General features: G+C 40.6%; 1 protein-coding gene and 1 non-coding gene across 2 annotated transcripts; both read left to right on the top strand.

The window, feature by feature from the left end:
• The first annotated feature begins 22,919 nt into the window (after nt 1-22,919).
• On the top strand, nt 22,920-23,001 carry TRNAS-GCU (transfer RNA serine (anticodon GCU)). The gene has a single exon. It is a non-coding gene; the product is annotated as a tRNA-Ser (tRNA).
• A 990-nt stretch (nt 23,002-23,991) lies between these two features.
• Nucleotides 23,992-57,846, top strand: LOC135612595 (uncharacterized). The gene is made up of 8 exons (XM_065109062.1): nt 23,992-24,434; nt 24,992-25,333; nt 25,669-25,934; nt 52,389-52,530; nt 52,917-53,288; nt 53,426-53,557; nt 55,005-55,133; nt 55,269-57,846. Exons 1-8 carry the CDS (start codon nt 24,312-24,314, stop codon nt 57,615-57,617), a joined length of 3,855 nt encoding a protein of 1,284 aa, XP_064965134.1. The 5' UTR covers nt 23,992-24,311; the 3' UTR covers nt 57,618-57,846.
• Nucleotides 57,847-72,089: the final 14,243 nt, after the last annotated feature.

The raw sequence follows: 72,089 nt of genomic DNA on the forward strand, positions 1-72,089 counted from the left end.
GTTTAGTTTCATTTTTTATTGGCAAGTATTATAAAGACGAAGTATGGTGTGATATTGCTCCTATGGATGCTTATCATTTACTATTAGGAAGACCTTAGCATTATAATAGAAGAGTGTTTTATGACGGCTACAAACATACTTATTCTTTTAAGGTGAATGAAAAGAAGATTATCTTAGCTCCATTACAACCTTCCGAAATTAGTGCACCAAAGAAGGAAGTTAGCACTTTTATGTCTTATGGTGAATACAAAGGTGAATTAGATAAAGGTGGTTATGTTATGGCTCTAGTAGTGGTAGAGGAGAATGAACAATACAAGGAGACACCAGTAATCATGAAACAAATCTTGGAGGAGTTTAAAGATGTTATATCGGAAGAAATTCCACATAGCCTTCCATCTTTGAGAGATATTCAATATCGTATTGATATCATTTCGGGGGCTATTCTACCTAACAATGCAGCCTACAGAATGAGTCCCAAGGAGCATAGAGAACTTCAAAGACAAGTGGACGAGTTGATGGAAAAAAGATTGATTTGGGATAGTATAAGTTTTTATACAATTCCAGTCTTGTTGGTGCCTAAGAATGATGGTTCTTAGAGAATGTGTGTGGACAATCGCACCATCAACAAAATCACAATGTACTATCGTTTTTCTATTCCAAGGTTAGATGATTTACTTGATCAATTATGTGGTGCTTATATTTTCTCTAAAATTGATTTGAGGAATAGCTATCACCAAATAAGAATGAGGCCCGGAGATGAATGAAAAATAATATTTAAAACTAGAGAAGGCTTATATGAATGATTGGTTATGTCATTTGGGCTATCTAATGCTCCTAGCACTTTCATAAGATTTATGAATCACATACTTAAGCCATGTATTTAAATATTTATTGTAGTTTACTTTAACGATATATTGGTATACAACAAAAGCGAATAGGAGCATATGAATCATCTGAAAGAGATCTTTCTTATTTTGAGGCAGCAAAAGCTTTATGCTAATTAAAAAAAGTATGATTTATTTACTTATAGTGTTGTATTTTTGGAGTATGTTGTTTCAAAAGATGGAATCATGATGGATAAGTAAGATAGAAGCTATTCTCAATTGGCCAACACTTGCTTCATTACATGATGTGAGGAGTTTCCATGGCTTAACTTCCTTTTTATAGAATATTCATCAAGGGTTTCAGCTCTATTATCGCTCCACTCACCAAATGTCTGAAATGTAATAGATTTAAATGGACTAGTGAGGCTAATGATGTTTTTGAGCTTTTAAAAAGAAAGGTGACCAAAGCTCCTATCTTAGTTCTACCAAATTTTGATAATGTGTTTGAGGTTGAATGTGATGCATCTAATGTGAGAATTGATGTTGTTTTGAGTCAAGACGGAAAGCTCATTACATTTTTTAAGTGAAAAGCTAAATGATACGAGAAAGAAATATTCTACCTATGACAAGGAGTTTTATGCCATTTATCAAGCTTTATCTCATTGGAGTTAATATCTTCTTGATAAGCCATTTGTCTTATATTCTGATCATGAGACATTAATTAATCACTAGCACAAGCTAAACAAGAGGCATGCAGCTTGGGTGGAGTTTTTACAATCTTATAACTTTACAATCAAGTACAAATCAGGTGTTCAAAATATAGTTGCTGACGCATTAAGCAGAAAATATTCTTTATTATCAATAATGAAAGTCAAAGTAGTTGGATTTGAAACATTCAAAGATCTCTATAAGTATGATGTGGATTTCGGCTCAATATGATAGAATTACAAATTAGGTTCCTTTCAACAATTTTTTATCTTTAATGGTTTTCTTTTTCTAGCTAATACTTTATATGTTCCATCTTGTTCTTTGAGATAAGTAATTATAGTTAAAGCTTACGGTAATGTTTTGGGTGGACATTTAAGTAAAGACAAGACTTTAGCACTTGTTCAATCAAACTTCTATTGGCCTAAGATGTTTAGAGATGTAGATGTTAGGATCGGAGCAGCACTAAGAGGGGGGGGGGGGGGGGGTGAATTAGTGCAGTAGATTAAAACTTATAAGTTCGAAAATGATTTCATAAAATGCAAGGAGATTTCGCTTTGATTATAACTTGAGTAAAGTAAGAAACCGGAAACGATTGCAGAAAGGTAAGTACTCACAGATTTAATGAACACACCAATTTAAAGTGGTTCAGTCAAATGACCTACATCCACTTGCGAAGCCTTCTTCAATAAGGCTTTCAACTTCCACTAGCAAATCACTTGAAGGGGAAGGACTAATACCCCTCTTACAACCTTTACAAGTGGTTCACACTCTTACAATTTTTCAACAAGAAGAAAGGAGGTGAACACTCAAGCAATTTGAAAACAAGACTTGCTAAGACTTTGCTAAGGCTCTTATCTCAAACTAATGCTTTGCAAAAGTTGTATTCTCTGCTGAGAATTGAGGGGTATTTATAGGCCCCAAGAGGATTCAAATTTGAGCTCTAAACTTTGAATTATCTTGGGTTTCCAAGACTGGCGGTGCCACCGCTTGTCAATGTTTGTCAGACGGTATACTGGCAGTACCACCGCCTACCGGTGGTTGTGCCACCGCCTGATCTCAGGTGCTGGGCGGTGCCACCGCCTGACACTTCGGGCTCTAGGCGGTGCCACCGCCCAGTCCGCCGGTTCCATCGCCCGTCCCTACAGATCTCTGGTTGGACTTTAATTTCGTCCCAAACCAGGTCACTTTTGGGCCCAATTGGCCCCTAACCAAGATATAGGATCGTCCCTTAATCTTAACCCTAATTACATGTGAACTACATACTCAAAAATATAATCCTAAGCAAGTTTTCATCCGGCAAATGTCGAGTTTTGTTTCGGCGAGCTTTCCTGCGATCTTCCGGCGGACTTCTGATACGCCCTCGGGTTTCTTCCGGCGGACTCCCAGTAGGCTCCCGATCTTGTGACGAATTCAATGAGTAGCCGAGCCTTCTCGGTGATCTCTGTGAACCTCTGACGATCTCTTCGGTAGACTTCTGAAAGTTCCGATACATCTTCGATCTTTCTTGGTTGGTTCCGACAGCATCACCGACGAATCTTCGGACTCTCAATCGTCTATCGAACTTGACTCTAGTATCCTTGCTTTATATTTTTAGACTATCGTAGTTAATCCTACACACTTAACTTCAATAATATGGATTAGATCAATTAACCCATCAATTGATTTCATCATCAAAATCCGAGATTTCAACAATCACCCCCTTTTTTATGATGACAGTCAATTGATGACGGAGTTAAACATAACTCCCCCTATCTATATGCCATATTGTGAGAAGATAAAATCACTTGAATTCCATCCCTTTAAATTCAAGTATAAATCGATAAATTCTAACGTTGAATTTATCATTGTCTTATTAAGCATGAGCAAATACAAAACTTCATATTTCTCATAATTTTCAGCTATTGAAAATCATTTTCAAGTCAAATGATGAGAGACAATTTTTATTACTAAAATGTTTCAAAATGATAAAGATTGTCAACATGAATTTCATGACATAAATATGAGGAATAATTTCATATGATCAACCAATCTTGCGATATACTCAAAGATTAAGATCAAAGATTTTGCAAGGCATATAAGATAAGCTTTTGCAATTCATATAAGTCATGCTATCGATACGCATAATTAATTTTTATTTATGATACGTACAATTCATCACTTCTCCCCCTTTGTCATCAACAAAAAATAATTAGATGAGACTTGAAACACATAGTTTGTGATCATATCATACAAAATTTGAATTCATCATACAAAGTTAATTTCGCAAGAAATATTTATCCAGATTCCAAAACAAATCAGCAATTATCCAGAATTTAACAATACATCTCAACAAAGGTTCAGTTTTTTTTCAAAAGAAGATGACAAACTTCTAACTCGACATTAAGAGTAATCAGAACAGAATAAGAAACTACATCTATTAATCCTTAGGAGGTAATCCACGGTGCTGATATATGACATCTATTTTTTGATTCATTTGTCGTAGTTCCTTCAAAATTTTAATTTGCTGGATGTGAATTGTTCTTGCTACGATTTGATCTGAGACAATTCTGCCATAATGAGTTCTTCGGAGGATGAAACAAGAGCCGAAGGTGCTGCGCCAAAAGGACTAGGAGGAGGAGATTCATTTCCCCTAAGAATTGGTGTTTCAGGGTGTTCTATTGTTGGGGGAATTGGATCAGTCCTTCTAGGTTGCCTAACCCATATACCGTTGCTAAATGTGCACCAATGTCTTTTTAGCAGATTTCTATTGATGATGTTATACCGATCATTTTGAATTGTTTCTTCATCGGGTGGGATACAAATGTCATTGGCAAGTAGGAATCGAGTGATTAACCCTCCATATGGCAACATAGTGTCTTTAGCTATATATCCTTCATGTGTTGTCGTATAGAGTATCCAAAACAGTTATGTTGACCGGTCATAATCCAATACATTATGCTTATTTCTACTAGACTCATTTCATCAAGATGAAATTGCTTAGGGAATAGTATGCTTGTTATGATATGATGAAGGATTTTAGAGTTAAAGGGCAGTAAATGCTCGTAACTCTTGGGTATTATGCCGAGGTCCGGATTTGCAAAAATAGTTTCGACGGCTTCGGAGTAAGTTGCTCCGATTATTTTGACATCCCATTTACCTCTAAAATAGCATGCACTATCTTTTTTGGTGATTCCAATTAGTTCACAAATAGTACTATCAAAAAATTCTAATTTGTGTTCCTAGTAGGTAAGTACTTAGGCTATCATTATCCACATATAAGTTTGCATAAAATAGCCTAACTAACCTAGGATAAATTGATTCATTTATTTGTAGCAGAGGTAGGGCATCTAGATGTGCAAACCACCTAATGGGTTCTAGGTTTCCTAGTTCATTGAGATCAACGTGTTTACCCTTATAGATACATCTTGTTTCGAAGTTTGGAAACCTAAGAGCTACTTCTTTGGATCTAAAAAGATCTTGGTCATATGAATCTTCTTCAACCATTTTCCCTTTTGATCTCTTAGGAGCCATTATCTAGACAAGATGATAGATGAAACTATAAGGAATAGGTAAAACAATGAGAAGAGAGGAAGGATTTTAGATTTTACCTTAGTGAGGATTTCTTGGAAGATGGAGAGCTTGGACCAACAAGAATCCTTCTCTAAGGCTTCTAAATGTTGGAATGAAGGTTTAGAGAGATTGTGGGAGAGTTTGAAGCAGGTTCTCATGGGTTGGGGGCGGTGTCACCGCCAGCCCTAACCCCTCGGCTTATAAAGGGGCTCTCGGGCGGTGCCACCGCCAAAGCGAGCGGTGCCACCGCCTGGCGCCCGAGCGCTCAGGCGGTGCTACCACCGATTCTGGCGGTGCCACTACTGGCTTGCCGCAGAAGAGAAGAAAAAAATTTCTTTCTTCCCCCCCCCTTTTGTTTTTCAGAGGTGTTTGACTCAAGATATGTTGAGATATTGGGTTGTACTTTAATGTATCATTTGGAATCGAAAGAGAAGGATAAAATCAACTCCATAAAAGAATGGAACAAGGATGATATATTTTTCAAAAAATACATTCAAACAAGCTTATTTTTAGGGATAATTTAACATGCCTAGTTCCCTTCTAATGAATTCAAATTGGTCTTCATTTAAGGCTTTCATGAAAATGTCGGCTAATTGATGCTTTGTGTCAATAAATTCTAGAACGACATTATTGTTAAGGACATGATCGCGTATGAAATGATGCCTAATATCGATATGCTTAGTTCTAGAGTGCTGAATTGGATTTTTGGTAAGACATATGACACTTGTATTATCACATTTTATAGGAATGTTTTTTAAGTGAATTCCATAGTCTTCTAATGTATTTTTCATCCAAACAACTTAAGCACAGCATACACTTGCAGCAATGTATTCGGCTTCCGCCGTAGATAGTGTAACTGAATTTTGTTTCTTGGAAGTCCAAGAAACAAGTGCATGTCCCAAAAATTGGCATGTTTTGGATGTACTTTTTCTATCTATCCTGCATCCGCCAAAATTGGCATCTGCATATGCTATTAAATCGAATTTATCAGATTTTGGATACCACAATCCTAAATTTGGAGTTCCTTTAAGATATCTAAATATTCTTTTAACACTCTTAAGATGAGATAATTTAGGATTGGATTAAAATCTAGTGCAAAGTCCTACACTAAACATGATATCCGGTCTAGTCGCGGTGAGGTAGAGTAGACTACCTATCATTCCCCTATATGCTTTTTGATCGAAATTTTCACTATTTTCATCCATATCTAACTTAGTCGAAGTACTTATAGGGGTGTTTATCGCTTTTGAATTATTCATGTTAAATCGTTTTAACAATTCTAATGTATATTTAGATTGGTTAAGAAATATACCATCACTAAGTTGTTTGATTTGTAATCCTAAAAAGAAGGTTAATTCATCCATTAAACACATTTCAAATTCTTGACTCATACATTTGGCAAATGATTCACATAGTGATTCATCCGAAGAACCAAAAATAATATCGTCAACATAAATTTGCACAATAAGAAAATTATTTTTAAAATATTTGATAAACAATGTAGTATCAACCTTGTCTTTGGTAAAATTATTTAAAATAAGAAAGGAACTAAGCCTTTCGTACCAAGCTCTAGGAGCTTGTTTCAAACCATAGAGAGCCTTAGTCAATTTGAATATATGATTAGGAAGAAGAGAGTTTTCAAATCTAGGAGGTTGTTCGACATATACTTCTTCGGAAATAAAGCCATTCAAGAAGGCACTTTTGACATCCATTTGAAATAGTTTAAAATTATTACTACTAGCATAGGCAAGGAGCATCCTTATGGCTTCTAATCTTGCCACAGGAGCGAAGGTTTCTTAGTAGTCGATACATTCTTCTTGGTTGAAACCTTTGGCCACTAATCTAGCCTTGTTTCTAACCACGATACCACATTCTTCTTGCTTGTTTCTAAAGACCCATTTAGTACCAATGACTAAATTGTCACTAGGTCTAGGAACAAGCTTCCATGTCTCATTCCTCTCAAATTGGTTCAATTCCTCTTGCATTGCAATAACTCAAAAATCATCTTTTAAGGCATCGTCAATCCATTTAGGTTCGATTTGAGAAAGGAAGGCGGCGTTAGCACAAAAATTCTTGAAAGAAGAACGAGTTTGAACCCCTTTTGATATATCTCCTATAATTAGCTCCTTTGGATGAGCATCTATATACTTCCATTCCTTGGGTAAGGAAATTTCGGAAGAAGATGCCTCCAAGTTGCCATTTTTAGGAGGAGGTTCATTTAAATTCAAATTATCAAAACCAAAATCATCATCAAAATTATTTTTCTTTAAATCAAAATTTTCATTAAAAATTACATGAATAGACTCTTCTATAACTAAGGTTCTCTTGTTGAAAACACGAAAAGCCTTAGAAACGGAAGAATAACCAAGAAAGATGCCTTCATCGGATTTAGCATCAAATTTTCCTAAGGCATCCTTTTCATTCAAAATAAAGCATTTGCAACTAAAAACTTTAAAATAAGAAACATTTGGTTTTTTATTATTCCATAATTCATAGGGAGTTTTTGATAGAGATGGTCTTATTAGAACCATATTCATTACATAGCAAGTCGTATTAATGGCTTCGTCCCAAAAATACATAGGTAGACTGTGTTCATTTAACATGTTTCTTGCCATTTCTTGTAAATTTATATTTTTTCTTTCAAATATCTCATTTTGTTGAGGATTTCTCAAAGTGGAGAAGTTACGATTGTATCCATTAACTTCACAAAGATTTTGAAAATCATGGTTTTGAAATTCGCCACCGTGATCACTCCGAATTGATGAAATCATAAAGCCTTTTTCGTTTTGAGTGAGTTTACAAAATTTGGAGAAACACTTGAAACAATCACTTTTGTGAACTAAGAAATAGGTCCAAGTATACCTATTATAGTCATCCACAATTACAAAAGTATATTTGCTTCCTCCTAGACTTGTCGTGTCAATTGGTCCAAATAAGTCCAAATGGATCAATTGTAATGGTCTAGTGATACTAATTTGATTTTTTAGTTTGAAACTAGTTTTTATTTGTTTACCTAGTTGACATGCATTGCATACTTTGTCCTTATTAAACTTCATATATGGAATCCCTCGTACTAATTCTCTAGATGAGATCTTAGATATCGGTTTCATGCTTGCATGGCCTAATCTCCTATGCCAAAGCCAAGCATCATCATTTAGAGCAGAGAAGCATATCTCATTACTTAGTTCATCAAGGTTGATGATGTAGACATTATTTTGTTTTAATGCAATCATAGTCATGTTATTGTTTGGTTTTTCAATAATACACATATTTGATTCGAATCTAATGATATAGCCTTTATCGTATAATTGACTAATACTCGAGAGATTATGTTTCAATCCATCAACTAGTAAAACATCATCAATAGAAAAACTTAATTTGTTACCTATAGTTCCCTTGCCAATGATTTTGCCTTTGTTGTTGTCTCCGAAGGTGAGGTACCCTTCTTCTTTGCTAGTGAGCATAGAGAAATGAGATGGATCTCCAGTCATATGTCTTGAGCATCCACTATCGAGATACCATCTCTTGCTCCTAGCTTGTGGGTCTGTCAGGAGGTAGCACCGCCAAAGCTCTAGTTTCGAGCTCTACCAGGCGGTGCAACCTCTCCAATCAGGCGGTGCAACCGCCTGAGCTCGGTCTTCGAGCTCTGGCAGAGAGGTGCAACCGCCCCTGATAGAGGTAGCACCGCCCAGAGGCTCAGTCTTCGAGCTCTACCAGGCGGTGCAACCTCTCCAGTCAGGTGGTGCAACCGCCTAATCCCGGAATTCCGGGATTTGATCGTTTTAAGCTCCAAATTTGAACTGGGTTGGGGCCTATAAATACCCCACCCATTCAGCACTGAAAAGATACAGACCTATACCGAATTCTTGATCTTTTCTGTGATTCTAAGAGCTCAAATTTGTGTAAAGTCCAAAAGTTCTCCTCTTTCTGTTCTTCAAGTCTTGAGTTGTAAAGAGAGGAGAGAAAGGTTCTGTAAGAGTTGTCTCCTGAGCCCGTCAAAACGAGTGAAACTGTAAAAAGGCAGTTGGCCTTCGCCTATTGAAGGAAGGCCTCTAGTTGACGTCGGTGACCTCGTCGGTGGAGGAAGCCAAAAATGGAGTAGGTCAAGACTGACCGAACCACTCTAAATCTCTAGTTTGCTTTCATTTTGAGCACTTTATCATTACTACAAACCTCCTACATAGCTACTGCTCTCTGCGCTTTTACGAACAAGTTTCTAAGTTATGTTCTTTCCGAATCTGCATTCAGACGTAAATCGGTGTTTTCGTACGATCTCTACATTGCGGTTTACACTTACGTTTCGATTCTATTTATAACTGCAAACTGTCTTCTGCGCTTTTACGAATGATTTTCTTTGTAGTTTACGTTTACGTCTTGATTCTGTTTATAACTGCAAACTGATTTCTGCGCTTTTACGAACGAGTTTCTCTACAGTTTACGTTTACATTCCATTTATAACTGCAAACTGACTTCTGCGCTTTTACGAACGAGTGTCTAAGTTCAAATCTTTCCGAATCTACGTTTTGACATAAAACTGTGTTTAGACGCAAACTGCGCTTAGACGCAATCTGCGCTTAAGACGCAAACTACGCTTAAACGCAAACTGCGCTTAGACGCAATCTGAGCTTCGACGTAATCTGCGCTTAGACACAAATTGCGCAAACTGCGCTTAGACGCAATCTGAGCTTAAGACGCAAACTGCACTTAGATGCAAACTGCGCTTAGTCGCAATCTGCATTTAGACACAAACTGCATTTAGACGCAAACTGCGTAAACTACGTTTAGACACAAACTGTGTTTAGATGTAAACTGTACTCAATCATAAGTAATTTTAGAATCGGCTTTTGCATCAAAATAGTTTCTATCAAACAAACGCAGCTTTCGTTTTTAATCGCTGAAAGATTTCCGCTGCACTAATTCACCCCCCCCCCTCTTAGTGCTCTCGATCCTAACAATTGGTATCAGAGTGGGGTATTTCTCATTTCAGATTTACACCCGAGAGAAATGGCTCTTCAAGGCTTTCAAGACGGCTTATCGGTTTTTCGTCCACCGTTCTTTAACGGATTGGACTACACTTATTGGAAAACTCGAATGAGAGTTTTTTTGATTTCTCTAAATCTGGATTTATGGAATATCATTGAAAACGGTTTTCAACTTCCCTCTAAACCGATGAACGAATGGTCGGATTTAGAGAAGAAGTATTTTTCTTTAAACGCAAAGGCTATGAATGCCTTATTTTGCGCTTTGGACAAAAATGAGTTCAATCGGGTTTCTTTGTGCGAAACGGCTTTCGATATTTGGCGCACTCTTGAAATCACGCACGAGGGAACTAGTAGAGTCAAAGACTCGAAAGTTAATATTTTACTGCATGATTTCAAGCTTTTTCATATTAAACCAAGCGAAACCGATGTTGACATGTACACCCGTTTTACGGATGTCGTCAATGGTTTAAAATCACTTGGTAAAAGCTTTTCGGATTTTGAACTCGTTAACAAAGTTTTGCGCTCACTTTCTAAAACTTGGGATTCAAAAGTAACTGCTATTCAAGAATCGAAAAACTTGAACCAATTTCCACTTGAAGAACTAATTGGTTCATTGATCACATATGAAATGACGTGCAATGCACGTGAAGAACTTGAGAACCACCTTCCAAAGAACAGGAAGGATTTGGGACATAGAACATTTGAAGACCACTCGAGCATAAGCTCAAGTGATGGTGAACTTAAACTACAAATGAAACAAAAATTAAAAAGTAAAAAGAATGGAACTACTTGCTTTGAACGCAAGAAGAAGAACAAAAATTGGGATGAATCGAGCTCCTCCGAAGACGAGGAGAAAATCAACAAAGGCGAGGTGGCAAACTACGCCTTTACGCCTTTCGACGCTGAGGTAATCAAAATGCCTTTAATTTACTTTGAAATTACATGATGCTTAAAGCATTTTTCTTTTTTATTTAATTTTCTTGAAAATCACATGTTTAATAATTTTATAATGAAAATACAAACAATTAGGAATCATGCTTATCATTCTAGTAATTTTGAAAATAATCATGAAAATTACATGTTTATGATAAACAAAATGATTGTGATTAAAAATACCTTACGAAATCATGCTATATGTGGTTGAGAAGTAATAATGTGTATCATGTTGATTTCCATTGTTATTTCTCGATTTTGAGTATATGAAATCATGCTTAATTTGAAGTTATGATTAATGAGTATATATTTTTTATGTATGATGATTCTTGATTATTGATTTTCATGATAATAACAGTGGCTTTAAAAAATTGATGCATGTTTTCATAAATGAAAAGACATGCTAACATGAAATCGATCACTTAAAATGAAACACTTAAAAAAGGGATAAAATATATTATCAATGAAATCATGAATCTATTTATGTTATAAATTTTGTGAGCCATAAAAATAATTTTGATGATTTAAATTTGAAATGAGCTTTATCAAAATTATGATCTTGATTTATCAAATTGAATGAATTGAAAATGAATGATGATTTTTCTCTTGAATGATTGTGACTTGTATTCATGATATGATTTTTATGCAATTCTTTGTACTCATGAAATATTTATCTCATCACCCAATTATTTCTTTTTAATATTTCTCAAGTGATGATATGAATGCATGAGATATTCATGAATTTATTTTGATGTATGCAAATGAGAAGTTTCGATCATGCATGGTAGGATGCAACGTGACAAATTAATACCATGATGATTTGAAATATTTATGATTTGGATTGATACATATGCTTTTTATTATGATAATGTATGATGTATCATGAATGCTTAAAAAATATATATATATATTAAATAAATAAATGTTTATATCATGTTAGATGGTTTTACATATTATGCATGATAAGCTATAGTGATGAGTGAAACAATGAAATAATATGAATGATGATTTGGAATCATGCATATAATAATGAGTTTATATGTTTTGAAAATGTGCATGTTTTAATATAATGATGCACAAATGAGATTGATACTAACCTTTGTCATGATTTAAAAATTGATGTAAAGGGTTTTTCCCTTCTTTTTGACAATGACAAAAGGGGAGATAGCTAGCTTGCACAATTCAAGAAGAAAGCAAAAATTGCACTTCTCAAAAAAGAAGAAATTGCTATCTTGAATATCACCAAGAAATGCTATCTTGCAAATCTCAAGACACACAAATGCAATCATGCAAAATTTATAATTTTGCACATCATTAAAATTTATGATGCTTTGGTGATTATGCATGTTCTAAAATGTTATAAAATTTACTAGCTTGCATGATGTAGAACTTAGCTATATTGAACATCACCAAGGAATGCTATCTTGCCTATCTCAAGAAGCAAAAAGTTAACTTGCACATCTAGCAAAACTTATATTTCAATAAGCAAGAGTTGCTTTCTTGAACATCTCAAAATTGCTAGCTTGCGGGCCTTAAAATGTAGAAATTTTTTGCTAGCTTATATATGTAAACTTGCTATCATACTACCATGATGATGAGCATGCCTTATCTTCATGATTATATTTGAAAAACTATGGCAAAAATATGTCCGAATGATTAAACGTGTTAAAATTATTTTTCGGACTTTTTTGATTGAATGATCAAATCACTTGATTGCCATAATGATTTTACACAATTACTTGCCATGATTACATGTTGGAAATTATGTGCTTGAATACAAAAATTTCCATGATAATAAGCATGTTTTACCTTCATGATTGTAATTGAATATCTCTAGTAAAACACTGTCCGAATGTATGAAAGTGTCAAATTTTATTTTCGGATTTTCTTGATCCTAACAGTTGGATTTTCTTGATACATTATCCTCTTCCGAACTTAACAAGCATATGTCATATCTAGTTTAATTCACATCATTGATTTTTGACATATGGAATCATCTAGCAAATGCACTTATCATGTGAAAAATATTTTTCAATAAACATATTTGATGATTCCCTCTTATAAAAGGAAGATATTTTTACATACAAGGATTTGACTCACTTACATATCTTAATCCTTGCAAAAATGAAGTGTGCTTTAATATCTTATCAATTTGAACTTCATATATGGCTTTCCTCTTTCATGTAAAAAGATAACAAATAAAAAGGAAGAAGCAATAAAAGCTATCTCCATGTCATGTTTTCCTCGAGATGTTTGCATAATTGGTATCCTATCACTCACTTTTGGAAAATGACATGAACCAACTTATGGCAACGCACTTATATTTAAAATTTGCTTATATGGTTCTCCTTGTTGTTGATGACAAAGGGGGAGAAATATATAAATTGATACTATGAGTGCCATATTTGAAGAATATGAATAGATGTCATGAATGCCATATTATGATGAGATATCAAAAGCAGCATTCATATGAATAGGTGCTATGAATGTCATATCATGTTAAGATATCAAGAACTTGAATCGTAATTTTACATATTGATATCTTACCATTTGATGATAGCAAACTTGCATGATGGTAACAATAGATATTATGTTTTTCATGCAATGAGTTAAACTTACATCACAAACACTTGATTATGGTACTTCTCCTTTTTGTTGATGACAAAGGGGGAGAAGTATTTGATGACATGACATGCATAAGTTTATGCATAAGTTCATGATAACGTGTTGCAAGTATTCATGATGAATATTGCAATGACTTGAATTCAGTTTGAATTCAAGGTTCTATCAATATGGCATATTGATAGGGGGAGTTTGTTTAAACTCTGGGAGTTAAGGTTAACTCCGTTTATGATGACATGTTGCTTAGATTTTTTAATCTACGAGTTTCTATCAATATGGCATATTGATAGGGGGAGTTTGTTTAAACTTCGGGAGTTAAGGTTAACTCCGTCATCAAGTGGTTGTCATCATCAAAAAGGGGGAGATTGTTGAATCTCGTATTTTGATGATGAAACCACTTGATATATGTTTATGATTTAATCTGCGTTTTGAGTGACACAGGATGCCTCGATCAAGATGAGACAATTAAAGCAGGAAAATCATGTTGTGCCGGAGGAACATGTCAGAAGATTGGATGTCGGGCCGGTGGATCGGTCGACGTATCGACATAAGGCTTCGGGCCATGGACTCGGGCATCGGGCCAAGAAGAGCGGGTATTGTGCCAAGGATATCAGAGTTGCGGAGCCAACTGGCCGATTGGGCAATAGGCCGCAGGAAAGGACGATGCGCCGAAGAATTGGACGAAGCGTCGAGGGACCAATGACATGCCGGACAACTTGGTTAATTGCTTAGGATTAATTGTCTTGATCGAAGTTTTGTTTACATGTGCAGGATTAACTACGATGAAAGTAAGACATGTAGCAGGAGTTGCGCCGGAGTCATGACAATGATCACGTTGGGAGTTTGAGAGCTCGACGGAAGTTCGGACAGTCGTCGGAGGTTCTGCGGGATCAAATCCGAGAAGTCCAGAAGCTTGCCAAAGGAGCTCGTCGGAACTTGCCAAGTGGATCGTCGCAGTCCAGGAGTTTGCCGAAAGTCCGCAGGAGCATCACCGAGGGTTCATCTGATGATCGACGGAAGTTCGCCGGAAACTCGCCGGAAGAAGCGAATGACGCACCGAAGCAAGCTGCAGAATATGTCTTAGGAAATAATCGTAGTTAGCACTTTGATTAAGTTAAGAATGGGAGGTGATCCCATTAGCTTAATCCTGGGGCAATTGGGCCCCTGAAGAACTCAAATTGGGTCGAATGGTTCAACCTATTCGGACCCAGGTTGCTGTGGGAGGTGCAACCGCCCAGGCAGGGAGGTAGCACCGCCCAGGCTATGTCTCCCAGCGAGACTGGGCGGTGCAACCGCCCCAGCCAAGAGATGCAACCGCCCAGGGCTCAGTCTCCGAGCGAGACTAGGCGGTGCAACCTCCTCTGTCAGGAGGTAGCACCGCCAAAGCTCTAGTTTCGAGCTCTACCAGGCGGTGCAACCTCTCCAATCAGGCGGTGCAACCGCCTGAGCTCGGTCTTCGAGCTCTGGCAGAGAGGTGCAACCGCCCCTGATAGAGGTAGCACCGCCCAGAGGCTCAGTCTTCGAGCTCTGCCAGGCGGTGCAACCTCTCCAGTCAGGAGGTGCAACCGCCTGATCCCGGAATTCCGGGATTTGATCGTTTTGAGCTCCAAATTTGAACTGGGTTGGGGCCTATAAATACCCCACCCATTCAGCACTGAAAAGATATAGACCTACACCGAATTCTTGATCTTTTTTGTGATTCTAAGAGCTCAAATTTGTGTAAAGTCCAAAAGTTCTCCTCTTTCTGTTCTTCAAGTCTTGAGTTGTAAAGAGAGGAGAGAAAGGTTCTGTAAGGGTTGTCTCCTGAGCCCGTCAAAAGGAGTGAAACTGTAAAAGGGCAGTTGGCCTTCGCCTATTGAAGGAAGGCCTCTAGTTGACGTCGGTGACCTCGTCGGTGGAGGAAGCCAAAAGTGGAGTAGGTCAAGACTGACCAAACCACTCTAAATCTCTGGTTTGCTTTCATTTTGAGCACTTTATCATTACTGCAAACCTCCTACATAGCTACTACTCTCTGCGCTTTTACGAACAAGTTTCTAAGTTCTGTTCGTTCCGAATCTGCATTTAGACGTAAATCGGTGTTTTCGTACGATCTCTACATTGCGGTTTACACTTACGTTTCGATTCTATTTATAACTGCAAACTGTCTTCTGCAGTTTTACGAACGAGTTTCTTTGTAGTTTACGTTTATGTCTTGATTCTATTTATAACTGCAAACTGATTTCTACACTTTTACGAACGAGTTTCTCTGCAGTTTACGTTTACATTCCATTTAAGATACCTAAATATTCTTTTAACACTCTTAAGATGAGATAATTTAGGATTAGATTGAAACCTAGCACAAAGTCCTACACTAAACATAATATCTGGTCTAGTCGCGGTGAGGTAGAGTAGACTACCTATCATTCCCCTATATGTTTTTTGATCGAAATTTTCACTATTTTCATCCATATCTAACTTAGTCTCAGTACTCATAGGGGTGTTTATTGCTTTTGAATTATCCATGTTAAATCATTTTAATAATTCTAATGTATATTTGGATTGGTTAAGAAATATACCATCACTAAGTTGTTTGATTTGTAATCCTAAAAAGAAAGTTAATTCACCCATTAAACTCATTTCAAATTCATGACTCATACATTTGGCAAATGATTCACATAGTGATTCATCCGAAGAGCCAAAAATAATATCGTCAACATAAATTTACATAATAAGAAAATTATTTTCAAAATATTTAATAAACAATGTAGTATCAACCTTGCCTTTGGTAAAATTATTTAAAATAAGAAAGGAACTAAGCCTTTCATACCAAGCTCTAGGAGCTTATTTCAAGCCATAGAGAGCTTTAGTCAATTTGAATACATGATTAAGAAGAAGAGAATTTTCAAATCCGGGAGGTTGTTCGACATATACTTCTTCGGAAATAAAACCATTCAAGAAAGCACTTTTGACATCCATTTGAAATAGTTTAAAATTATTACTACTAGCATAGGCAAGGAGCATCCTTATGGCTTCTAATCGAGCCACGGGAGCGAAGGTTTCTTTGTAATCGATACCTTCTTCTTGGTTGAAACCTTTGGCCACTAATCTAGCCTTGTTTCTAACCATGATACAATTTTCGTCTTGCTTGTTACTAAAGACCCATTTAGTACCAATGACTAAATGGTCACTAGGTCTAGGAACAAGCTTCCATACCTTATTCCTCTCAAATTGATTCAATTCATCTTGCATTGTAATAACCCAAAAATCATCTTTTATGGCATCGTCAATGTATTTAGGTTCAATTTGAGAAAGGAAGGCGGCATTAGCATAAAAATTCTTGAAAGAGGAACGAGTTTGAACCCCTTTTGATGTATCTCCTATAATTAGCTCCTTTGGATGAGCATCTATATACTTCCATTCCTTGGGTAAGGAAATTTCGGAAGAAGGTGCATCCAAGTTGCTATTTTGAGGAGGAGGTTCATTTAAATTCAAATTATCAAAACCAAGATCATCATCAAAATCATTTTTCTTTAAATTAGAAATTTCATTAAAAACTACATGAATAGACTCTTCTATTACTAACATTCTTTTGTTAAAAACCCGAAAAGCCTTAGAAACGGAAGAGTAACCAAGAAAGATGCCTTCATCGGATTTAGCATCAAATTTTCCTAAGACATCCCTTTCATTCAAAATAAAGCATTTACAATCGAAAACTTTAAAATAGGAAATATTTGGTTTTTTGTTATTCTACAATTCATAGGGAGTTTTTGATAAGGATGGTCTTATTAGAACTCTATTCATGATGTAGCAAGCCGTATTTACGGCTTCAGCCCAAAAATACTTAGGTAAACTATGTTCATTTAACATAGTTCTTGTCATTTCTTGTAGGTTTCTATTTTTTTCTTTCAACTACTCCATTTTGTTGGGGATTCCTCGGAGTGGAGAAGTTGTGATTGTATCCATTAACTTCACAAAAATTTTGAAAGTCACGGTTTTGAAATTCGCCACCGTGATCACTCCGAATTGATGAAATCATGAAACCTTTTTCGTTTTGAGTGAGTTTTCAAAATTTAGAGAAGCACTTGAAGCAATCACTTTTGTAGACTAAGAAATAGGTCCAAGTGTATATAGTATAGTCATCCACAATTACAAACGCATATTTGCTTCCTCCTAGACTTGTTGTGTCAATTGGTCCGAATAAGTCTAAATGGATCAATTGTAGTGGTCTAGTGGTGCTAATTTGATTTTTTGGTTTGAAACTAGTTTTTATTTGTTTATCTAGTTGACATGCATCACATACTTTGTCCTTAGTAAACTTCATATTCGGAATCCCTCGTACTAATTCTCTAGATGAGATCTTAGATATTAGTTTCATGCTTGCATGGCCTAATCTCCTATGCCAAAGCCAAGCATCATCATTTAGAGCGGAGAAGCACATTTCATTACTTAGTTCATCAAGGTTGATGGTGTAGACATTATTTTGTTTTAATGCAATCATAGTCAAGTTATTGTTTGGTTTTTCGATAATACACATATTTGATTCGAATCTAACGATATAACCTTTATCGCATAGTTGACTAATACTCAAGAGATTATGTTTCAATCCATCAACTAGTAAAACATCATCAATGGAAAAACTAAATTTGTTACCAATAGTTCTCTTGCCAATGATTTTACCTTTGTTGTTGTCTCCGAAGGTGACTTACCCTTCTTCTTTGCTAGTGAGCATAGAGAAATGAGATGGATCTCCAGTCATATGTCTTGAGCATCCACTATCGAGATACCATCTCTTGCTCCTAGCTTGTGGGTTTGTCTACAAAAGAGGATGACTTTTAGGTACCCATTTGATTTTGGGTGCCTCAAAAATTGATCCACTAACTTTGTTATTTATTACTGAATCCTTTATAGTTCCTTTAGGAACCCATATTAATTTTTGTGAACTAATTTTTCTAAATGGACATTTGTAGGCAATATGTCCGGATTTGCAACAGAAGTTACATTTCATATAAGATGAAACATGTAATGTAGGTCCTTTTATAAAAGTGGTAGGATTTTGATGTAATCCTTTTACAAATCCAATTCCATTTCTATTTGCGACGTGACCCTTGTGTGCAAGGATCATATCTAATCCTTTGCTACCAACCTTAAACTTGTTTAAGGTTTCTTTAAGAAGCAAATTTTTATTTTTTATTGCTTCTAAATGCTCACACTTAGAGCATGGAGGAGTTTGAAGACTATCAAACTTATCTTGTAGCAAAGCATGCTCTTTCTTTAAGATACTTAACTTCTTGCTAACAGTTCTACATTCATCAAATAATTCATGAAAAGTGATAGAGAGTTCTTCAAAAGATAAATCTTCATGAAATAAATCACATATCTCTTCTCCTAAAGCCATTAGTGCGTAATGAGTAACTTGCTCGGTGTTGGACTCCTCTTCTTCGGATGCGCTTGAATCATCCCACGTTGCCTTGAGCGCCTTCTTCTTTGATGTTCTCTTTTTGGCTTGAGGACAATCGTTCTTGTAGTGTCCTGGTTTTTTGCATTCATAGCAAATCACTTGGTCCTTCTTTTGTTCAAATTTATTTTTGTATTATTTTTAAATTTGTTCTTTCTTAAATATTTTTTAAATTTTTGAGTCAAAAGTGCAATGTCATTGTCACTGTCCTCATCACTTGATGTTCCTTTCAAGTGGTCTTCTTGTGATTTGAGTGCCATATCCTTCCTTGGTTTCATTCGGAAGAGCTTTGAGTCCATTGATGACATCCGTGAAACGGGTGTACATGTCTCCGATGGACTCACTTGGTTTCATTCGGAAGAGTTCATAAGAGTGCACAAGGATGTTGATTTTGGACTCTTTCACTCGGCTAGTGCCTTCATGAGTGACCTCAAGTGTTCTCCAAATATCAAACGCCGAATCACAAATTGAAACACGATTAAACTCATTTTTGTCTAGTGCACAAAACAAGGCATTCATAGCCTTTGCATTTAAAGCAAAAACCTTCTTCTCTGATTCATTCCATTCACTTATCGAAAGAGAAGATTTTTGAAATCCGTTTTCGACAATAGTCCAAAGCTCGAAATCCATGGAAATGAGGAAGATCCTCATATGAGTCTTCCAATACGTGTAATCCGACCCATTAAACATAGGTGGACGTGTGATAGAATGACCCTCATGCATGCCGGAGTAAACCATCTCTCTTGGGTATTAAACCAAATATGAGAGTGAGCCTCGCTCTGATACCAATTGTTAGGATCGGAGCGGCACTAAGAGGGGGGGGGGGGTGAATTAGTACAGCGGATTAAAACTTTTAAGTTCGAAAATGATTTCATAAAATGCAAGGAGATTTCGCTTTGATTATAACTTGAGTAAAGTAAGAAACCGGAAACGATTACAGAAAGGTAAGTACTCATAGATTTAATGAACACGCCAATTTAAAGTGGTTCGATCAAATGACCTACATCTACTTGCGAAGTCTTCTTCAATGAGGCTTCCAACTTCCACTAGCAAATCACTTGAAAGGGAAGGACTAATACCCCTTTTACAACTTTTACAAGTGGTTCACACTCTTACAATTTTTCAACAAGAAGAAAGGAGGTGAACACTCAGGCAATTTAAAAACAAGACTTGCTAAGACTTTGTTAAGGCTCTTATCTCAAACTAATACTTTGTAAAAATTATATTCTCTGCTGAGAATTGAAGGGTATTTATAGGCCCCAAGAGGATTCAAATTTGGGCTCCAAACTTTGAATTCTCTTGGGTTTCCGAGACTGGCGGTGCCACCGCCTGTCGGTGGTGGTGCCACAGCCTGTCAATGTCTGTCAGACGATATACTGGCGGTGCCACCGCCTATCAGTGGCTGTGCCACCGCCTGATCTCGGGTGCTGGGCGATGCCACCGCCTAGTCTAGCGATGCCACCGCTTGCCACTTCGGGCTCTGGGCGGTGCCACCGCCCAGTCCGGCAGTTCCACCGCCCGTCCCTGCAGATCTCTAGTTGGGTTTTAATTCCGTCCCAAACCAGGTCACTTTTGGGCCCTGTTAGCCCCTAACTAAGATATAGGATCGTCCCTTAATCCTAACCCTAATTACATGTGAACTACATACTCAAAAACATAATCTTAAGCAAGTTTTCATCTGGCAAACGTCGAGTTTTGTTTCGGCGAGCTTTCCTGCGATCTTCTGGCGGATTTTCGATACGCCCTCGAGTTTCTTCCGGTGGACTCCTAGTAGGCTCCCGATCTTGTGATGAATTCAATGAGTAGCCGAGCCTTCTCGGTGATCTCTGCGAACCTCTAATGATCTCTTCAGTAGACTTCCGAAAGTTCCGATACGTCTTCGATCTTTCTTGGTTGGTTCCGACAACATCACCGACGAATCTTCGGACTCTCAATCATCCATCGAACTTGACTCCGGTATCCTTGCTTTATGTTTTTAGGCTATCGTAGTTAATCCTGCATACTTAACTTCAATAATATGGATTAGATCAATTAACCCATCAATTGATTTCATCATCAAAATCCGAGATTTCAACAGTAGAGAGACATGTAAAGCAATGCCGAGTGTGTCATTTGGCAAAACCAAGAAGTTAAAATTTTGGATTGTACACTCTATTGCCTATGCCAAATGCTCCATAGGAGGATATGAGTTGATTTCGTTTTGGGACTACCAAGGACTCAAAGGAACAAGGATTCTATCATGGTTATTGTTGATAGATTTTCAAAAATATCTCACTTTGTTCCCTACAATAAATCGAATGATGCATCTTATATTGCTGATTTGTATATTAAGGAGATTGTTAAATTGTATGGTATTCTAAGAACTATGGTATTTGATCGAGATTCAAAATTTCTTAGTTATTTTTGGAGAACTCTTTGGAGGAAGCTTGGTACTTCTTTGAATGTCAACAGCTCACATCATCCATAAACTGATGGGCAAACTGAGGTAACGAACAGAAGCTTAGAAAATTTGCTTAGAAGCTATATTGGCAAGAATATTAAGTAGTGGGATCTCATTCTTCCACAAATTGAGTTTGCATACAATCGTTCTATGTATCATAGCATTGGTAAGAGTACTTTAGAGGTTGTTTATGGTACTAATCCTACTGGTCCTTTAGATTTCGTCCCTCATTCGATAACTAAGCAATTTAATGGAGATACTGATGAGAGAGTAAAGCAGATAAAGAAGCTACATAGGGTGTTAAAGCAAATATAGAAAAGCGAAATGAGAGGTATATGGAAGCTACTAACAAATATAGAAAACATATGAAGTTTAATGTTGGTGATTTAGTCTGGATTCATCTAAGGAAGGAGAGGTTTCTACCAGGTAAATTTAGAAAACCGAAACCAAAGGCTAATAGTCCATTCAAAGTACTTAAGAGAATTGGTAAAAACGCTTATAAGATCGAGCTACCTGAAGATTATGGAGTGTCCCCAACGTTTAATGTTGTTGATTTAAGTCATTTTCACAATTATGTTGATGAAATAAATAAAGACTTAAGGACTAGTCTTTTTCAACCAGGGGAGATTGACACGAGAGTGCTTAATTTGTTACAATATACTCATATGGACCTTGTTGATGATATGATATTTTTTTTAGCCAATAATATTGCCTCATAATCTTTAACTCAGCTCACTAAAAAATGATAGTTCATCAGCATATTCGCTATATAAAGTTAAAGTTGTTTCACGTTAATTTTCTTCATGACTAAGGAATGCATTAAAGGAGTTGGTTAGCATTTGTAAAAGGGGATGTTTCATGTACTAGTATTTATTTTGGTATTTAAGGCTTAAAAATGATTTTAGAAACTGATGATATTTTACAGAAGCTCTTTTGGAGTACTCTCTTAAACTCTATATCTCTTGGATGTATTTTTGAGTAGTGAGTCTTGTTGTTTTTAGTTCTGTATCATCATTTATAATCCTTGGGGTGGTAAACTTTCTATATCCCTTTATGATTTTAACTTGATGGTGAGCTATTTTTTGATCTTATTTAAGTCTTATCGTAAGTTCATGTCTTTTTCATTTCAAACACTCATTCCAGCAAATATAACTGTACTGCGACTTTTTTTCAAGAGTTCGTTTTTTTATCTACTATGATTTTTCTATCCGAAATACTTATTCCAACAAACATAGCTCTATTGTTATTTTTTTTTCTTTCAAAATTTATTTTATATTTTCAATCTAAAAACTATATTATCAATTTTCTTTCAAAATCTATTCTACTTTACTCTATCCATTCTACGTAACCCCGGTACCACTATTGTTTATATTATTTTCTTTTAAAAGATCTTTATTAGTACAAAATAACAAAAAGAAACGCCCTTAGTCGCTTTGGCCGAGTGGTTAAGGCGTGTGCCTGCTAAGTACATGGGGTTTCCCCGCGAGAGTTCGAATCTCTCAGGCGACGAATTTGTTTTTAATTATTTAACTAAACTTTAGTTAAAATCATTAATCTGCGCTTTGTCTATTTCAACTCGTGAGACATCACATGATCATGGGTGCTTTGATTGATGATATTCGTAGATTTTTGTTTTTTTGCAAATTTTAAAAAGAAAATAAATCTTGAAAATAACCCCTCTATTTTGCTTTTGGGATCGGGTAGGATGACGAAATGATATCCTCAAATTAACGCGATTTCTCCTTTTTCCTTTAATTTTTCTTGTTTTAAATGGCCACACTATTACTTATGATAGCGTCATCGCCCCTATTCGACTTGTAAGTGCAATTCTTCTCTCTGGGCCCATCTTAGTTTGTAGACCTTACAGTCGGAGGACACGTTGGGCAAACGGACCATTATTCTTGAGCGGACGCCGGGTAGATTCGAGCGCTGTGGGTAAAGCTTATTAAAAATAGGTTGACATTCAATTATTTCTGCGTAACATTCCTGAAAGGCTACGTTAAAATGGCCAAATCACTCTCGTCAAATGGAAAATATGGAGGACAAAATAGTCATTTTAATATTGGCAAGCGGCTAGTGGGGATTGAATCTTGAGGAGGGATCTGCAATAACCCATTCCTTAAGGATCTTAATCGCATCCTCCAGAGAATGGTGGCCCTGTTCTCAAAGATGATCGAAACCATCTATTCTCTGTTCTGTCAAACTCGATGGTCAGGATCATCCTGGGGCATCGCTCCAGCTCGAGCACCGGCTAACGGAGGCCGCTCAGTCCCCGTTGATCCCGCACGTGGAAATCATGCCATCGCGCATCACAGGACCGTACGCATCAATGTTCGTGCATTCACGACCGTGGCAGAGTAGCGGCTAACGCACGCCGCTCTCGAGGTCCTCTTTTGCTGCAACGCCCCCGTGAATCGATGAAATCCGAGAGACTGAGTAGAATGATATAACATTGGTCGGTTACGAGGACTTGTAATTATCATTTTTCTCCCAGGGATTAATGAGACGAGATCAAGTCTCGCCAACAAACACCTCCCCCACACCGTCCATCTCGCCCTCGTAACCCCGCCTCTCCGATTCCGATCGCCTCCGCCGGCCACAAGGATTCAATCCGATCCCTTCGATTCCTATCTGAAGGCCCTCCGATCGCCGTCCGGATCCCTGCTCCCTCGCTGCCGCCTTCGCCACCGCCACCGCCATCGCCCACGGTCCCTTCGCCTCCTGTCCGCCTCGGATCCCTCGGCCGCCGTGGATGGAGAGATCGAGGAGAGTCGGATCCGCGAGGCTTTGCTGCTGAGGAGAGGGGTTGAGAGGAGAAGATGCCCGGCCTCTCGACGAGGAGTGCTCAATTCGGCAGTGCCCCGCCGCCCGTCCGATCCGCCTCCCCCGACGGCATCTGGTCCAAGCACCTTGATAGCATCACCTTCGATCAGCTGCACAAGGTAATCCGTCGGATCGACGGTTTTGGTGTTGCTTTGGGTTGTTGTCGGTTGTGCCTAGTCCTTGATCCGGTTTTGGTCTGGATCATTTTGTTCTTCTTTTTTTTCTGTGAGGTGTGCATTGATTGTTTGAGTTCTTCATGCGAATCGATCTAGTTTTGTTTCAAGCTTGTTTTGATTGGATTGGATTAGGAATTCAATTTTGCATCATATAATGCGCTTCCTTTATGAAAAATGGCCCAAGACCTAGGGCCGAAGCAAGAAATTATTAGCATATCCGAATGTGTTCACTGTATGCTTAGTACAAATTCGGAACCAACAGTCTGTTTTGCTTGTGGTTGATAAATATTAATTGCTGAATAGACTGGCATGCATCTTTTAACATTCAGTGAACGATGAACAGAGAAAATAAAAGATGTCTAATTTGCAACTCCTATGTTATTGATAGAGAAATTCACCAACTGAGAAAATTTTGTTTTCTGTTTGTTCTTGGTTAATGAATTTATTATTTTATTCTTATATTCTAAGCATTAATATTTTCATCAATGCAATTGAATTAGTTTTGGAGTGAGCTACCACTTCGTGCACGAAAGGAGCTGCTGAGGCTAGATAAACAGACCCTATTTGAACAAGCTAGGAGGAACCTCTACTGTTCAAGGTGTAATGGGTTGCTTCTGGAAGGCTTCTCACAGATAATCACTTATGGGAAGTCATTGCAGCAGGAAGATCCCAGCTTTCAGCAATCTGATAGAGCTGGGACCCGCCAATCCCAGAACACCAATGATTTTGAGGTGCTGGATCCATCGTTGCATCCCTGGGGAGGCCTGACAACGACTAAGCATGGAATTCTGACAGTTCTCGACTGCTTTATGTGTGCAAGATCACTGAAGACACTCCAAAATGTATGCATGCCATGCTATTGTGATCCTTTCTGAAACATAATTTTATGTTTCAAACAATCAAATTGCTGATTATCTTTTTTCATATTTAATGTCTGTAAACTTTTCAGATCCTCTTTATCTGTGAAGTTTTCTCTTTCTTACTCCTGGTCTTCTATTGCATGCTTTTCTACATATATCTTTAATCTGGTTAGGCTTTTGTAGTTAATGCTGAATCCCACCAAGAATGTTATTAGTTTCAAAATGGTAGACTAAGATTCCATATGAGTTGCCAACTTTCTTTTCTTATTGTTATATTCTGGAAATGCATGGCCTTTCATTTTTTGGTCGTTCTGTAGGTATTCGATAATGCTCGAGCTAGGGAACGTGAACGGGAATTGCTTTACCCTGATGCATGTGGTGTCGGAGGCAGGGGTTGGATAAGCCAAGGGATGGCTAATTATGGCAGGGGGCATGGACATGGAGCCCGCGAAACCTGTGCTTTGCATACTGCAAGGCTTTCATGCGATACACTTGTGGATTTCTGGTCTGCCCTAGGTGAGGAAACTAGATCATCCCTCTTGCGGATGAAGGAGGAGGATTTCATCGAGAGGCTTATGTACAGGTGGGATTTTTTTTTTGTTTTCCTTTAAGTTTTGGCTTTCTTTTTGGGAACTTCTTTTTCATAGTGGATAAATGATTTGATAATTTAGTATCAAAATAGAAAAGAAAGGAGTTGGTTGGTCCTTGGTTGCTATAAACATAGTAGTACACAAATCCTTACATTTATGGTCTAAAAAGTATTTAGATAAAATAATGTTGCTATAGCTTATAGCTTTTAATATTGTTCTACCAAAGAATCTAAGTAATTTGATAGTTGGTTTTGGTACAGAAGATATTCTTTTGAATGAAAAAAGGAAAAAGGGAGGCCTTTGCTAGACTGAACCGCAGAACCTTTAAGATCAAGCTTATGCATATTGTATGTCGAAGTATAGGATCCTAAGTGTGTTTCCAATGGAAACAGAGCAGAAAATGAAGCTTTTATGCACAAGATTTTTGGCTCTTAGGTCGACAATGACATTAAATACAAATAGCTGAAACCAACTGTAGGTGTGTTTGGTTGCAGAAAATTGAAAATGGAAAAGGATTTTAAGAGATAAGTCAGGTCAGCAAAGGGAAATGAATGCAGTGTTTTGAAAAACACTAGGCGCTATGGTTCTAAAACACCCGAGGCGCTAAGCCCTCGCCCAAGAGAAGCGAAGTGCTCTCGAATATTAAAATATAAAAAATATATATTACAATTGATAAATATGATTTAAAATGAAATCTCATCAAATATTTCTTATGGAAGCCAATTTAAATTCTGTCATATATTAGAGGAACCTATTGGTGCAAGGTCAACTAATTTAAATTTTATCAAATTGGTATGTTGATATTGTTTTAACTAGTGAAATTACAAAAAATCATAATATAAGATAAAATCAACTTTCCCGTTAGGGGCAAGTTTGCAGCTTCTTGCTGATGATGGCGAAGGAATTTTTGAACATGTCCCTCGGTGGCGGAGGGAGTTGCGCACGAAGGCAGCGGCGGTGGAAGAAGCTGTGGATGGCAATGTTGGCGGAGGGAGCTGCGCATGAGAAAAGCAGTGGCGGAGGAAGTATGATGAATGGGATTGGGAAGTCGATGGCAGAGGGAGTTGCACACGAAGGCAGTAGCGACGTACCAGAGGTGGGTCAGGCGGCGACATAGGTCTAGGGTTTCATTGGGTCGGTGGTGTCGAGGGGCGGGGGTGGGGGGGTTTGGGGTTGGGGTTCAGTGATAGGTTTAGTTGGTTTGATTGAACCAAGTTACATGTTCAACTGGAACGATGCTCACATTCACTACAGAACTCGCCCGAGGCGCTCGGTGCCTAGGCTCAGGTGACCACCCAAACGATGCTTTAGTGAAGCATGTCACCCAGATTATGCGAGGCACTCGGGCCTTGCCTCACTTCAGTGCCCAGGCTGTCATGAACGGTCGTCGTGCACCCGTAACAACTTCGTTCAACGAATCGTTTGTCGCTTTTGCATGCTTATACAGAGACATGGCAGCTTGTTTTGCCTTAGTTTTGTGTGTTTTTGCTTGTAAAACGCATGTTCGAATAGGTTGCAATGTTGTCATGCGACCGCTCGCTGCGCTGGGCCGAAATGCCCCAAAATAGCTCCATTTTCGCATGCCACGGCTTGTTTTCTGCAAGCCGCAGCTGCACACCAAAACATCAGCCATCTCAGCACCTTGGAACCCCCCGGGTGGCACAGGGCTGGATGAGGCTTCGGTATATTGTCGGGCGTTGGAAAAATCTTCAAAAGTTCACACATTAACTTGGCAGGAACTTGCCTTCGCACCTGGCACCCGGTGAGCAGTTGTTTGTGGACTTGCAACTGTTCGTTCTACCTTCTAAAGTCCTTGTTTTCTCATTCCTCTCTTTTCTCTCTTGCACTTAAGGTGCTTGCTGAATTGCTTGTAAAGCTTCCCTCTTCGCGAGACATCGGGACTTGTTCGTTGTAAAGTAACGGTTTTCAATCTAATCAACTTTTTGTTTTACAGGTCCTTCGGGACCTGTACGAGGTTACAACTAGGCTGAACCTTTGCAGATGCATATGTTGTAAGGGCGCCTCATGACTTAGGCGATCCCAGCTACGTCCGAGAAGTTGGCGCAAGGGTGTGTTGCGACTTAGGCAACTCAAGCTAAGTTTGCGACTTGACCGCAAGGGTGCCTCACGGCTTAGGCAATTCCAACTAAGTCCGTGGCATTATGGTATTAGAGAAGGCAAGCGATTCAAGCAAGCAGCGAAGAAACTTCACAATCTCACCATGGCCAAGCATCGTGGCGAATCGAGCAAGGCGGGGCAAGTCGGACCATTGCCCCAAGCAATCGCAGGTGGGTTGCAAGTGCAAACTCGCTCTCATATTGGTGGAGCTACATTGCTGGATCGTGGTAGCGAACATGATGAGCGAGAAGTTGGCTACTCTTCGTGATCGGAGGAGGCACAATCTGGAGCTCCAATCGGGAAGAAGAGCCATAAGGAGAGACTCACAGTGGAGGAAACCTGCTTGGATGTTCTTGAAGCGAGCTTGAAGGAACTCTACCAAGGCCAACGAAGGCTTCTTGGGGTAGAGAGCTCGCAAGAAGAAACCGAATCTCGAATCAACAAGGTTGAAGCCCTAGTCGATCGATTGGCAGAACTCACTTCCAGAGTGGCAGCGCTCACAAGGGCACTAAATGCGGTAGGGAGCAACACCCGTGTTGTGCCGCCACAAAACTTGAGGGCACCTGAGCCTCATCGCTATTGAGGTGTTAGGGACACAAAAGAACTTGAGAATTTCTTGTTTGACATGAAACAGTACTTTTCTGTGCTGATGCTGGACATATAGGACATGTCCGAGAAGGATAAGCTGTTCAGCTTCCTCAATGGCCTAAAACCATGAGCTCAACAGGAATTACATTAAAGGAATGTCACCAATATGATCGGGGCAATTGCGACTGCAGAAAGGCTCACCGACTTTGTTTCCTCGGAGGACTCGGGGAAAATGAAACAATCTTCAGGAAATTGCCTTCCAAAATATTCTTGAGGGAAGGAGCCTGGGGGCGAACAAAGGAAGAAGAGTTCCCACAAAGGGCCAAGCTCAAAAGGCAAGGCCCTAAAACCTGACGAATGCTTCTTGTATGGAGGGCCGCACATGGTGAGAGAGTGCCTATAGAAACAGGCACTCAATGCTTTAATAGTTTCCATCCATCCCCCCAAATCAGACAAGGGTAAAGTCGTCGTCCTCAATTCAAGTAGTTCTGAATCCAGCATCGACGATAAGGAGTCACATGGTCCCCGAACGGGAGCAATGCGTTTGTTGAATGCATTGTGGGGTTAAGTGGGGGAGAACATGAAGGCAAAGCCATTGAAAGCAGGGAGTAGTGAACTGATGTACATGGATATTAAGCTCAATGGCTAAACAACCCGTGCAATGGTGGACACGGGCGCTACCCACAACTTTATTGCCGATCGAGAAGCAAAGCGACTTGGGCTGATCTTGGAGAAGAACCCAAGTCGGATGAAGGCGGTGAACTCAAAGGCCAAGCAGTTCTCTGGGCTGGCAAAGGTGCCCCCATCAAGATCGGAACATGGAGCGGGAGCACAAACATGATGGTGGTGCCATTGGACGACTTCTAAGTGATTCTTGGAATGAAGTTTATGCATGTGGCGAAGTTGGTGCCAATGTTGTTCCTAAACTCCCTTTGTATGATGGGAGGTGACGACCCCTGTGTGATTCTCATCTCTCGGAGAGGAACCAGGGACCCCCAACAGATATCGACATTACAACTGAAGAAAGGGGTACGAAAAGGCGAATTGACATTCATGGCTGTTGTGAAGCTAGAGCCACTCGACGAGGAGGCCATTCATGAACTTGTTGTGGTGGCAAACGTTTTGAAAGAGTTTACAGACGTTATGCCACCCGAGTTGCCGAAGACTTTGTCGCTGCGCAAAGGCGTGGATCATCATATCGAGTTGGAGCCAGGAGTGAAGCCTCCAGCGAGACCACCCTACCGCATGTCCCCTCCAGCGAGACCACCCTATCGTAGAGCTCAGAAAGCAGTTAGATGAACTGCTAAGTGGTGGTCTCATCCGTAGTTCCAAAGCACCATTCGGAGCTCCAGCTCTCTTCCAAAAGAAACAAGATGGGAGCCTCCGACTATGCGTTGATTATCGAGCCCTCATTAAAGTGACGGTGAAGAACAAGTATCCCATCCTGCTCATCGCGGACTTGTTCTACCAATTAGGCAAAGCCAAGTATTTCTCCAAACTCGACCTCTGGTCGGGGTATTGGCAGGTGCGCATTGCTGAAGGCGATGAAGCGAGGACTACCTGCGTGATCAGGTATGGAGCGTTTGAGTTCTTGGTGATGCCTTTCGGCTTAACCAACGCTCCGGCCATGATCTGCACTCTTATGAACCAACTATTCAAAGAGTATTTGGATAAGTTTGTGGTCGTCTACTTGGACGATATCATCATCGACAACTAAACGCTCGAGGAGCATGTTGAGCACCTTCGGACAAATTTCAAGGTTCTTAAGGAGAACACTTTGTTCATGAAAAGGGAGAAGTGCTACTTTGCTCAAACGAAAATCTTATTTTTGGGGTATTTAATCGGTGATGGCTGCATTTGGATGGACAAATCAAAGGTGCAAGCTGCTGCAAAATGGCGAACTCCAAAGAAGGTGCCAGAGCTAAGATCCTTCCTTAGCTTCGTCAACTATTATCGGCGCTTCATAGCGAGGTATTCGAAGCGTGCAACTCCACTGACGGAGTTGCTGAAGGAGCAGCCTTAGAGGTGGTCTGATAAATGTGAAGCTGTAGTCTAAGATTTGAAGGCTGTTGTGTTAGAAAAATCGGTGCTCAAATTGCTGGACTATAGGGAGCCCTTCAAAGTCCATACAGATGCTTCAGACTTTGCTATTGAGGGAGTACTCATGCAGGAGGGTCACCCGGTGGCCTACGAGAGCCGTAAGCTCAACGAGACCAAGCGACGGTATCCGGTGCATGAGGAGATGACAGCGGTGGTCCATTGTCTACGAGTTTGGCGACACTACCTTCTTGGATCGCGATTTGTATTGAGGACAAACAACATCGCGTTGAGCTATTTCCAAACTCAAAAGAAACTCTCCCCAAAGCAAGCACGATGATAGGACTTCCTGGCTGAGTTTGATATGACAATGGAGTACAAGCCCAGAAAAACAAATGTCGTGGCCGATGCATTGAGCCGGAAAGTGAAGCGAGTGAATGCCATACAATTGGAGGGCAGAGGCCAAGCAAGTTAGTTGTACTCCAACTTCCTTTCCAGGATTAGGGATGGACTATATAGTGATCCCCAAGCAGTAACTCTAATGCAGCTCATCAAAGAAGGCAAGACACGACGATTTTGGATCTTGGAGGGACTCATTTACACAAAAGGGAATAGAGTTTATATTCCTCGGGTGGACAATTTGAGGCGTGAACTCTTAAGAGTGTCACGATTCCCTTTGGGCTGGACATCCAAGTATTCACAGAACCTTGGCTCTCGTGGATAGGGCCTTTTACTGGCCAAAGATGGGGACTGATATGGAGGAGTATGTTTGAATGTGCTTCACTTGCCACCAAGACAAGATGGAGCAACGGAAGCCAATGGGACATTTGGAGCCGTTGCCCGTACTAGAAAGGCCGTGGGAGAGCATTTCCTTGGACTTTATATCAAGTTTGCTGGCAGTAGGGGGACTCGGATTGATACTCGTGGTGGTCGATTGATTTTCAAAGTATGCAACTTTCATTGTTGCACCGCTACACTGTTCAGCAGAGGAGGCGGCCAAGTTGATGATGAAGAATGTGGTGAAGTATTGGGGAGTCCCGCACAATATCATCAGTGATCGAGACGCTCGGTTCCTGGGACAATTCTGGACCGAGCAATTCAAATTGTTGGGGTCTAAGTTATACTTCTCCACAAGCCTCCACCCCTAGATGGATGGCCAAACTGAAAGGATAAACTCTCTCCTTGAGCAATATCTTCGGCACTATGTGAGTGCCAACCAACGAGATTGAGTGAAGCTATTGGACATAGCCCAATTCTCCTACAACTTGCAGCGGAGCTCTGCGTCCAACAAGAGCTCCTTCGAGATCATTACAGGACAACAACCGTCAACTCCTCACACCTTAGCTATTGGTTATATTGGGAGTAGTCCGTCAGCATATCACTTTGCAAAAGAAAGGCACCGAAATATAGATATTATGTGGGCTTACTTGGAGAAGGCGGTCAAAAAGATGAAGAAGGCGACCACAGGAGTTCAAAGTCGGTGATTTGGTGTTGGTAAAGCTTCAACCAACATCACTCCAATTCTTTAGGAACAAAGTACATAAAGGATTGGTGCGCAAGTATGAAGGACCCTTCCCAATTATCAGTAAGGTGGACAACGTATCCTACAAGTTGCAGTTGTCGGAATGGCTCAAAATTCACAATGTTTTTCATGCCAGCAACTTGAAAGCCTACCACTCAGATCCGCAAGATGCTTCCCGAAGTGTTCCAACTCGGCTATCCCTCACCAGAGCCTCAGATGAAAAGCGAGTTGAAATCATTTAGCGGATCGCAAGATAAAGCTACCCAATGGAGCTAAGTAGACCGAGTACTTGGTGAAGTGGTGAAAGCTTCCTCGAACCGAAGCCAGTTTGTCACGAACGATTGTCACGCACCCGCAACAACATCATTCAACGAACCGTTCGTTGCTCTTGTCTACATATACAGCTGCTTGACAATATGTTTTGGCTTAGTTTTATGTTCTTTTGCTTGTAAAAATGTAAGTTTGAACAAGTTGCGGCGCTACAGTGCGATCGCTCATCGAACCGAGCAAAACAGCCCAAAATGGCTTCGTTTTCGCGTGCCACGGGCTGTTTTCTGTAGCCCACTGCTGCAGCCAAAATGTCAGCCATCTCAGCCCCTTGGAACCACCCGGGTGGCACCATGGGGGATGGGGCTTCGGTATAGTGTTGGGCGTTGAACAACCTTTCGCAAGTTTGCACGTTACCTTGACGGGAACTTGTTGTCGCGCTCGGCACCCGGTGAGCAGCTATTTGTGGATTTGCAATTGTTCGTTAAACCTTCTAAAGTCCTTGTTTTCCTCCTCTCCCTCTTTTCTCTTGTGCCCGCAAGGTGCTCGCTAAATTACTTATAAAGCTTCCCCTTTTCGCGAGGCATCGGGGCTTGTCCGTCGCTCGTTCTTCGAACTAATCAACTTTCTCTTTTACAGGTCCTTTGGGACCTACGAATGGTTGCAAGTAGGCTGATCTTTGCGGACGCATATCGCAAGGGCGAAGCGCGACTTAGGTAACGCAAGCTAAGTTCGCGTCTTTGCCACAAGGGTGCCTCGCGACTTAGACAACGCATGCTAAGTTCGCGTCTTTGCCGCAAGGGTGCCTCACGACTTAGGCAATTCCAGCTAAGTTCGTGATATTGTGGTATCAGAGCGAGCAAGCAATTTGAGCAAGCAGCAAAGGAACTTCGCATTTTCGTCATGGCAAAGCATCCTGGCGAATCAAGCAAGACGGGGCAAGCCGAACCCTTGCCCCAAGCAGCCGCAGGTGGGCTGCAAGTGCATACTCGCTCTCATGTCGTTGGAGCCACTCAGGTGGAGCACGACAGCGAACATGACGAGCGAGAAGTTGGCTACTCTCCGCGAGCGGAGGAGGCACAATCGGGAGCGCCAACCGGGAAGAAGAGCCATAAGGAGAGACTCACAACGACGGAAACCCACTTGGATGTTCTTTAAGCGAGCTTGGAGAAACTCTACCATGGCCAATGAAGGCTTGTTGGGGTAGAGAGCTCGCAAAAAGAAGCGGAGTCCCGGATCGATAAGGTTGAGGCCCTAGTCGACCGATTGTCAGATGACACCAAGACTCCGTACAACACCTGCAGGATGTCGTGGCGGAACTCACTTCCAGGGTGACCATGCTCACGAGGGTACTGAATGCGGCAGGAAGCAACACTCGCGTTGCACCGACACAAAACTTGAGAGCACCCGAGCCGCATTGTTATGGAGGTGCCCGAGATGCCAAAGAGCTCGAGAATTCCCTGTTCGACATGGAACAATACTTTCGAGCTACGAGGCTTGATTCTGAAGAAACCAAAGTTTCTATAGCGACCATGTATCTGAACGGAGATGCAAAGCTTTGGTGGCGAACCCGTTGGGAGGAGATCCAACAAGGTTGGTGTCGAGTTGACACATAGGAGGACTTGAAGCGGGAGTTGAGAACTCAGTTCCTACCGGAGAACACAGAGTTCGTCGCAAGAAGGAAGTTGAGACAACTCTGCCAAAATACTTCCATTCGAGACTACATGAAGCAATTTTCTACGCTAATGCTGGACACACAGGACATGTCCGAGAAGGATAAGTTGTTCAGCTTCCTTGATGGTTTGAAGCCATGGGCTCAACAAGAACTACATTGAAGGAATGTCGCCGATGTGATCGGGGCAATTGCTGCTGCAGAAAGGCTCACCGACTTTGTTTCCTCTAAAGAACTGGGAAAAAGAAAACAATCTTCAGGCAATCGCCCTCCAAAATATTCTCGAGGGAAGGAGCTTGGGGGCGAACAAAGGAAGAAGAGTTCCCACAAAGGGCCAAGCCCGAAAGGCAAGGCCCCAAAACCTAGCAGATGCTTCTTGCGCGGAGGGCCGCACATGGTGAGAGAGTGCCCACAAAAACAGGCACTCAATGCTTTAACAGCTTCCATCCACCCCCCTCGATCGGACAAGGGCAAGGCTGTCGCTCTTATTTCGAGTAGTTTTGAATCCAGCAGCGACGGTGAGGAGTCGCAAGGACCTCGGATGGGAGCAATGCGTTTGTTGAATGCCATACGGGGTCAACTGGGGGAGAACATGAAAACAAGGCTACAAAAAGCAGGAAGTGGCGAGCTGATGTACGTAGACATTAAGCTTAATGGCCAAACGACTCGTGCAATAGTGGACATGGGCGCTACCCTCAACTTTATTGCCGATCGAGAAGCAAAGTGACTTGGACTGATCTTAGAGAAGATCCCAAGCCGAATGAAGGCGGTGAACTCGGAGGCCAGGCGAATCTCTGGGTTGGTAAAGGGAGTTCCCATCAAGATCGGAACATGGAGCGGGAGCACAAACATGATGGTGGTGCCACTGGATGACTTCAAAGTGATTCTTGGAATGGAATTTATGCACGTGACGAAGTTGGTGCCATTGTCGTTCCTTAGCTCCCTATGTGTGATGAGAGGTGACGACCACTGTGTGGTTCTTGTCTCTCGGAGAGGAACCAGGGAACCCCAACATATATCGGCATTACAACTGAAGAAAGGGGTACAAAAAGGTGAACTAACATTCGTGGATGTTATGAAGCTAGAGCCACTCGACGAGAAGGCCACTCATGAACCTACTGTGATGGTGAACGTCTTGAAGGAGTTCACGGATGTTATGCCACCCGAGTTGCCGAAGACTCTGCCGCCCCGTAGAGGCGTGGATCATCACATCGAGCTGGAGCTAGGAGTGAAGCCTCCAGTGAGACCACCCTACCGCATGCCCCCTCCCGAGTTGGCTGAGCTTAGAAAGCAGTTAGGCGAACTGCTAAGCGGTGGTCTCATCCGCAGCTCTAAAGCACCATTCGGAGCTCCCGTTCTCTTCCAGAAGAAACAAGATGGGAGCCTCCGACTATGCGTCGATTACCGAGCCCTCAATAAAGTGACGGTTAAGAACAAGTATCCCATCCCGCTCATCGCGGACTTGTTCGACCAGTTGGGCAACGCCAAGTATTTCTCAAAACTCGATCTTTGGTCGGGGTATTAGCAGGTACGCATTGCTGAAGGCGACGAAGCGAAGACTACCTGTGTGACCAGGTATGGAGCGTTTAAGTTCTTGGTGATGCCTTTCGGCTTAACCAATGCTCCGGCCACGTTCTGCACCCTCATGAACCAGCTATTCAAGGAGTATTTGGATAAGTTCGTGGTTGTCTACTTGGACGATATCGTCGTCTACAATCAAACGCTCAAGGAGCATGTCAAGCACCTTCAGACAATTTTCAAGGTTCTTAGGGAGAACACTTTGTTCGTGAAAAGGGATAAATGCTACTTTGCCTAAACGAAGATCTTATTCTTGGGGCATCGAATCGGTGACGGCTCCATTCGGATGGACAAATCGAAGGTGCAAGCGGTTGCGGAATGACGAACTCCAAAGAAGGTGCCAGAGTTGAGATCCTTGACTTCGTCAACTACTATCGACGCTTCATAGCGGGATATTCGAAGCGTGCAACTCCACTGACGGAGTTGCTGAAGAAGGAGCAACCTTGGAGGTGGTCTGATAAATGTGAGATTGCATTCCAAGATCTGAAGGCTACTGTATTGGAAGAACCAGTGCTTAAATTGCCGAACTATGGGGAGCCTTTCAAAGTCCATACAGATGCTTCAGACTTCGCTATTGGGGGAGTACTCATGCAGGAGGGTCATCTGGTGGCCTACGAGAGCCGTAAACTCAACGAGACCGAGCGGTGGTATCCAGTGCACGAGAAAGAGATGACAACGATGATCCACTGTCTACGAGTTTGGCGACACAACCTTCTTGGATCGCGATTTGTACTAAGGACAGACAACATCACTTTAAGCTATTTCCAAACTTAGAAGAAACTCTCCCCAAAGCAAGCACGATGGTAGAACTTTTTGGATGAGTTTGATATGGCAATGGAGTACAAGTCCGGAAAGGCGAATGTCGTGGTTGATGCATTGAGTCGGAAAGTGGAGCGTGTGAATACCGTACAATTGGAGGGAAGAGGCCAAGCAAGTCAGTTACACTCCAACTTTCTTTCCAGGATCAGGGATGGACTGTACAGTGATCCCTAGGCAGAAGCCCTGATACAACTCATTAAAGAAGGCAAGACACAGTGGTTTTGGGTCCAGAAGGGACTCGTTTACACCAAAGGGAATATGATTTATGTTCCTCGAGTAGACAATTTGAGACGTGAACTCTTAAGAGAGTGTCATGATTCCCTTTGGGCTGGACACCCAGGTATTCACAGAACCTTGGCTCTCGTGGAGAGGGCCTTCTATTGGCCGAAGATGAGGACTGATATGGAGGAATATGTTTGAATGTGCCTCACTTGCCAGTAAGACAAGGTGGAGCAACGAAAGCCGGTGGGACTTTTGGAGTCGTTGCCTATACTAGAAAGGCCGTGAGAGAGCATTTCCTTGGACTTTATATCAAGCTTGCCCGCAGTAGGGAGACTCGGATCGATACTCATGGTGGTCGATCGATTTTCAAAGTATGCAACTTTCATTGCTGCTCTCCTACATTGTTCAACAGAGGAGGCGGCCAAGTTGATGGTGAAGGATGTGGTGAAGTATTGGGGAGTCCCCCACAATATCATTAGTGATCGAGACGCTCGGTTCCTGGGACGATTATGGACCGAGCTGTTCAAATTGTTGGGGTCCAAATTATACTTCTCCACAAGCCTCCACCCCCAGACGGATGGCCAAACCGAAAGGATAAACTTGGTCCTAGAGCAATATCTTCGGCACTACGTGAGTGCCAACCAACGAGATTGGGTAAAGTTGTTAGACATTGCCTAATTCTCCTACAACTTGCAACGGAGCTTTGCGTCCAACAAGAGCCCCTTCGAGATCATTATAGGACAACAACCGTCAACTCCTCACACCATGGCAATCAGGTATACTAGGAGTAGTCCGTCAGCCTACCACTTCGCAAAGGAGTGGCACCGAAATGCAGATATTGCACGGGCTTACTTGAAGAAGGCAGCAAAAAGGATGAAGAAGTGGGCAGACTTGGGAAGGCGACCGCAAGAGTTTAAGGTCGGCGATTTGGTGTTGGTAAAGCTCTAACCAACATCACTCTAATTCTTTAGGAACAAAGTACACAGGATTTGTGCGCAAGTATGAAGGGCCCTTCCCAATTATCAGCAGGGTGGACAACGTCTCCTATAAGTTGTAGCTGCCGACGTGGTTCAAAATTCACAATGTTCTTCACGCCAGCAACCTAAAAGCCTACCACTCGGATCCGCAAGATGCTTCCCGAAGTGTTCCAACATGGCTACCACCCACTAAAGTCTCCTACGAGAAGCGAGTTGAAACCATTTTAGCGGATCGCAAGATAAAGCTACCCACTGGAGTTGAGCAGACTGAGTACTTGGTGAAGTGGCGAAAGCATCCCTGAACCGAAGCCAGTTGGAAGCCCGGAGACACCCTACGACATGAAGAAACAATTATCAACAACTACCAACAAGCGTCGACGAGGGCGTCAGCAGTTTAAGTGGGGGAGAATGTCACGAACGGTCGTCGCGCACCCGCAACAACTCCGTTGAACGAACCGTTCGTCGCTCTCGTCTACATGTACAGTTGCTTGGCAGCATGTTTTGGCTTGGTTTTATGTTCGTTTTCTTGTAAAAATGTAAGTTCAAACAAGTTGCAGCGCTACAGTACGACCACTCACCGAATCGAGCAAAACAGCCCAAAATGGCTCCGTTTTCGCGTGCCACGGGCTATTTTCTATAGCCCGCTGCTGCAGCCAAAACGTCAGCCATCTTAGCCCCTTAGAACCACCCGGGTGGCACCATGGGGGATGGGGCTTCGGTATAGTGTCGGGCGTTGAACAACCTTTCGCAAGTTCGCACGTTACCTTGACGGGAACTTGTTGTCGTGCCCGGCACCCGGTGAGCAGTTGTTTGTGGACTTGTAGCTATTCGTTCAACCTTCTAAATTCCTTGTTTTCCTCCTCTCCCTCTTTTCTCTTGTGCACGCAAGGTGCTCGCTGAATTGCTTGTAAAGCTTCCCCTTTTCGCGAGACGTCGGGACATGTCCGTCGCTCGTTCTTTGAACAAATAAACTTTCTCTTTTATAGGTCCTTCGGGACCTGCGAGAGGTTGCAAGTGTGCTGATCTTTGCGGATGCATATCGCAAGGGCGAAGCACGACTTAGGCAACGCAAGCTAAGTTCGCGTCTTTGCCGCAAGGGTGCCTTGTGACTTAGACAATATAAGCTAAGTTCGCGCCTTTGCCGCAAGGGTGCCTTGCGACATAGACAACACAAGTTAAGTTCGCGCCTTTGCTGCAAGGGTGCCTTACGACTTAGGCAATTCCAGCTAAGTCCGTGACAAGTTGGGAGCCCGAAGACACCCTACGACATGAAGAAGCATTCATCAACAACTACCAACAAGCGTCGACGAGGGCGTCGACAGTTTAAGTGGGGGAGAATGTCACGAATGGTCATCGCACACTTGCAACAACTTTGTTCAACGAATCGTTCGTCGCTTTTGCATGCTTGTACAGAGACATGGTAGCCTATTTTGCCTTGGTTTTGTGTGTTTTTGCTTATAAAAATGCATGTTCGAACACGTTGCAATGTTGCAGTGCGATTGCTCGTCGCGTCGGGCCGAAATACCCCAAAATATTTTCGTTTTCGTGTGCCACGACTTGTTTTCTGCAAGCCGCAGCAGCACCCGAAAACGTCAACCATCTCAGCACCCAAGAACCCCCCGGGTGGCATAGGGCTGGATAGGGCTTCGATATATTGTTGTGCGTTGAAAAAACTTCATAAGTTCGCACGTTAACTTGACGGGAACTTGCCTTCACGCCCGGGCACTCGGTGAGCAGTTGTTTATGGACTTGCAACTGTTCGTTCTACCTTCTAAAGTCTTTGTTTTCTCTTTCATCTTTTTTCTCTCGTGCACTCAAGATGCTTGCTGAATTGCTTGTAAAGCTTCCCTCTTCGCGAGATGTTGGGACTTGTCCGTCGCTCATTTTCAATCTAATCAACTTTATGTTTTATAGGTCCTTCGGGACCTCTACGAGGTTGCAACTAGGCTGAACCTTTGTGGACGCATATGTTGCAAGGGCGCCTCATGACTTAGGTGATCCCAGCTAAGTTCGAGAAGTTGGCGCAAGGGTACGTCGCGTCGCGACTTAGGCAACTCAAGCTAAGTTCGCGACTTGGCCGCAAGGGTGCCTCACGGCTTAGGTAATTCCAGCTATGTCCGTGACAAGGCGCCTATTAGAAACACTGAGTGAATGTCTATAGCTGAATTACAGCAAAGGAAAACAAGGAAATCTAATTGCTATCAATATAGTTGCTCAACTAGTTCCAAAGGTTTCATGTGATGGTAGTTTAGATCGAATTGGTAAACTTTATGTCAGAACTTATGTGGCAGTCTCATAATTGAAGTCATTCACCTTAACCTTTACTATAGAAAGGAAGAGGACTCATTGAAAATATTTAAGAATATGACAGAACAATGTACATTATTGGAACTTTCTAAAACCCTGTAACATTGTTGATTATGTACTCTAGAGATGCTATAACTTGGCACATATCACAGGCATGCCATCTTCCTTCATGGCTGTTGCCTTGTCTACTTTGTTTTTAGAAGTCTCGATGTTTCTCGATCTTCTTTCCTCTAAACAGTATGTCAGTTTTAGCTAATCACTCAAAGTTCACCAAGTATGCTGACTTGATTTAATTAAGAAATGATCGTGAAGCATTTTAGTCAACATAATAATCTGTCATATAACTCTTATTTACTATGCTTTAGAAAAATGACTTTACATTCTAGTTGTTTATGTCACAAATCATAAAACTTGCATTTTATTATTGAAGCTTCACTTGTACCTCAATAACTGCCTGTTACATTTTGATTTTTGAAAGCAATACAGCTAAATTGGCTGGTTAGCCCCTCAAATCATATCCAATCTAATTGAGGAATATGTCATACAATTTTGGTGGAAACTGATCTGTTTTGGTCTAGATTGCATTGAATGTCAAATTAGGTTTCTTTTCCTGTCTGTTTCTGCCCAAACCCACTTAAGCTACTTTTGGAAGGTTCTCTTATTAGTTTTATTCATAATAGGCTACTTTTCACTCCTCAAAGCCTAGGAACTAAGGGTGGCTTGGTTTTGACTTGTTTTTGTGTACCTGAGAATTGACTTATTTAAGTTTACCATTTATTCAAATTATGTAGATCAGATCAAATACTTACGGTCATTACACTAGAGATTGCTAACTATTTTCGGTCATCAAATTTGTCAGATGTTTAAAGAGAAATGTGATGTTCAAGATTGTAAAAGCTCCTTATGTAACTAGCTTAGTTGAAAAGAGTTTTTCATTTTTCAAATTGATAGTTGACAGTTCGAGATGATGCATGCTTGACTTTGTTTCGCATTATATGATTCTAAGCTAAATAAAGTGCCTTAAAGGGCATGAATTTCAACAAAAGCTTATCAGATATCAAGGATTGCTCATGCATGTGATGCTATGTTTGGTTGGTGTGCTACTGACACTAATTGGCTGACTAATGCTTGATTTACTTACATATAAATTGTGGCAAATCCATCGGTGCATGATTGGCACAAGCACAACGTTGTGCATGTCTGTGCCTTGTACCATATTGTCACGGACTTAGTTGGTTTTGGCTAAGTCGTGCGGCACCCTTGCGTGTCCGTCCGCAAAGGTTAGCCTCTCCGAAGCCTCCCATATCCCTTAGGACCCACAAAAGAGAGAACGGGTTAGAGAAAACGCCTCATTCAGGATCCACAAGCAAACATTTCTGAAAACACTTCATAGACAATTGTTAGGACTCTAGCTAGAAGATTCCTAATTGAGAGGGACATTCATGTAAAACCTACCTAAGCCGACTCCTATTAAAGAGGTGAAGTGGCCGGCTAGGGTTAGGAGGTTATTTCTTAGAGAAGAATAAGGAGTTCTAAAGGAATATGAGTCTTGAGTAGGAGTCCTATTAGGAGTTGGTTAGAAGTAGGAGTCTTGAGTAGGAGTCCTATTAGGAGTTGGTTAGAAGTAGGAGTCTTAAGTAAGAGTCCTATTAGGAGTTAGGGTTTAGAAGCCCTATAAATAGTCATGTATTCCACCTCTTTTCATAAGCAATAGATGAATCTTTTCTACAGCCTTTGAGCAGCAACTTGGAGGGAGGAACCCCTATAGAGTTCCAAGGAGGCCGATCCCCTAAAGAGATCAACCCCAAGTTTAGAATCTACAAGGGTTCTACCACCTGGTATCAGAGCAGCGTTCTTGACGTCTCGCTGCCCTTCCACAGCCATCTATCAACCCTCCACAGCCACCCAAAACAATTCCCACAATTGCTTAAAAGATCGTCGCCAAATTCAGCCATCATCTCCACCACCACGGATCATCCTTTGATCTCCCCGTGAATTGCAACAGGTTCTGGTTTCCTACCTTACTGCTGCTGCAATCTAGTTATCCTTATTCAAAAATTCCAAAAAAATTGTTCCTATATTGCTGCATAAACTTTTCATCACAAAGTTTTCATCTCTACGACGAAAGATACATTGCAGAATTCCAGCCGCATAGCACCATCTGTTTGATCTTGCTACTGTGCTTTTTCTATCCAAATTTCTACAAATTTTTTATAACATCTTTGACACTTCTTAACAGTAGATTTCCCTTTGGTTTCATTGAAAAATTCTCAATATAAACTACTGATATTTTATGTCCAATTTGCTACACTTGAAAATCTATGCTGTAGAAAATTTCAGTCGCATATTGTTGCTTTAACCCATCTATTTGTAATCTTTTTTGAATGAAATTTCTTATACACTTCATAGATTATCTTGGCTTCCATCTAAAATTGATCTATTGAGAAATTCATCTCTAAAAACGATTTTGTGTTGTTGCAAATTTTCGTCGTAAACCGCTGAAATTTTTCGACGACAATTCTACTATCGCAACTTGCACCAATTTTCTTGCTGTTATACTGTCGAAATTCTCTTGATTAAATTAGACATCCTTGCTGTCATATAAACTGTGATTTTGCTATTAATTCCCTCCTCAATTCTCTCAAGTTTTTGGTAGAAATTACATCGAGAAACCATTGTTTCTTCGACGACAATTCTACTCTTACAAGACAGCACATACTTGCTGCAACTTCCACTGATTTCTATCAAACCTTTGCTGCCATCTACCATAAATCCAAAACTTTCATCCACAGCCCTAAAACTCCACTAAACCACACTCTCAAACTGCACCCAAAACAGCCACAAAATAAGCCTAAATCGTAGCCTACATCCACCGATCCACCAACCCTTTCGACCATCACTTCTCTCAACCTATACATGCCTTTAACCTAACAACAAAAGAGAGATCTTAACATCATATATTTGGAGGCATATGCTATGGCATCTAAGGAGGCAATCAATGCTAAATTCGAAGCCTTGGAGGCACGAATGGAGGATAAGATTCGGATGCTCTTTACCGAACTCAGATTGGGCCGACCACTAAGCCCGAAAAAATCATATCAAGGAGAGAGCTTTGCCCAATCGCACCAGGCCCGAAGAGATGAGTTCCAAGGGAGGGGAGGCTCTATGACTGACCCCAACTATCCATGCAAGAGGATAAATTTTCCTAGATGGGAAGAAGGAGACCCGATTGGTTGGATCTCGCGCGCGGATCGATATTTTCGGTACCACAAAACCGCGGACGCATTTATGGTGAAAATTTCTACTATACATCTTGAAGGGGATGCCATACAGTGGTTTGACTAGTTTGAACACACTTATGGAGTCCTTTTATGGCGACAATTCAAAGGACTATTGATCCGCTTCAGACCAACGGATTACGAGAATATTGACGAACAACTAGCAAAGATCCGACAAACCTCCACCATTCAGGAGTACCAAACCAGGTTTGAAAGGTTATCTAATCAAACTCGTGATTGGTCTAAAAACAACTATTGAGGACCTTCGTTAAGGGCTTGAAGTCGGAGATCCGAGGAGAAGTTAAAGCACGACAACTGTACACGCTTATGGCAGCCATCTCTTTCGTACGACATCAAGAGGAGCAATTGAACCATGAAGCTCAGAGGACTAGGGTCGCTCCTCAACCAGTAATATTGAAGACCTCAGCCCCCCCTACTATCGACCAAGTCCCTACACCAAAGAGGTTAACAAGAGAAGAGCTTCAGGAGCGATATGCGAAGGGGTTATGTTGGCATTGTGACAAGCCGTGGAGCCGTGAGCATCGCTGTAGTAAAGGGAGACTTCTTATGATTGAACCAATAGAAGAAGAGGTCATTGAACATCCAGAAGAGAGCCTTGAACATGAAGAAGAAGATACAGAAAAAGAGCCACAACCGATCGAAGTTACGGTACATACACTAGCCGGCTACTCAAACCCGCAAAGGATGAAAGTTGGAGGCCTTCTCAAACAACAACCGATCACTGTTCTCATCGACATGGGCAGTACTAATAACTTTCTAAACAGTATGGTTGTTGTCCAGATGGCTTTATCTATCGAGAATTGCAGCAGGTTTGACGTTAAGGCCGCCGATGGTTGGATTTTGAAGTATGATCGTAGGCACCCGCAAGTGAAACTGTTGCTGATCATGAGGCCTTACCAAGAGATAATTGCATATTTCTTCCTTCTCCCTCTTGATGATCATGAGGCCATGCTCAGAATTAAATGGTTGATGACATTAGGTGATATTTCTTGAAATTTTATGCAACTAATTATGAAATTTTACAGTAAGGAGAAACAGGTGATACTGAACGGGAAACGTGGGGGCGACGTAACAACGATTTGCACACAACATATGGAGAAGGTTTTGCATAAAGCATGCAGCGACTTTTTGGTACAACTTGAGCAGCAAACTAAGGGAGAGCCAACAAAATTTGAAGATCCAAATCTACTTCCTTTGCTTGCTGAATTTTCAGATATATTTGACGAACCGCGCAACCTACCTCTTACCCGTCGGCATGATCATTGTATAACGATTCTTTTAGGCAAATCTTCAGCAAGTGCTCAGCCATATTAGTATCCATATCTCCAAAATGATGAAATAGAAATGATTGTAAAAGAGATGCTCAAAACATGAGTTATTCGGCCATGTTGCAGCCCCTACTCTTTACCGATGCTCCTCATACGAAAGAAGGATGGAATATGACGATTATGTGTTGATTACCGAGCTCTCAATGGCATAACCATCAAGGATAAATACCCTATTCCAGTAGTAGATGAGTTGCTAGATGAAAGGGAGCACAAATCTTCACAAAGCTGGACCTTCGATCCGGGTATCATCAAATACGAGTATGCGAAGAAGACATACCGAAAACCACCTTTTGAACACACAATAACCACTATAAATTTTTGCTTTCTTCAAAAGAAGGTGAAATATCTTGGGCATATCATATCAGAGGAAGGTGTGGTAGTAGACCCTTTCAAAATTGGAGCAATGCAAAACTGGCTGACCCCGAGGAACATAAAATTGCTACATGGCTTTCTGGGTTTAACAGGCTTCTACTGTAAGTTCGTGAAAAACTATGGAGAGATCAGTGCACCACTTACTTCCTTACTGAAAAAAGATGTCTTCCAATGGTCAGACAGAGCCTCCGCTGCCTTCGACAAACTTAAGGCAGCCATGACGACGACGCGGTGCTAACACTACCAGATTTCAACCGACCCTTCATTATTGAGGTCGACGTATTTGGAGTCGGAATTGGATCCATTCTCATGCAAGATGGTCGACCACTCACATACACTAGCAAGGCATTATCTCTCTCCCATCAAAATAAGTCAACATATGATAATGAGATGCTCGCCATTGTGCGCGCAACAACGAGGTGGAGACCCTACTTGATTGGCCGATGATTTCAAATTAAAACCGACCATAAAAGCCTCAAGTACTTTTTGGAGTGAAAGATCTCATCCCCTGAGCAGCAAAAATGGGTAACAAAACTTCTTGGATTTGATTATGAAATAACTTACAAAAAGGGGAAAGAGAATGTTCTTGCAGATGCGCTTTCGCAGCTACCCGAGCAAGTTGAAGTTTCGGCCGTTTCACTTCCGACCAGCAACTTTCTTAAGGATATTAAGATGGAATGACAGGAAGATTCAGAGACTAGTAAGATTATAAACAAATTGGAGGAAGCACCAAGCCCCATGGCTCATTACAATTAGGACTCAAAAGAATTATACTATAAGGGACGCATTGTGCTTATGATAAATTCTACTTGCATCTTCACGAGCAGATTTTGGACAAAGTTATTCCATATGCAGGGTACTAAATTGAAAAGGAGTATGGCATATCACCCACAAACCGACGGCAAGACGGAAGTTGTAAATAGGTGCTTGGAGACAGCCCAAAGCCACCCACCAAATATGACTACCCAAGGAGAACTTCTGACTCAGCTAAGTGCCATTATTGATCGACGGATCGTGACTCGACGACGACGATCCACTACTGAATTGCTAATATAGTGGGCAAACCTATTAACAGAAGATACCACTTGGGAGAACTATGATGACTTAAAGATCAAATTTCCAAAATTCATGAATTGTCAGCCTCGAGGACAAGGCTGATTTGAAGAGGGTGGGTTTGTTAGGACTCTAGCTAGGAGATTCCTAATTGAGAGGGACATTCATGTAAAACCTACCTAAGCCGACCCCTATTAAAGAGGTGAAGTGGCCGGCTAGGGTTAGGAGGTTATTTCTTAGAGAAAAATAAGGAGTTGTAAAGGAATAGGAGTCTTGAGTAGGAGTCCTATTAGGAGTTGGTTAGAAGTAGGAGTCTTGAGTAGGAGTCCTATTAGGAGTTGGTTAGAAGTAGGAGTCTTAAGTAAGAGTCATATTAGGAGTTAGGGTTTAGAAGCCCTATAAATAGTCATGTATTCCACCTCTTTTCATAAGCAATAGATGAATCTTTTCTGTAGTCTTTGAGTAGTAACTTGGAGGGAGGAACCCCTATAGAGTTCCAAGGAGGCCAATCCCCTAAAGAGATCAGCCCCAAGTTTAGAATCTACAAGGGTTCTAACAACAATGCAAATTACAAACAGACTTTACAAGCTCTGAACAGTTGCACAACAAAGGGTAAAATGGTCCATTATAGACCGAACTAAAATGGGACTATTAAGCCTTCGGTTATCCCTCTACATGCTAGTCAAAGTATGAACATACCAAAAGACACGGACATACATAAGTATTACATCAAACATCTTGTTTAGAAGTTTGTCCGTGACATTCTCCCCCACTTATTCTTTCGACGTCCTCGTTGAAGCCTTTGTCGACACTGCAACTCCTCGTCTTTGTTGCGTCTTCAATCTTCTGCTCCAGCTACAATGCGCCTCTTGGCTCCCAACTGCTCTCCGCTGCTTTTTTGAGTAGTCGAACCTTTGATCCGCCATGCTGCTTCAACTCACCAATGACTCTGACTCTAGTGTGGGGTTGGCTGAGTTGTGTTGATCCTTGTTGATTCCTGCGGATCCTCCAAATGAAGGAAAAGACCATCCTTACTGCGCCAGTCTCTCAAATGCCTCATGCTGTTTGAACTGGCTGGATGCTTGTTGGAGCTTTTAACGAGCATCGTCTCGTAAACTTCTGAAGTTTTGGGTCCTTTCTCCACAAAATTTGCCCATTGACTCTTCTTTCACTTAGTTGTCACTTCCAAGTAGGTTCGCATCACTTCCGCTTTCGATTGACATTTCGTTGGGAAATGAAGCGGACAATCTACTCTCAGTAGCACTGATCACCGTTGGTGAGGATTTGACAACTATTGTCTTCCATTATCTTCGAAGAGTCTTTGAATTTGTGCAGAGCTCCTCTGCTGGATAGATAAGAGAATTGGGGTACTCGGTTTCGCCCATTCTCTTAAGGATTGAGAAGGCAAATGTTACTTGACTTCGCCCGCCTCCTCGAGGTTGTACTCCATGCATCGAGCTGGTTACTGGCCTTCGCCTGCTCTTTGCTTACACTTTTGAAGCACTTGAAGTGTTTGTACTCCTTGCGTTAAGTTAGCTACTGTGATTCACCTTCTCAATGCCATCGAACTTCTGGAATACAAGAAGATTTCACCCCAACTTGGAGTAATTCTCTAATAGATTTGGTCGTCTCTAGGATTGTACCATCTTCTCCATCAACCCTGCCGCCTACTCCACTGAGTAGCAAAGGTACAGCACCGCGTACTGTTTGCTTCGTTCCTTGGTCATGCACTCTTGCCTGACCTGAAGTCCTTCACTTTCGGCTATCTTGGTGAGAAGCTCGTTGACATCGGTCTTACGAAGTTCCTTTGCCTCTGCCCTTCAGCCTTGTCTCGGTACTAGGAGTTTGCCTCTGCATGCTCCACCTCCTCGGCCCCTTTCACGACCATGCGCTCTCCCTCCATGAGAGCAAGGGATCAATGACTTTCACGGAAGTCCCGCCTCTACGGTACCATGATGCTGCCATGCCCATGGCACTACTATCCGTCGCCTCGCATCTGCATCCCTTTTCTTCACAATCAGTAGATATACCTCTGTGGCACTCCTCCGAGTCCACCTTCATTCTAACTGATGCTTGAGTTTGGGTAGCTAAGTCCCTCTGGACTCGTCGTCGCTTCCTCGCCCCTTTCGACCCCTTGCTTCAACATCTCTGTGTTCTCCAAGCAGCTCCCTTTGGTCGATGGAAAGACAGACTGCAACTCCCATGCATGGCCTCTGCCATCGCATTATAGGGTTTGCATCGATTCTGTTCTCCTTAGCTCCCTTGGTAGCAACGTTCGCTTACTCGACCTTGTCCTCTGACATGCCGGGCTCCCTTAAGCGAATATAAGCTCTAGAGTAGTCCAACACTCCAACTACTTCGATCATACCTCTGTATGATCAAGTCCCTCCCATGGGACTCACTGGTACTTGCATTCGAACTTTTCCCTTGGTGGAACCCAGCCCCCATATGCTGATGACCAAGGTTTTCATCCGATGCAAAATTCGATGCACGTACGGAAGACTCGCCTCTGCGGTACCATAGGCTTCACTCCTTGAATCCATAGCCCTTCTTGCCGTCGTGTTGTTCACCGAAGTGGAGCTTCCAGTAGCTCCCGATCATACCTCCATATGATCTAGTCCCTCACGGGAATAGATCGTGTGTATCGCATTTGCCACAAACTGTTCCACCACGATCTGCTACACCATGTCGCCTCCTGGTGGCATCTCTATTGCATTCTGATCCTTGTGAGATGAACTCGAATTGTGATCCCTCCATGTGTGGCCTCTGCCAATACAACGCAGGGTCTCTTCCACTTTCGATTTTGTTCGCTCCTTTGGCAATCGACCTTCATCCACCCACTCTTGGGTCACACCTAGATGAAGCCCCGCTCTAGGACAGTCCATCGCCTAGTAGCTCCCGAAGTTCACCGACTTCGCTGTAATTAGTGCACCATTGTCTGGATCCTGGGCCTCTGCCCCTACCAGCACAATCTCCGCTGCGCACCGCTTCCTTCATGGTAACTTGAATGGCAACACTGTGGCATATCAAGAGTACCCGCCTCTGAGTCCTCTTGCCCCATACTAAGGCCTTCTGAACCCAACTTCGCCTCCGCAAATTGAGTCGCCTTAGTTCCTCCATCAAATGCTCCTCCGAGATAAGGTGCATGTGCCCAGAAGCTCCCTTTATCTTTGGCACCATGCAAGATGAGTCCGCTCCATCAGAATGAATGACCCATGGAACAACATGATCCTGCTCTTGCCTCTGCAAGAGTTCATGTCCTTGACCTTTGTCCAAGAAAAGCACTATGCCTCCGCTCCATGTTCCATCTTCTATGTTGGCTCCCTTCATGCGGCTTGGGTACATCGCCAAGTTACACCCAAGTTGCTTCGCTCCTCGTTTTTGCATAGAGTTGATGGTGGCCCTCGCGCCCACCATTCCACGGGTCAGCCCTCCCTCGAGTCTGATCTCCATATCGATTTCAAGTGTGCCTTCATTTGTGTTGCTTTAGGTCGCTCCCCTACTTGATCTCGCAATGCATCCACCAATGCATTCTCTCGAATGAGATCATGCGACGACTCCTCGCCGCTTGCTCAGTCCATTGAGCTTCGTGGAGTTGTTGTTTGTTGAGGTACTCCTCCTCAACATGTGAGGTCCGTCCCATATGATTCTCTCTCTAGAGAGTCGAGACTTATCCCTCCTGGATAACTGTCCCATTGGAGCAACATCTCTCTTCGTTTCGGAGACCACCATCCTCTTGGACTACTCCGATCTGCTGAACAAACTGTGCATTGTTCTGCCTTCTGCAAACACCCTTGCTAGATTGCGACTCCACGTCAATACAGCCCCCGCTGCACCACTCAAGGCTTAGCAACATGCTGAACTCGTTGCACACTTCAGCCTCCTACGGACGTATCCTTCACATGCTGAAGAGAAAGTTTCAATGCTCCATGGCGCCGAGTTTCGGTCACCTTAGGATGGCCGCGAACATTCCATCGTCCGCATACAAACCCATGCATGAGTACCGAATTCATTGAGTTAGCAATTCCCCTTACCTTTGTGAGCTCTGCACAACTCTTTCGGTCGCTGAGCAACTCATTCCACCTTGGATGGTCTCATCCTTTACCAAGCGTCTCGTTTGTCTTGAGCACCATCAGGTATAGTTGTCAACGTTGAGCCGTAGCTCAAACTCAGCCATCCCAACCTTTGTGCGCTCCGCATTCTTCTAGGCTTACCTATTCTCGTGGTGCCTCTTGCGCGAAGGGTTGGCCATTCCTTTGAATGCCAATCTCAGATGCCCGCTCCTACGAGCGACTTCTTTTCCCTACATCTCCATGCTCGTTTTCCCCCAAACGGTCACGCGTGTGCTGACTGCCCTCAACGCAGCCCCGCTAGGTCCCCCACATTTGCAAGCTAAGTGTTTCTATGAGTGCTTGTCCCGCTCTGATACCATTTGTCACGGACTTAGCTGGTTTTGCCTAAGTCGTGCGGCACCCTTGCGTGTCCGTCCGCAAAGGTCAGCCTCCCCGAAGCCTCCCATGTCCCTTAGGACCCACAAAAGAGAGAACGGGTTAGAGAAAACGCCTCATTCGGGATCCACAAGCAAACATTTCTGAAAACACTTCATAGACAATGCAAATTACAAACAGACTTTACAAGCTCTGAACAGTTGCACAATAAAGGGTAAAATGGTCCATTACAGACCGAACTAAAATGAGACTATTAAGCCTTCGGCTATCCCTCTATATGCTAGTCAAAGTATGAACATACCAAAAGACACGGACATACATAAGCATTACATCAAACATCTTGTTTAGAAGTTTGTCCGTGATAATATGGACTTGAGACTGGAACATGTTCGTCATTCATCTTGGCGATCCTAATTTTATATGTAGAATGGAAACTTTTGATAATGCATTTTCCATATGATTTTTGTCAATTTGATGCCTTGAAACTAACTTCATCCTATAAATAATTATACTTCAAAACTGGATCCTAGCAAACTCAACATGCTAAGAATGATCTCCAGTTATTTCTTTTTTTACCTTCATTTGCTTTTCTGGACTTTTGGCCTAAACTTCAAAACTTGGTCTCCATTGGTTAAAATAAAGACTCCTTAATGTTGAAATATATCTAAAATGAATGTTAACTTTTAAAACCATGCTTTGAGATATGAATTATGAAACAGGTACTCAAGCTTTTTTGATAAAAGAATCTTCTGGTTTGTTTTATTGAGAAAATTCCTAATTTATTTATATTTTTAGAGTTTACATTTGACTAACTCCTGCTCTGACTTTCATGTTCAAATTAGAAGTCTTTTCAATATTTTCCTTTATCATATTAGCTTGATGTGCCAACAGAAATCTGTTTGCAATATCTGGTTACATTTCAAAAGAAAGGAGTTTGAAAGAAGTGAAGAAGAGAGAAGAATTGGAGGGATATGAATAAGAATGTAAGAGGAGAGTCTTTGATGTTTGATGAAAATTTACGTCTTAATATGTTAACTGATCATGGGTCTTATAAGTGAAGTGGTCTATGCATAATTGATTCCTTCTACAAGCTCTGCAATCTATTCTTTAAATCAATACTGAAATCTGTGTAACTTTCCAAAATAACTCCTGCAATATATTGATTGAATGAGTTTGTGGATATGGAAGACTGATGTGTTAATAGACAGTCTGTGGCTGCATGATTTCCTTTCATATGATGTATTCAGCATTGTTATTCTATCTGGTCTATAAACCATATATTACACCGTATGTACCAGGCAGCATATATGTGATTTTTCATATGAATGCCTTACGGAACTGGTAGACCCGGCGGTACACTGACTTGTTTAGCCCGGTATCATCCAAAAAAAGAAAAGCATGCCAACTTATATGATCAGATACTGGTCCTTAATCTTGACTGATAAGGATTGGTATGTACTGATCTGACCAATAAATGACAATTTTGATGTTGGTATACTGCATATTCTTGGTTGGATTGGTAAAGACTGGTACATATGGGGTCTGAACAATATTTCAAACTGTAATTTTGAAATAGTGCATAGATCTAGTATGAATCTCTTAGATCGTTACTTATTATTTATCATTCAAGTTGATTAATTTTGCTTATTATTACTTTTATTTGAACTTTATTGTATTCTTTTATTTGGTACTAGATGTTGCTCTTTTAGTAACATTTACAATGTTTAAATGTGAATCACATTTGCATTATGCAGGGACTTGGCTCTCCTGCTTACAACAGTCACCTTTTTGAGTATTCTTTAATTTCCTAGTGTTGTAAAATTCAATCTCAATGATGCAGGTTTGACAACAAAAGGTTTTGCAGAGATTGTAGACGAAATGTCATCCGTGAATTCAAAGAGTTGAAGGAATTCAAGCGCATGCGGAAGGAACCTCGCTGCACTAGGTGGTTTTGTGTTGCGGATTTAGCATTCCAGTATGAGGTTTGTTTTGCCAGAATCATCAGTGATAATCTATGTTGTCTTTATCTTGCCTTTTCAAAGTGTCATGTTAGATACATGGCTGTTACATAGACCAATATAAAAACCATGGTTATATGTTTCATCCAGACCGGTACATGCTGGTTTGATGGCCTGTCAGGCCGGTGACACAGACTGCAGCATGCGTCTTCCGACACCATATATACTTGAATAAAGTTCCACAGTACATGTTGGCATACCATATGTCGGTATCAGTGTGTACCGGACTACTGGTCCGGCCTGTTACCAGCATGGCTTTGGTACCTGAAATGTTAATCCATGATAAAAACTTTGGTGTATTCTTTGTTACTTAAGGCACCAAATGAATTTGACATTTTTTGCACGTTCAGGTGTCAGAGGATACTGTTCAAGCTGATTGGAACCAGTCTTTTACTGATATGGTTGGAACTTATCACCATTTTGAATGGGCAATTGGGACTGGAGAAGGACAAACTGACATTTTAGATTTCAAAGACGTCGGCATGAATGGAAAAGTTGAAGAAACTGGACTTAATCTGGGTGGTTTGGGTGCATGCTTTATTACATTGAGAGCTTGGAAGCTCGATGGGCGTTGCATTGAACTCTGTGTAAAGGCTCATGCACTCAAGGGACAACATTGTGTCCATCGTAGACTCATAGTAGGGGATGGTTTTGTGACAATTACTGAGGGGGAAAGTATTAGAAGGTTTTTTGAACATGCTGAGGAAGCTGAGGAAGAAGAGGTATTTGCCACTGGGAAATTAATGTTTATTATTTTTAGAAGAAAAATATTTGTTAGTGATACTATTAATATTTATGAAATTTCTTTTTGTTCCTTATGTTCTATATTGCCTGGCTCTTTCGTTATGTGCAATAACAGGATGATGATGCAATGGACAAGGATGAAAATGAACTAGATGATGATAATTCTCGATCGCAGAAGCATGCTAAGAGTCCTGAACTTGCAAGAGAGTTTCTTTTAGATGCTGCAACCGTTATTTTTAAGGAACAGGTATGTCTCAGTTGTCATATCATACAATTCGGTTCTTCTGTTTAGGGGTTCATTTCTCCATTAGTCATATGCTTCTGAAACCTTAATTTTATTACCATCATAAAACTTCTTTGACATGCAGTAGCTTTAATAAGTTGTTTTTCTAGGATCCTGTTATACATTTGAGACTCTGATTGCTATCAAATTTTCTCAAGGTTTTAAATATTGATGACATGGGATTTCGATTGGCACAATACATCTTTGCATGATATGTCAACACAACCCCTGTTCTGGCCTGAATTGGCCAGAAGTGCCTAGCTATAGTAGAAAATAGTTGGTGCTGATGAAGTATGATGAAACGCATCTCGGCATGAGATTCTCTTTGATGACAAAACTTGAATTCCTCATAACTTAAGAAAACATTCTTCTAGATATCATCTTTTTCAACCGAGACACATACACACCACTCATTATTCACTCTTCTGCATACATGGATGCAAAAACATGAGGCTCCAAGTAACAATGGTGTTGCAAACTAGGCAATTAACTTGTGATATAATAGAGAAAGTACCACTTCATGTAAACATGGCATGAGTTCCTTATTTGCTTTGCTTAAAATTTTACCAATGTTAGCAACATTTATAGGTGGAATTGGGGTAAGAAAAATAGTGAAGTCAAGGTTTTGAGACATTAGCATAGAACTGTAGTTTAAACTGTTGGTGGATGGCTTTGGTGTAGTTTGGATGGTTATAAGTTGCGAATATGGCAAACAGTTCTTTTGAAAGTTTTTAAACTGTAATTTTCGAGGATTATGGTTAATTGTGGCATTCTCTGCCTATCGACTCCACTGGCACTCGAAACAAAACAAACTTTTGTTTGTAGGAAATCCATGCTTATGGTAAAAGAGATTGTTCTTTGGGGGTCATGATAAAGTAGAATTCTGGGATAATGAGTCATTGAAGCAGGTATAGTTTATGCTTATATTTATTACTTCAATTTTGTGTGGTACATGTGCCTGTCATATTATTGATCTTTGTTTTTTAAAAGCCATCCAGTGGAATGAACATGTTATATAACTTTGTAGCATCGCGAATCCTAGGCTGTATCACACTGAAGGCATTTTATCTCTATTTTTCCTTGTAGCTAGAACTTAAACCTTAGCAAATTATACATGCGTGTTCATGGAATCTATAAGAACAATATAAATCTGACCTGGAATTTTGGGTGTGGATCCTTATTTTAGATTATAGATTGTACTCATTTTGGATTGAATAGCTCATTGTGTCAGATTCTGATTTGGGATCCTAGGAGTCTTTGACCTGAGTCTGACCGGATAAACCCCTTTAAGTATATTCTTAGAAAAAATAAAGAAGGAAAAAATATGAATATTACATTGTACCAAGTCCCCTAATTTACATGTAATGAAATCCAAGTGTCCCTACGAAACTAACATATTATGTTCTTCCAGGTGGAAAAAGCTTTTAGAGAAGGTACGGCACGGCAAAATGCACACTGTACATTTGTTTGTCTTGCCCTAGAATTGCTGGAAGAGCGTCTTCATGTTGCTTGCAAAGAAATTATTACATTAGAAAAGCAGGTAATCTAATGTTGCTGGGTTATACAGTTTGGATTAAGACCACATTTTTCCAACGACAATGGCAGGAACGCCATGTGAAGTGGCAATGTTATCTCATGGTTTTACATTTTAACTTTCATCTAGTAAATATTTCAGACTAAGCTTCTTGAGGAAGAGGAAAAAGAGAAACGCAAAGAAGAAGAACGCAAGGAGAGGAGGAGGACAAAAGAACGGGAAAAGAAGCTTAGAAGAAAGGAGAGGCTAAAAGAAAAAGGGAGGGAAAGGAAGCTTATTGAATCAAAGTCACTTCATGCTGCTTTGCCTGAATCTAAAAATAAATCATCCCCAAGTACTTATGAGGAGTCAATTATCATTCCTGATTCTGCAGATTTTGTTGGTGTAACAGGAGATATTTCTCTGCTCGAGTTTCCTGTTTTTCCTGATGTTACAGATGAACAGTCATCAGGTGGAAGTATCAATATGAAGACTGATGATAGTCTACAACAGCAATCTGATGTTGATGGAAAATTCTATACAAAGAGTGGATTGTCTTTTACCTCTGAATGTACAAAATCATTGAGGCGGAAATTGAGATCTAGGAAAGAGAACTTTTTAGAGCAGTCATCCAACTGTTATGATAGACATCGATTTTATATTAGCAATGAGAGCAGAGATCAGCAAGATGAAACTGATATCAGTACGTCTTGTTCCAGGGGCATAAATGGCTTGCACTGGCCATCAAGAGAAAGGTTTGTAATGAACAATCATAGGAAATGTGCTCTGAAATTCAATGAGAAATCTCACTGTGCGCATGCCAGAGTTCAAGGTAGATTCGACTTTCAGTGTTGTAGCTGTAGCTGTAATAAAAGGGATGATTACAATGAAAAGGATGGGTATCACATTTCTACGATTAGATCAGGTAGGGAGAGGAAGACTGCCAGTAGAATTGAACGCGAACTGGATATGCCAAGGTCTTCCAGTCGCAATGTTAGATACAATAATGGTTGTTACTTTTCAGATAATTTTGTCGTTCCAAAAGGAAAGCATGTTGGTGATACTCCAGGCAAAGAGATTCTCCATACAAAGCAGGTTTGGGAGCCACTGGATACACATAAAAAGATCTCTAAAAGCAACTCCGATTCTAAAATCACCTTCAGATGCTTTAGTAAGGTTGAATCCTCCAAAGAGATTTGTTTTGACAAAGGTGAAAATGGGTGTCAGCAATCTAATCAATTTGAATCAGTTGGTAATATGTGCTCATCTGAGCACTCTACCAGTTCAGGCAAAGTTGATACTTTAATTGGTTGTCAGGTTCTCAAGGATCATGATATTCCAGACGGATATTGTCTGGATACCAATATTGCTTGTCAGAATGAATTTGGCCTAGTAAAAAAGACAGAGTATTGTTCAAACAAGGGTATAGAAGAGAATCTCAGCCCCATTAAGATCAATTGTTCTGATACAGTTAGGAGCTCTTCTAGTTCAGATAACTGCTTTTCATGTATTAGTGAGGGGGATAGCAGCACCAGCTCTTCAAGTCTTCAAAATGCAGAATCATCATTATCTTCAGATTCAGAAGATGCTTGTCAACAATCTTGTGCAAGAGATGCATCAGTATGTATTAATGATTCCTTCCATGAATATCTAGATCAATTTCCAGATAAAAAGATTATGACTAATAGAGGTGGATCTTTTGCAAACAGTACTGCTGAATTTCTAGCTGAGAACTTTGTAGAATGTGATTTGTCAGGAGGGAGATCAAAGAATGTTCAGGATTCTAATAATGGACAATTTGGATTTGTTGTGTCCCCTCCACCAAATTGCATGCTACCAATGCGAAATAATAGCATACATGTGCCAGTTATTTCCTCACCAATGGTGGGCTACCATACTCAACATATAAGTTCTTGGGCAGCTTCTCCTTGCAATGGGTTTATTCCATTTCCCCAGGCCAACCATTATCTGCTCCCAACTCTTGGCTGTGGTCTGCCGGCAAACAGATTATCAGATCTCAGCTTGCATTACAACATTGTACAACCTTTAAACGTTCCTGTTTTTGATGCAAGGAAAGAATTCTTGTATCAGACAGGTAACAGAATGAATGTTCGAAACTCAGAAGATCAGAACAAGCATCCCAGTTTTTGTGGCTTTCAGCAATTAAACACTTCTGTTCAACCAATAGGAAGTCAGCGATTTCTTGAAAGGTCATTTTCAGATAGACAGCTACCATCGAAACAATCTGCAGCGCAAAATGGCAGTGCTGAATGTTGTGCTAAATCACACAATGGAAGTTCATCCTTCTCTTTGTTTCACTTCGGTGGTCCCATGGCTGGAACTAATGATGAATTCATTGGGAAACTTCCATCTTTGGAAGATGAAACTACTGGAGGTTTCGTTTCCAACTTGACTACAACTCATGCTCAGCCTTGCTCAAAAGAGGAAATAAAGGTTGAAGAATATTGCTTATTTTCTTCTAGAAATAGTACAAGATTTTCATTCTTTTAGTGCAGGTCATCAGGCAGGTATGCCTTCAGACTTTTCCTGCTCCAGTTGTGAAAGTGTGAGCAATTGGAATCATTATAATAATCTTTGCGAAAAATTTTAGCATATCTTCATTTGTTGGTGTTTACAATTTGTGCTTGATTCAGATTGTAAAAATGAGAACCGTGAGTGATATAGTGGGGTATTTCCTTTTCCCTCCAAACCTCTACTGAATGAGATAAATTTTCCATCATGGATGAATATTTGATTACTAGTATTACATTCTTAGCACCGAGAGCTTGTTCCTTTCACAAGACTTGTTCTTGGTGAGCCAACATTGTTTTGTAGGAGCTCATGGTCATCTTAGCACTGTCATCACTGAGTGGTTCTACCTAAAGATGTATTTGTATTAGCTATCAACAAGCTATGAAGATCTTTTCTAAATCTGGAAGATGCAAAATAAAGAGTTAGCTTGTCCTTGATTGTTTATTTGACTTGTCTTCTTTTGGCTTAGATATGCGCCTTAGTTGATTTCCAGTATTGATTTAGATATCCATACAAGCATTTCAAAGGAAAATATTCTGTTCACACAGAGTCATGCTTTATGCAGATAAAATTTTCACTACTCAGTTTGCCCGACCACTAGTTCCAGATCACTCAAGTGGATCTTTTCCTGTTTGTCAGTTGACTTGTATCAGCTACCACTTGAGTTTTATCTTCTACTTGGATGTATGATACTGTCTTTCGAGATTTTTCCCAGATCACAGATGCATTTGCTTAAAATAATCTTCCATTTGATCCACTTCAGGCTGTTCATTTAAGATGATATATGTGAACATCCAAAACCGTACTTCTGATGCCTTTTTGCTTTATTGTGGATCTCTCAACCATGTTTGTCTGGAACTAAATTTTCCATTAGCCTTTTCCTGGCATGTTTCTATTTGAGTATCTTCACAGGTTGGTAAAGTGTAAGTGTCTTGCTGTGATGTTGATCATGAACTGAATCAGTCGGGTCTAGCTTCTCACCTGATTGTAGATCATTTCTTGACTGATCATTGCATGATATTGTCATTTTGTACCCTGTTGAAGTTTAGACTTTGTGATTAATTATTTAATGAGTTCCATGGTTTTTGTGTACACTTTTCTTATATATATATATATATATATATATATATATATATATATATATATATATATATATACTTATCCTGGCCGTATCTACAAATTCCACCGGGTGACTTTCAATTATCTGTTCTTGGCAGTGACCTGTTTGTTTGGGACTTAAACAGATTGTAGGATTCAAAAGTGTTGAACGCTTGTTGTCGAGCTTGATCTGTTTGGCTTGTTTCGTGATCACAACTTGGTATTTGACAAAGTGAACTAGACCTGTTATTTATTTATTTTTTTGTAAATCTATAACATGGAAACAATTTACCCATCAACTATCCCATGCTATTGATAAAAAAAGAAGAGCAGCATAAGATTAGTGGCACATGAAAGTGGGACTGCCACTACTCTTTTACCGGTGCTACTTGTATGCAAGAAGGACACAACAGTGAATATATGTTGATTATCGAGCTCTCAATGACATAACTATCAAGGATAAATACCCTATTCTAGTAGTAGATGAATTGCTAGATGAAAGGGAATATAAATCTTCACAAAGTTAGATCTTCGATCTGGGTATCATCAAATATGAGTATGTGAAAAAGATATACCGAAAATCGCCTTTCGAACACACAACGACCACTGTGAATTTTTGCTTTCTTCAACAAAAGATGGAATATCTTGGGCATATTATATCAGAGGAAGGTGTGATGGTGGACCCCTCTAAAATAGAAGCAATACAGAACTGGCCGACCCCGAGGAATATAAAATTGCTACATGGATTTTTTGGTTTAATAGGCTACAACCATAAGTTTATGAAAAACTATGGAAAGATCAATGCACCATTCACTTCTCTACTGAAAAATGATACCTTCCAATGGTCGGACAAAGCCTCCGCTGCCTTCAACAAACTTAAGGCAGCCATGACGATGATGCCAGTGCTAGCTCTACCAGATTTCAACCGACCCTTCATCATTGAGGCCGATGCATCTAGAGTCGGAATTGGAGATGTTCTCATGCAAGATGGTCGACCACTCATATACACTAGCAAGACATTGTCTTCCTCCTATCAAAACATGTCAACATATGATAAGGAGATGCTCGCCATTGTGCACGTAGCAACGAGATGGAGATCGTACTTGATCAGGCAATGCTTTCAAATCAAGACTGACCATTAAAGCCTAAAATATTTCTTAGGGCAGAAGATATCTTCCCCCGCACAGCAAAAATGGGTAACAAAGCTTCTTGGATATGGTTATGAAATAACTTACAAAAAGGGGAAAGAGAATGTTGTTATAGATGTGCTTTCACGGCTACCTAAGTAAACTAAATTTTTGGCTATTTCACTTTCGACTAGTGACTTCCTTAAAGATATTAAGAGGGAATGATAAGAAGATCCGGAGACTAGTAAGATAATAAAAAAATTGGAGGAAGCACCAAGCTCCGTGGCTCATTACAATTGGTACTCAAAAGAATTACGCTATAAGGGACGCATTGTGCTTGTGACAAATTTTACTTGCATCTTCATGAGTAGATTTTGGACAAAGTTATTCCATATGCAGGATACTAAATTGAAAAGGAGTATGGCATATCACCCACAAATCGACGGCCAGATAAAAGTTGTAAATAGGTGCTTGGAGACAGCCCAAAGCCACCCACCAAATATGACTACCCAAGGAGAACTCCAAACCCAGCAAAGTGCCACTATTGATCAATAGATCATGACTCGTTGATGATGACCCACTACTGAAGTGCTAATACAGTGGGCAAACCTACTAACAGAAGATGCCATTTGGGAGAACTATGATGACTTGAAGATCAAATTCCCAGAATTCATGAATCGTTAGCCTCGAGGACAAGGCTGACTCGAAGAGGGCGGGTCTGTTAGGACTCTAGTTAGGAGAGTCCTAATTAAGAGAGATATTCATGTAAAACCTACCTAAGTCGACCCCTATTAAAGAGGTGAAGAGGCCAACTAAGGTTAGGAGGTTGTTTCTTAGAGAAGAATTAGGAATTGTAAAGTGTTGAATCTCGTATTTTGATGATGAAACCACTTGATATGTGTTTATAATTTAAACTGCATTTTGAGTGATGCAGGTCTACTCGATCAGGATTAGACAATTAACGCAGGAGGAATTGACGTTGCACCGGAGGAGATCACGTTAGGATATTGGACGGCAGAAGGCATCGGGCTAAGGAGAGCGGAATTGCGCCAAGGATATCGGGGTTGCGGAGGTCAACCGCCAATTGGGCAACAAGTCGCAAGAGAGGACGATGCGTTGAAGAATCGGACGAAGCGCCAACCAATGACGTGCCGGGCAAAAGAATGTCAATTCGCGTTGTAATAATTGTCTAGATCGGAGTAGAGTTTTTGCTTGTGTGTGCAGGATTAACTACGATAACGATGAAGACATAAAGCAAAATAAAGTATCGGAGTCAAGCACGAAGGATTCGTTGCGAGTTCGAGAGTTCGACGGAAGTCCGAAGGTTCATCGGGAATGCTGCCGGAACTAGCCAAGAATAAGTAGGGAGCTTGCCGAAGGGTTTTTCGGAAGCTCGCCAGAAGGTTCGTTGGAAGTTCGCGGAGCTCGCCGAGAAAGATCGGAGCTTGCCGAAGAAGCTCGTTGGAACTCGTCAAGATCAAATCGTGAAGTCTAGGAGCTTGCCGGGAGTCCGCAGAATGGTTTTCGAGAGTTTATCGGAAGACCGTCGGAAGTTCGTCGGAAGCTCGCCGGAAGAAGTCTTGACTTACGGACTTTGTAATAGCTTAGAAAATGTCTTTAAATTCATAGTTAGCACGTTAATTAGGGTTAGGATTAGGTGTTAATCCTATAACCCAAGTAGGGGCCAATTGGGCCCGAGTTCGGACTGGTTTGGGCCAAGTTTGGAGCCCAACCAGTGAGCTGAATTGGCCTAGGCGGTGGCACCGCCCAGCACCCGAGAGTTGGGCGGTGGCACCGCCAGTCCATTGTCAATGTCTAACACTAACAGGCGGTGGCACCGCCAGCCTCGGAAACCCAAGAGAATTCAATTTTTGTAGCCCAAATTTGAATCCTCTTGGGGCCTATAAATACCCCTCAATTCTCAGCAGAGAATACAATCTTTTGAGAAGCTAGAAGTTGAGAAAAGCTTTAGGAAAAGTCTTGATTTCAATAGCTTGAGTGTTCACCTCCTTTCTTTTCATTGAAATCTTTGTAAAAGGGTGAACTACTTGTAAGAGGTTGTAAGAGGGGTGTAAGAAGGAGGTTGATCTTCGCCTAGTAAAGGAAGATCATTAGTGGATGCCGGTGGCCTCGACGGAAGAGGAATCGGAGGAGTGGATGTAGGTCACGATTGACCGAACCACTATAAACTACCGTCTTCTCGAGTTTACATTTTATTCTTGCCATTTACATACTGCAAACTACTTTACTTAGTTACTACGCTTCCATACGCTTCTAAGTTATTAAGCTTTTCAAGTTCGGTTTTTTATCGTACGAAAGATTTTTCCAAAACCGAAGTTTTAATCAGCTGCACTAATTCACCCCCCCCCCCCCCCCTCTTAGTGCCGCTCTGATCCTAACATAAAGGAATAGGAGTCTTGAGTAGGAGTCCTATTAGGAGTTGGTTAGAAGTAGAAGTCTTGAGTAGAAGTCCTATTAGGAGTTAGGGTTTAGAAGCCCTATAAATACTATGTATTCCTTCTCTTTTAATGAGCAATAGATAAATATTTTATGCAGCCTTTGAGCAGCAACTTGGAGGAAGGAACCCCTATAGAGTTCCAAGGAGGCCGATCTCCTAAAGAGATCAACCCCAAGTTTAGAATATGCAAGGGTTCTAACAGGGATATACTCCTAGAAAGTGATATCCCATGTCTCATCGATATGAGACATCTTTTAAAATTTTTCATGCTAAATCTTTTGACAATGGTGTCTATGTACCTAGATTGGGACAAGCTAAGTATCCTCTTAGATCTATCTCTATAAATCTGAATCTCCAAGATATAAGATGCTTCTCCTAAGTCCTTCATTGTGAAGTGTCGAGATAGCCAAGCCTTTACTATAGAGAGTATTCTTACATCATTCCCAATGATCAGGATGTCATCCACATATAGCACCAAGAAGGTGATAGCGCTCCCATTTACCTTCCTGTACATATGAGGCTTATCTTCTTTCTCAACAAAGTTATAAGATCTGATCGCCTCTTCAAATCTTATGTTTTAACTTTAGGAAGCTTGCTTCAGTCTATAGATAAACCTAAGTAACCTACATACCTTATCTGGACTATCCTTGGACACGAACCCTCAAGTTGTATCATATACACCTCCTCCTCGAGGTTTCCATTGAGAAATATGATTTTCACGTCCATTTGTCAGATCTTATAATCATAGTGTGCTACAATAGCCAATAGAATTCAGATGGATTTTAGCATAGCTATGGGTGAGAAGGTTTCGTCAGAGTCAACATATTGCCTTTGACGATACTCCTTAGCCACTAGCCTTGCTCTATAGGTATTTACCTTTCCATCTACTCTGATCTTCTTCTTAAATATGCACTTGCAACCAATATGTATAATACCCTCAGGTGCATCAACTAGGTTCCAAACCCTGTTGGAGTACATAGAATCCATCTCATAATTTATGGTCTCTTGCCACTTCCCAGAGTGTATATTTGTAATAGCCTCCTCGTAGGTTTGATGATCAATATCCTCAACATTCTCTCCCCTAATATGTCTCACATATCTCTCAATGGGATGGAGTACTCTACCAGACCTACGTAAAGTCAGAATTTGTATGCTAGGTACCTTAATAAACTCAAGCTGTGGAGTAGTGGTTGAGCTAGGTTCTCCTGTTAGGTTCGGAGCGGCACTAAGAGGGGGGGGGGGGGTGAATTAGTGCAACGGATTAAAACTTCGGTTTTAGACAAATCTTTCGTACGATAAGAAATCGGAATTGGAAGTGCTTAACTTAAAAGCGTATTCGCAAAGTTGTGCAGTAAATGTAATGAGGAAATAAAGCAGTAAGAGGGTTTGCAGTAATGTAAATAGCAGTAATGAAATGCAAACCAGAGATTACGCTGTTTTTAAAGTGGTTCGGTCAAGTGACCTACATCCACTTGCGAGGCCCCTCTTCGATGAGGCTCCCACCTTCCACTAGCAAATCTCTTGAAAGGGAAGGGTGAATACCCCTCTTACAACTTTTACAAGCGGTTCACTCTCTTACAGATTTTCAGCAAGAAAGAAGGAGGTGAACACTAGCAAATGAAAACAAGAAAGGCAAAGACTCTTCTAAGACTTTTCTCTCAATTACTTGCTGCTCCAAAGTTGTCATCTCAACTGAGATTTGAGGGGTATTTATAGGCCTCAAGAGGATTCAAATTTTGGGCTCCAAAATTTGAATTCTCTTTGGGTTCCCGGTGCTGGAGGTGCCACCGCCTAGCCAAGCGGTGCCACCGCCCAGCGCTCGGGTGCTGGACGGTGCAACCGCCCAGCCAAGGAGGTGTCACCGCCCAGCTCTCGGGTGCTGGGCGATGCCACCGCCTGGCTCTTCGATTTCACTGGTTTGGCTTAATTTTAGCCCAAACCATATCTGACTTTGGGCCCAGTTGGCCCCTAACCAGGATATAGGATTATCTCTTAATCCTTATCCTAATTACAAGTGAACTACATAACAAAAAACACATCCTAAGCAAGCTTTCAACCGCGAACGTCGAGTCTTGTTTCGGCGAGCTTTCCGACGAACTTCTTCCGACGGATTCCCAGCAAGCTCCCGAACTTGTGATGACTTTAACGAGTAGCCGAGTCTTCTCGGTGATCTCCGTGAACCTCCAACGATCTCTTCGGCGAACTTCCGAAAATTCTGATAGGTTCCCGATTTCTTCTCGATTGGTTCCGGCAACATCTCCGACGATTCTTCGGACTCTTAAACGTCCATCGAACTTGACTCCGGTATACTTGCTTTGTGTTTTCTGGTTATCGTAGTTAATCCTGCACACTTAGCTCAATAATATGGATTAGATCAATTAACCCATCAATTGATTTTATCATCAAAATCCGAGATTCAACAATCTCCCCCTTTTTGTTGATGACAATCAATTGATGACGGAGTTAAACATAACTCCCCCTATCTATATGCCATATTATGAGAAGATGAAAACACTTGAATTTCATCCATTGAATTCAAGCATAAACCGATAAGTTCTAACCGTAGAACTTATCGTTATTCTCATTAAGCAATAGTAAATGCGAAACTTCGATGAAAATCATAAGTCAAATAATATGGGACGATTTTTACTACGATAGGAGATAAAGATTTTCAACATGAATTTCATGATATAGATGTAAGGCATGCTTTCAATATGATCAATCAATCTTGTGATATTCTCATGGATTTTGCGAGGCATATAAGACATTCTCAAGGATCAATCAATTTTTATATAAGTCATGCTATCAAAATGGTACAAGTCATCACTTTTTCCCCCTTTGTCATCAACAAAAAGGGAATGAGACTTGAAGCACATAATTTGTGATTATAACATTAATTATACAAAAATTTTATCATCCAAAATTAAGTATGCTAAAATGTTTATGTCGAGTTCATCATAAAGGAAAATTCAACATTCATCCATTTTATCAAATCTCTTCTTTCTATAATAAAAAATTGTAGGTGTACAAGGAAGAGATCGTGATTAAAAAATTCAAGTAGTAACTCCAACAAGTCAAGATCATAATTCGAATACAAACTCATTCAAAGTGTCAACTTGAAACTCATAATCAAGCCATCAAAATCAATTTCGAGATTCATAAAATCATTAATCTTGATCAGAGAGAATGAAAAACTTTACGGAAAATCCATTCAAACACATTTATTCTTTGGGACAATTTAACATACCTAATTCCCTTATAATGAATTCAAATTGATCTTCGTTCAAAGCTTTTGTAAATATATCTGCTAATTGATGCTTTGTGTCAATGAATTCTAGAACAACATCATTGTTAAGGACATGATCGCGTATGAAATGATGCCTAACGTCGATGTGCTTAGTTCTAGAGTGCTGAATTAGATTTTTAGTAAGACATATGGCACTAGTTTTATCACATTTTATGGGAATGTTTTTAAAGTGAATTCCATAGTCTTCTAATGTATTTTTCATCCAAACAACTTGTGCACAACATGCACTTGCAGCAATGTATTCGGCTTCCGCCGTAGATAGTGCAACTGAATTTTGTTTCTTGGAAGTCCAAGAAACAAGTGCATGTCCTAAAAATTGGCATGTTCCGGATGTACTTTTTCTATCTATCCTGCATCCGCCAAAATCGGCATCTACATAAGCTATTAGATCGAATTTTTCAGATTTTGGATACCACAATCCTAAATTTGGAGTTCCTTTAAGATACCTAAATATTCTTTTAACACTCTTAAGATGAGATAATTTAGGTTTAGATTGAAACCTAGCACAAAGTCCTACACTAAACATAATATCCGGTCTAGTCGTGGTGAGGTAGAGTAGACTACCTATCATTCCCTTATATGTTTTTTGATCGAAATTTTCACTATTTTCATCCATATCTAACTTAGTCGCAGTGCTCATAGGGGTGTTTATTGCTTTTGAATTATCCATGTTAAATCGTTTTAACAATTCTAATGTATATTTAGATTGGTTAAGAAATATACCATCACTAAGTTGTTTGATTTGTAATCCCAAAAAGAAAGTTAATTCACCCATTAAACTCATTTCAAATTCAAGACTCATACATTTGGCAAATGATTCACATAGTGATTCATCCGAAGAGCCAAAAATAATATCGTCAACATAAATTTGCACAATAAGAAAATTATTTTCAAAATGTTTAATAAACAATGTAGTATCAACTTTGCCTTTAGTAAAATTATTTAAAATAAGAAAGGAACTAAGCCTTTCATACCAAGCTCTAGGAGCTTGTTTCAAGCCATAGAGGGCCTTAGTTAATTTGAATACATGATTAGGAAGAAGAGAATTTTTAAATCCGGGAGGTTGTTCGACATATACTTCTTTGGAAATAAAACCATTCAAGAAAGCACTTTCGACATCCATTTGAAATAGTTTAAAATTATTACTACTAGCATAGGCAAGGAGCATCCTTATGGCTTCTAATCGAGCCATGGTAGCGAAGGTTTCTTCGTAATCGATACCTTCTTCTTGGTTGAAACCTTTGGCCACTAATCTAGCCTTGTTTCTAACCACGATACCATTTTCGTCTTGCTTGTTTCTAAAGACCCACTTAGTACCTATGACTAAGTGGTCACTTGGTCTAGGAACAAGCTTCCATACCTTATTCCTCTCAAATTGATTCAATTCCTCTTGCATTGCAATAACCCAAAAATCATCTTTTATGGCCTCGTCAATGCATTTAGGTTCAATTTGAGAAAGGAAGGCGGCATTAGCACAAAAATTCTTGAAAGAGGAACGAGTTTGAACCCCTTTTGATGTATCTCCTATAATTAGCTCCTTCGGATGAGCATCTATATACTTCCATTCCTTTGGTAAGGAAATTTCGGAAGAAGTTGCATCCAAGTTGCTATTTTGAGGAGGAGGTTCATTTAAATTCAAATTATCAAAACCAAGATCATCATCAAAATCATTTTTCTTTAAATTAGAAATTTCATTAAAAACTACATGAATAGACTCTTCTATTACTAATGTTCTTTTGTTAAAAACCCGAAAAGCCTTAGAAACGGAAGAGTAACCAAGAAAGATGCCTTCATCGGATTTAGCATCAAATTTTCTTAAGACATCTCTTTCATTCAAAATAAAGCATTTACAACCAAAAACTTTAAAATAGGAAATATTTGGTTTTTTGTTATTCCACAATTCATAGGGAGTTTTTGATAAGGATGGTCTTAATAGGACTCTATTCATGATGTAGCAAGCCGTATTTATGGCTTCGGCCCAAAAATACTTAGGTAAACTATGTTCATTTAACATAGTTCTTGTCATTTCTTGTAGGTTTCTATTTTTTCTTTCAACTACTCCATTTTGTTGGGGATTCCTCGGAGTGGAGAAGTTGTGATTGTATCCATTAACTTCACAAAAATTTTGAAAGTCACGGTTTTGAAATTCGCCATCGTGATCACTCCGAATTGATGAAATCATGAAACCTTTTTCGTTTTGAGTGAGTTTACAAAATTTAGAGAAGCACTTGAAGCAATCACTTTTGTGAGCTAAGAAATAGATCCAAGTGTATCTAGAGTAGTCATCCACAATCACAAAAGCATATTTGCTTCCACCTAGACTTGTTGTATCAATTGGTCCAAATAAGTCCAAATGGATCAATTGTAACGGTCTAGTGGTGCTAATTTGATTTTTTGGTTTGAAGCTTGTTTTTATTTGTTTGCCTAGTTGACATGCATCGCATACCTTATCCTTAATAAACTTTATATTCGGAATCCCTCGTACTAATTCTTGAGATGAGATTTTAGATATTGTTTTCATGCTTGCATGGCCTAATCTCCTATGCCAAAGCCAAGCATCATCATTTACGGCGGAGAAACACATTTCATTACTTAGTTCATCAAGATTGATGGTATAGACATTATTTTGCTTTAAAGCAATCATAGTCATGTTATGATTTGGTTTTTCAATAATGCACATATTTGATTCAAATCTAACGATATAACCTTTATTGCATAGTTGACTAATACTCAAGAGATTATGTTTCAATCCATCAACTAGTAAAACATCATCAATGGAAAAACTAAATTTGTTACCAATAGTTCCCTTGCCAATGATTTTGCCTTTGTTGTTGTCTCCGAAGGTGACATACCCTTCTTCTTTGCTAGTGAGCATAGAGAAATGAGATGGATCTCCAGTCATATGTCTTGAGCATCCACTATCGAGATACCATCTCTTGCTCCTAGCTTGTGGGTTTGTCTACAAAAGAGGATGATTTTTAGGTACCCATTTGATTTTGGGTGCCTCAAAAATTGACCCACTAACCTTGTTATTTATTTTTGAATCCTTTATAGTTCCTTTAGGAACCCATATTAATTTTTATGAACTAATTTTCCTAAATGGACATTTGTAGGCAATATGTCCGGATTTGCAACAGAAGTTGCATTTCATATAAGAGGAAACATGTAATATAGGTCCTTTTATGAAAGTGGTTGGATTTTGATGTAATCCTTTTACAAATCCAATTCCATTTCTATTTGCGATGTGACCCTTGTGTGCAAGGATCATATCTAATCCTTTGCTACCAACCTTAAACTTATTTAAGGTTTCCTTAAGAAGCAAATTTTCATTTTTTATTGCTTCTAAATGCTCACACTTAGAGCATAGAGGAGTTTGAAGACTATCAAACTTATCTTGTAGCAAAGCATGCTCTTTCTTTAAGATACTTAACTTCTTGCTAACAGTTCTACATTCATCAAATAATTCATGAAAAGCGATAGAGAGTTCTTCAAAAGATAAATCTTCATTAAATAAATCACATACCTCTTCTCCTAAAGCCATTAGCGCGTAATGAGCAACTTGCTCGGTGTTGGACTCCTCTTCTTCGGACGCGCTTGAATCATCCCATGTTGCCTTGAGCGCTTTCTTCTTTGATGTCCTCTTTTTGGCTTGAGGACAATCGTTCTTGTAGTGTCCCGGTTTTTTGCATTCATAGCAAATCACTTGGTCCTTCTTTTGTTCAAATTTATTTTTTATATTATTTTTAAGTTTGTTCTTTCTTAAATATTTTTTAAATTTTTGAGTCAAAAGTGCAATGTCATTGTCACTGTCCTCATCACTTGATGTTCCTTTCAAGTGATCTTCTTGTGATTTGAGTGTCATATCCTTCCTGTTCTTTGGAAGGGGGTTCTCGAGCTCGTCATAAGCTTGACATGTCATTTCATAGGTCATTAGAGACCCAATGAGTTCTTCAAGAGGGAATGCTTTAAGGTCTTTGGCCTCTTGAATGGCCGTAACTTTTGGATCCCAACTTTTAGGGAGGGATCTTAAGATTTTAGTTACTAGTTCAAAGTTAGTAAAATCTTTACCAAGAGCTTTGAGTCCATTGATGACATCCGTAAACCGGGTGTACATGTCTCCGATGGACTCACTTGGTTTCATTCGGAAAAGTTCGTAAGAGTGCACAAGGATGTTGATTTTGGACTCTTTCACTCGGCTAGTGCCTTCATGAGTGACCTCAAGAGTTCTCCAAATATCAAAAGCCGAATCACACATTGAAACACGATTAAATTCGTTTTTGTCTAATGCACAAAACAAGGCATTCATAGCCTTTGCATTTAAAGCAAAAACCTTCTTCTCCGATTCATTCCATTCACTCATCGGAAGAGAAGATTTTTGAAATCCATTCTCAACAATAGACCAAAGCTCAAAGTCCATAGAAATGAGGAAGATCCTCCTGCGAGTCTTCCAATATGTGTAATCCGACCCATTAAACAAAGGTGGTCGTGCAATAGAATGGCCCTCTTGCATGCCGGAGTAAGCCATCTCTCTTGGGTATTAAACCAAATATGAGAGATAACCTCGCTCTGATACCACTTGTTAGGTTCGGAGCGGCACTAAGAGGGGGGGGGGTGAATTAGTGCAGCGGATTAAAACTTCGGTTTTAGACAAATCTTTCGTACGATAAGAAATCGGAATTGGAAGTGCTTAACTTAAAAGCGTATTCGTAAAGTTGTGCAGTAAATGTAATGAGGAAATAAAGCAGTAAGAGGGTTTACAGTAATGTAAATAGCAGTAATGAAATGCAAACCAGAGATTACGCTGTTTTTAAAGTGGTTCGGTTAAGTGACCTACATCCACTTGCGAGGCCCCTCTTCGATGAGGCTCCCATCTTCCACTAGCAAATCTCTTGAAAGGGAAGGGTGAATACCCCTCTTACAATTTTTACAAGCGGTTCACTCTCTTACAGATTTTCAGCAAGAAAGAAGGAGGTGAACACTAGCAAATGAAAACAAGAAAGGCAAAGACTCTTCTAAGACTTTTCTCTCAATTACTTGCTGCTCAAAAGTTGTCATCTCAGCTGAGATTTGAGGGGTATTTATAGGCCTCAAGAGGATTCAAATTTTGGGCTCCAAAATTTGAATTCTCTTTGGGTTCCTGGTGTTGGAGGTGCCATCGCCCAACCAAGCGGTGCCACCGCCCAACGCTCGGGTGCTGGACGGTGCAACCGCCCAGCCAAGGAGGTGTCACCGCCCAGCTCTCGGGTGCTGGGCGGTGCCACCGCCTGGCTCTTCGATTTCACTGGTTTGGCTTAATTTTAGCCCAAACCATATCTGACTTTGGGCCCAGTTGGCCCCTAACCAGGATATAGAATTATCTCTTAATCCTAATCCTAATTACAAGTGAACTACATAACAAAAAACACATCCTAAGCAAGCTTTCAACCGCGAACGTCGAGTCTTGTTTCGGCGAGCTTTCCGACGAACTTCTTCCGACGGATTCCCAGCAAGCTCCCGAACTTGTGATGACTTTAACGAGTAGCCGAGCCTTCTCGGTGATCTCCGTGAACCTCCGAATATCTCTTCGGCGAACTTCCGAAAATTCCGACAGGTTCCCGATTTCTTCTCGATTGGTTCCGGCAACATCTCCGACGATTCTTCGGACTCTTAAACGTCCATCGAACTTGACTCCGGTATACTTGCTTTGTGTTTTCTGGTTATCGTAGTTAATCCTGCACACTTAGCTCAATAATATGGATTAGATCAATTAACCCATCAATTGATTTTATCATCAAAATCCGAGATTCAACATCTCCAACCTCACTCAACTCTATCATGCTCTCAATATCTCCACGAAGAATGTGTTCCTCTCAAGAAACACTACTCTCTTTTGGTCCTCGAGATGATAGAAATAATACCCACAAGTTTCCTTGGGGCATATCACGAATTTGCACCACTCCGTCCTGGATTATAACTTATCGGGGTTATTTCTTTTAACATGGGCAGGGCAGCCCAAATCCGAACAACCTCAAGATTGAGTTTCTTCCCTTTCCATATGTTAAAGGATGTAGACACTACCGACTTAGTTGGAATTATGTTCAGAAGGTAAGCGACAATCTCTAGGGCGTATCCCCAGAATGAGATGGGTAGGTTAGTGAAGCTTATCATGCCGCACCATATCTAACAGTGTACAATTCCTCCTTTCAGATATACCATTGAGCTGAGGTGTATAAGGAGGTGATTATTGGGATAGAATCTCATGGTCTTTGAGGAACTGGATGAACTCTATACTCAAGTACTCACCTCCTCGATCTGATCGAAGAGTCTTGATACTCTTTTCAGTCTGATTTTCCACTTTATTCTTATACTTTCTGAATTTCTCAAAGGCCTCGGACTTGTACGTCATTAAGTACACATGTTCATACCTTGATAAATCATCAGTAAAAGTAATAACCATCTATGCATGAGTTGACATGGGTCCA

This window comes from Musa acuminata, chromosome BXJ2-5 (assembly GCF_036884655.1).
Source record: "Musa acuminata AAA Group cultivar baxijiao chromosome BXJ2-5, Cavendish_Baxijiao_AAA, whole genome shotgun sequence".
Taxonomy (NCBI): Eukaryota; Viridiplantae; Streptophyta; class Magnoliopsida; order Zingiberales; family Musaceae; genus Musa; species Musa acuminata.

What these genes read in the sequence shown, in the direction of transcription:
- LOC135612595 (XM_065109062.1), top strand. Translation starts at nt 24,312, where the DNA reads ATGCCCGGCCTCTCGACGAGGAGTGCTCAATTCGGCAGTGCCCCGCCG. An exon ending in CCTTCGATCAGCTGCACAAG is followed by an intron (nt 24,435 to 24,991) that starts GTAATCCGTCGG and finishes CAATTGAATTAG; the next exon opens with TTTTGGAGTGAGCTACCACT. An exon ending in AGGAAGCTGAGGAAGAAGAG is followed by an intron (nt 53,289 to 53,425) that starts GTATTTGCCACT and finishes GTGCAATAACAG; the next exon opens with GATGATGATGCAATGGACAA.